At 48.7% G+C, this 66,551-nt stretch overlaps 1 protein-coding gene across 1 annotated transcript; it reads left to right on the top strand.

The window, feature by feature from the left end:
* The first annotated feature begins 24,347 nt into the window (after positions 1-24,347).
* On the top strand, positions 24,348-55,784 carry dchs1b (dachsous cadherin-related 1b). The gene is made up of 20 exons (XM_056610314.1): positions 24,348-24,383; positions 26,068-26,256; positions 28,509-28,740; positions 29,160-29,396; positions 30,665-31,735; positions 33,752-33,939; positions 34,387-34,483; positions 35,803-35,960; positions 38,043-38,895; positions 42,483-42,722; positions 44,137-44,262; positions 44,471-44,680; positions 45,626-46,492; positions 46,870-46,983; positions 47,351-47,562; positions 47,984-48,135; positions 48,447-48,577; positions 49,065-49,351; positions 50,328-50,469; positions 51,024-55,784. The coding sequence occupies exons 1-20, from the start codon at positions 24,348-24,350 to the stop codon at positions 53,618-53,620; spliced, it is 8,139 nt and encodes a 2,712-aa protein (XP_056466289.1). The 3' UTR covers positions 53,621-55,784.
* The last annotated feature ends 10,767 nt before the right edge of the window (positions 55,785-66,551 follow it).

The raw sequence follows: 66,551 nt of genomic DNA, 5'->3' as shown, positions 1-66,551 counted from the left end.
TTTATGACCATGCAAGTTCTGTAATGCCTGAACAATGAAGAATTAAATGTAAAGTAAAATAAAATTATAAATGTAAAACCATGAATGAAATATAGAGAGTAAGCAAGTGGTATAAATATTGGTGGGACGTTCGACATACTATATAGCAGGCATCTCCAAACGGCGGACTGTGGTCTTGACGGTCCCATCCGGACCCACGACCAATTATAAAAAACATTTTTTTTATTTTTTATTTTTTTTAAGATGTAATCTGACGTAACGAACGAATCAAAACGAACGAATCAAATAAACGAATCGTTATAGTGAACTGAACTGAAAGAACTAGTTCCCGGAAAAGAATCATTTTGCCCATCCCTAGTGTGCATTGCGTCTCTACGTGTGAGTGTTCATTGATGAGAAGTAGAGAAGCATCTAGAAAGTTCCCCGACCATCCGCCTCAGCACAGACACTCCCCCCCTTCAACGAAATAAATCAGCGGGAGTGAGCGAAACGTCGGAGAGCAAGCCAGGAAATTGTCATCGGGCCAGAACAATTGTCTTTCATTTTGCCTCACTATCTCCCACGCCAGGATAGCCTCAGCGGAGGAATGCTGTTTAATTTCCCCTTTGATTAGGGCCGTGCGCAGGAGGGCCTGGTCCTTCTATGGTAACCCTCTCCTCTGTAATCCCCACAGGCTGGGCTGCGGGGGCTCCCAGGTTGTGCTTTCAGGCCAGGGTTGTATGAAAACACGGCTGTGATGCGTGTGGTTTTCCCGGGTCATGCCTGCTGCTCCGGAGCGCTGGAGCAACACCGACTGGGGTGGCTAATTCAATCTTCTCGTGTGAGTGTGTGTGTGTAAGTGTGTGTGTGTGTGTGTGTGTGTGTGTGTGTGTGTGTGTGTGTGTGTGTGTGTGTGTGTGTGTGTGTGTGTGTGTGTGTTTGTGACTGTAATCCGTCGTGCTGGAGTCATGGCACGGCTCGCTGGTAGGTTTGGACTGCCGTTGGGTAATTTCTCAGTATTTTCAGTATGTTTTTGTGCAGTAAGCAGTATGTTTCTCTTGGCGTGGCCGTTGGTATGATGTCACTCTGTCTGTAACAATAAGCACCCTTTCTGCCTACTTTAGACTTAAGGTCTTAAGATGTCTGGGGCAACATGCATTATTCACGTTTTTAATTCATTATGCGTTGTCATTAATCATACATTTTCTATGAGAACTTTTGGGTTTTCTGCAAACAAAGCCTGCAGTCTCCAACGATGATGACGGTGATGAAGACGATGATGATGACGATGATGATGTGTTTTAATTGCCTGTCCACACCACTAGTGACACAATTTCAGCCAATCAGAAAGCCTCCTCGCAGTACCCTAGGTCTGACTATAGAGGGGGCTATTCCTGAGGTCTGATTGGAATGTCTGGTTCTCTCTTTAAAAGGCTTTCGATGACCTATGAATGTTGAAGGTCTGAGTAGTTATCCTGCTAAAGACACGTAACATTGTTCTCATTATTATTATAGTTTTAAGTGTCTTTAATATTAGTTAAAGCATACTTATAACCATTAACATAACGCATCTTTTGATAAGACTACTTAACTTTACACCATAACACTCCATAGTTCACTCAGGCCCTGCAGCTATTTTAGTGTTGATTCATAACATGGTATTTTTTAAGCCGCAAATCACATACATACAATCACTTTTATCAAGATTAGATACATTGTTTGGTGGAGTAAAGGTCACACTTAAAAGCTGGAAGTTTCACTGCTCTGCTCAATAATTTGGCAATACCTGCACAAAAACAGATCAATGACTTATGACCGGTTTCAGGCGGAGGTTATGTTTAGAAATCATGAAACCGTATGCTGGAGAAAGGGAATAAAAGTACAGAGGAGAGGGAAGAGAGTTTTCCTGGCATGGTTTCTGTCGAACGGGTTGCCAGACGTTGACGAGACAGAAATCACAGACATGCTAGGCGGTGATAAGTTATCCTGTCTCCCGCTTGAAAACACAGAAGAACAGGACAGGGCTTCGACCAGTGGGACCCAGGGAACTGTGTTTCCTACAGTTTTGTGTTAAAGACGCTCGACGGCATTGTTTGATTTACTGTGAGTCCATGTGCCTTCACACAACACACGCTAGAGACCAGCGTGTATAACTTCAAACAGATTTCTCTGTTTGTAGGATTTGGACCGTCGCATTTCCTGAGGTTGTCCTCTTTACACGGGACACAAAGCGTTTCTTCCCAACATCCATTCCCATATTTTATGAATTCATGCCTGAATAATTTGGCTTAGGGTCCAGCTAGGATCAACTCTCTCAACCTCTTTAAACGTAAATCATCGGTGTGGAAGTTGGGATTAATTCTACAGATCATTAAAGTTAACGTTGTCTCATGTTGTTCCAGATCGGTTTGGAGAAGTGAGGGGCGAGTCGGTCCAGGATTGAACTGAAACCAACCAAAATACTGCTCGCTCCTCGTTTCCCTTCGTGTCCCGAGAGCAAATTGACTGGGCTGCCTCATCTATGGCCTCTATTGTTCAGGAGATAGGGTGTTTATGGGGCACTTTATATGCACTCAGAACCCTAAAAAACTTGCGGAATTTGTTGTTGTTCCTGGACTGAGAATCTTCTCAAGGCAGCCTTCACCTGGTTTCAAAAGGATAAAAAAGTTATGAGTGTTTAAATAATAAAACGCATTCATCAACTTATTCTTTGGAGAAAAGGCAATTTGAGAGGAAAGCATTAGTCACTTTGAAAGAAACGCACGTTTTAAACCATCAGGTTCATTTAAAGTCCAATCGTCGTACTTTTGAAATACTTATCTTCCAGTCAGTGTTTGTTTGTGTTTCTGTTCTCTTGGCTAGCTGGGGCTTTTCTGTAGAATCTTCGAGTTCTCTGCGATATGATTGGGCGGTTCCGTCGGTGGCCAGAGCTCCACCAAGGAAGTCCAGCTGTTGATCCATGAGCTCACTCATTAGTTCCCAGCCGCTGTCGGCCGGGGGTCTTAGGGAGTCTGGTACCACCCTGCTCGGTTAATGGATCAGGGAGAGGAGAGGGGGGAGAGGGGAGAGAGTAGAGGAGGAGATAAGATGGCCCCAGTGTGTCCAGATCCGTGACGTGTTTCCCCCCTGAAGTTCATCCGGCCTGGCTGCTCCGTGTTCGTCGCATATGTTCTCATTAGGGCTCTATGGAACATCGTGCTTCCATGTTTTCTCAGCCGCTGTTTCAGATCCTTGTGTTTGAAGAGCTCCTTGTGAATTGGCCCTCACCCCCGGACATGTCACACACACAAAAAACACACACACAGACATACACACACACACACACACACACACACACACACACATACATACTGTACATTCATAAACACACACACTCACACACACACACAAACACACACACACACACACACACACACACACACACACACACACACACACACACACACACACACACACACACACACACACACACACACACACACACACACACACACACACACACATACACCAGTCATGAACCCCCCCAGCAATAATACAAACATACACACCCATATGTTTATAGATATGTATTATTATCATATATCATCAGTCGGTTGGAATTCAGCCATGTGGTCTTATGTTAACTCACAATAACGAGACTTTTACCATTAAACATCATGTCAGTCCAACCAACATCATGTTGCCCTGAAGACCTTCTCAGAAAGGCCACACAGAATGTAGAAGGAGAAAAAAACAGCTCGGTGTGAGATATTGTTCCAGCAAGGCTTTCGCCTCCAATTTTAAATGTAGTTGTTTGGAATGGGATGCATGTTTTCTCCGGGAGGGGAATGGTAAACTGGGAATGGTGAGAACACATGAACATATCAGTGTGGACTCGGTTATGGTGTACTGTACACAGTGTACTACCAGTATCCTTCATGAATTATGGATCGGGAAGTGAAGCTCAGCGATAGAGCTGGTATATCTGCCTTATCATTCGGGCCGATGTTCCCCCTTGAGTTTTAAAGAAGCTTCTGGGCTTCTCTAGTTTCACGCCTCAAGTACGAGGGAGAAGATCAAGTAAAAGCAAGCAGTGCTTAAAATATTTCGCTATGTTTAATTACCTTGCAGTTTTCCAACATCAGTTTTTGCAGAAGTGTAGCATTAGTAGGCTTAAGGCAGGATGGTCTAGTGGTGGTAAGGGTGTTTTACGCCCATCAAAAGGGTTCTGGGTTAAAAACCCGGGTTCTGGATTTCGAGGTATGAATAAAAAAAGGTTCTATGCTGCAATATTTATGCATGCTGGAAATGTATACATTTGTTCATTATGACACACTGGTTTTAAATGCATGCAGAAATTAGCCAATCATGGGGAAAACTGCATGCAGTGAGACGGCCGAGTCAGGTCATTAAGGAAAAGATTGTCTCTCTGTCCCTTATGGCACCCATTGCCCTTCTCAAGGTTTCTTCGTTGCTCATTGGGGGGCAAGGTTTTCGCCTTGGAAGCCCTTTGAGACTGTCACTGGGACCAAGGGCAATTCAAAGGAAATGGACCTGACTTGATAGGGTTTGGCTGCCTTGCTCAAGCACACCAAAAGATAGGCCAAGGATAGGCTGCAGGCTTGAGCCAAGAAGCTTTTTGTCATGAGAGCTCAAACACCCTTACCTCTGGTCTACCCTGCCCTCCTCCTTGCCAATCTAAGCCTTATCAGGACTCCTTTTACCCCCGTCATGAATAGTAATCCCTCCCGGGAGACCCTGATCTGCTTAGTGTTTCCCTGCACACAGTCACCAGTTCCCCTCCAGAGGAATCTATCATGTGACATCTGAATCTTTTAACCCATCAAATGAGCTTAACTTTTACCAGCGGAGTAAGGGTCCGCAGATCCCATGACTTCCCCTGTTCAGTGTTTTCACAAATTTAAGAATGGTTTCCGTCCTTGTTCAACTGCTCCAACACTAATACGAGACACAGGGCCAGCGGGTTCCTTTAGGAAAGCCACATCACTAATCCCCCCTCTTACCCCACATTAACTGTTGCTCACATGTGGTCCTTCATTGTGAATGGCTGAGTTAGTGGCGTAGGGGCGTTTGAATAGGTTGCTTCTATGGCTATGGATTTATCCTCTCCCAGCCTCTCCCCTCTCAATCTCACGTCCTCACCCCTGTCACCTCGAAGACTCACCCCAAATCACCCTCACTCCTTCTCCACCCCTCCTCTCGGGGATAGTCATGTCGTAGGTGTTCTCTGGCTGTCGGCCCTGTTAGGAAACACAGTAGAGCTGCTCAATCAAAAGTTCTGTGAACCGCTGCTCTCCAAGGAAACTGGGGACAGCGGTTTGAAGAATTACAGTTGTTTTTGTTTTTGTCCCTTGTAGCTTCTGACTGGGATTGAGTTATTTCTCTTTGTTTTCCATCTCCAACTTTCCCTCCCTTTCTCCTGGAAGCGATGGGCTGTTCGGTTTACGCTTGGTTTCGTCACACAATGTGGCCTTTTAGATGTTCGGGCAAGTCCCAGATCTTTCAGGGACTTGAATGGATTTCAGATTTAGGTTGGTGTACCTACGTCAAGCGCAACCCAAATCCGGAAGATATTTGGCAAAGTGGCACACAAAACTTGAAATAGCCAGAAACCAAACCGTCTGGTTTCACTTATAGTCATATGCATTTAGGTAATGACATTTAAATAATATATTAATATATTGTAACGGTAATTTAATAATTGATTCCCTTGATTCCTCTCTGAGGTCTTTAATGTGGTTTTGTGTTTTCAATCCCGTTGCTTTCCAATAAAAAGATCATATCAGCAATTTCTGGGCCGATAAAAGACGCTCAGACCGAAACATGACGAGTGTGCCAGGAGAGCTAAACACTTATAAGTCTCCAGACCCATAATTTGGGAGGATCATGGAATTTTTCCATGCCACATGTAATTCAGCAGCGCCGGCGGCACAATTTGATGATTTCCTGGTGAAAACCCAAACGCAGGGAGCACAATAACATCAGACGGGACCAAGCGCTGGTCGCTTTGATATCCAAGACAATATTCGACAAGATGGGATCCATCAGCAGGATTATCTGGGATGTTTTCCCCGAGACGCTTGTGTCATAATCATCGCCATAGGGTTCCCATGTGCTCCATCTGGCCATGCTGCCGCATTGGGTCTCTCGTTGTTATTCCGATCGGGGCTTTTTGTTTTTCCTCTGGAAACCCGCTCCGCTTTTCCACCGCATGTAGACGTCGAAACCGGCGGCCGGAGCTACTCTCGGTGCGCTCAGCCCCCTGGCGTTCAAAGACCTCCGCCGGCACCTTTGAAAGACGGACGTACACAAACGTATTAAAACCCTCCTCGCGCACATGCCCAGCGTGAGCAGGGCAGCGGACCGCTTCCTCTTGGGTGGAAATAAATCTCTTTGTTTTTTCATTTGTTCTGGAGCATGAACTCTCTGCACTGTTTGTTTTCGTTGAGCTGTTTATTTACCTAATCCCTCGGCTGGGCCTGCTGGTCCACTGGGTTGGGGAAACACTACCACTCGCCCCCTCTCTCCCCCCCCACCCTCAGACCACTTCCCCTGAAGCCTCCAACCCCCGTCCGGGGTCGGGGTGGGGGGGTGGCAGATGGGGGGGCATGGCGTGGTTGTTCTTGACAGCGAGCAGAGCAGGAAGCTGTAAGGTGTGTAGGAGTCCCATGTGTGTCGCTCATGTGTAGTGAATAGCGTAGGGGGGGGGGGGGATTAGGTCGTTTGACTACCAGGCCAGAAAAGGAAAAGGTTCTGGGTTCAAACCCCAATGTCCACAGTCTCCCTGTAGGCATCTCTGAGCAAGGTACTCCTTGGCCCCTAACCTGCTCCTAAATGGCATGCACACGTAGCTATCTTTATAAAAGCGTTGCAGGTTAAGGCTTCTTGCTCAAGGCTGTGCACAGGTAGACTGCAAATACCAGGGTTCAAAAGCAGACCCTCTTTCATCTGGGAGTCAAACCCTTCGAGCCACTACCCTGACCCTGTGGAACCCTTTGGTAATGCAGGAGGTGTCCACAGAGGTATGCATGGGATCGGGTTTGGATTCATGCCTTTTGACACAAACACCGCATGCAGGCTCACAATACAACATGTGGACACGCTAGAACATTACTCACCGTGACAACACACTTTATTTATCTTTATTTAGCTCCATAACAGTTGGGATGTTTGTCCGTTTTGTACACGTATGACCTCAGAAGAGTTGAAAACAATGTGCATGGCATTCTGGTCTTTGTTTTCAGGGTTTTCCGGTTTTCAAGTCAGTAGGAAGAGGTCCCATGGACGTCATGTGCATCGAACTGTCTTAATATATTTATAAATAGATGTGAATAATTATTATTTACAAATCACATATTGTGATCACGTATGTCCTAATCATACACCCAAGTCTTCTTTTACAGTAGAAACGAGAACAAAACGAGCTTTCCATTCTACTGACCTGTCTCACCAGTTCTGAAGCCCGTAATGTAATCTCTGCAGGCCATATGTGTTCCGTGTATGTTTATCTTTCAGATCTTTAGCATATGTGCTCCCCTCAGCAGCAGTAGTGCCTCGCCCGCGCGGTCCATGGGTTTAATTTAAGAGATACAGCGCACGTGTCCTCCACGCGGAACCCCTTGGTATAAACCTGCCGTCCGTAGGACTCGAGAAAACCTTCAGGATGAAACACAGCCTCCCCCCTCTCTCTCTCTCTCTCTCTCTCTCTCACACGGTGACCTCCGACCTCGCGGGGTGTCTGTTAGGGCAAACCCCTGATGTGACACGTTCCGCTCTCGCCGGGATAAATCTGTCCTACCGCGAGGGGACCCCTCTGATTTACGCTCCGGTGTCACCCCCGAGGTCCACCCTCAAAACGCTCAACAGAGGATCCCAGGACATAAATCTCTGAGCGCTGAATGCGTTACAGACACCTCCGCCTGCCTTCCCGGTGTCCTCTAACACGTTGACCGGGCCGTTTGTTGGACGATTACCAACAAGTTTACGAGGCCGAATATGCATGACAATGGCTAATGTGTTGCACGGATGAATAGGGGGTGGACCGCTACAAGGTTACACCTAGAGGGGTCTTTTCAAAGCTCCGCAGTGGGTCGCGGCGAGGCCGTTGATGGCCCGCTGGGCCTGTGGAACCTAAGGCTATAATTAAATAAAGAAGAATTAGCCAGATTGGACGTGGAGGAGGAGGGGGTACTGGGTCGATGTGGATGCGCTTGTGTGCGTGCGTGTGTGCTTGTTCTCTTCAGAAGTTAGTTTCAGCCAAGCGTTAGGAAAAAAAGTGTGCTAGTCATCAGTTCAATTTAAAATTTGAGAAAAAACTTGGAATCCGTCACTTCAGACAATTAGCAACCATTAATAATTCATATCCGTTCGCTCAATTAGCAGATTTTTATCTCTCATCGCTCCTGATAACATCACCAGCTGCTTCTCTGAGTCCCTGCTGAGAAGCGAGTGTTAGTGATAGTGCGGCGGACAAGCGTTAGCATCGCTAACGCTTGGGCCCGGACGGTATTCTCCCGTGGTCCGTCCCGTCCGGATCTCTTCCCCTCACAGATCTCCCCCCCCCTGCAGGCAGCTGGAGTTACGAGATAAGAGCTGCTCCGCAGAGCGACGTTTACAGGGGGATACACCGGGGGAACACGTTATGATGACTCATGTGCTATCCGGTCCCTAATGAGCAGGCTCACATTAAGGGCAGCGCCGCAGGGCGACGTGTGTGTCACGTCTCAGCACTCATGCCTCTCTCTTCCTCCCCGTCTCAGCACTCGACGCTCTGCCTCCAGGAAACCCAAACAACAGCAGAAAAGTTTCGACAGGTTTTGTGAAGATAAAGTCAGTGCGGTGGATGAGAGTGTCTGTGGCTTAACATATGGGGTGTGTCGACTTCGGCCGAGATAACATCGGCCCCGGTCCCGTGGCGGGTATTAACACGAACAGGAGTCGACTTCACTCCGAGTCAAAACAGCGAGGGTTCATCGGAAACTCGGTTCATCCGGAGTTGAGAACCGGCGAGGTCAAGACGGTCTTCGGCTTTAAAGTCGGGGTTCCCTCCCAAATAATAAAAATGGTTAGTGCGGTCAGTGACATCTTAATGACAGGGCGGAGAGCGGCGCTACAGAGATGTAGAGGGGACAGGACAGAGGTTAGGGACATGAACATATTAAACCATTAGGCTTCATGTTGTGTTTTGGCTTCAGCTGCTCATTTTTTTTTTAATAAAGGGGTTTACGTTGTGTGGCTGTCTTGAAGGTTATTGGCTGGACTGGGAGAAGGACCCTGTAATGCCATACCTCTGAACATCAGAGCACTCTTCCATTACCTCCTCTGGAGATCCTTCTGAGGAGGTCATGGAAAAGTGGTATCAGGGGCAAGACAGTCTAGTGGAACTGGTGTGTGATTTCCAGCCGGAAGGTTGGGGGTTTGATCCCCATGGCATGTGTCCGTAGTCCTTATGGATAAACCCGTCTGCTCAATCATTTGTAATTATATTGCACAATAGTAAGAACTTAGTTGTGACCTGCCCTGGATAGCTGCTAGCGCTAGCTCCTTCCTTAGCGAAACACAATATCCATAGCTCACTCCGCTATAACTCACAACCGCTCCAAGCGAGTTGGATCTACGCCAGGTTGTGGTGGCGGGATGAAAGTGAGGATGGATGATCCTCATCGCCGCGAGGGTCAGAGGTTATGTGGCCCCGTTGGACAGCTGGACTTTGGGATGACCTTTCACCTCGGTGGCTCACCGGGACTGGGAGTCTGCCTCGGTTTAGGATTAGGCACGCTGAGGTCACTTTGTTGTGTGAAAACATACACATGCACACACACACACACACACACGGACACTCAAACACACACACACACACACACACACACACACACACACACACACACACACATGTATTCATGCGCACACACACACACACACACACACAAACACACACGCACACACACACACACACACACACACACACACACACACACACACACACACACACACACACACACACACACACACACACACACACACACACACACACACACACACATATACACACAGGGATTTTAGTTTTGGACTGGAAAAAGTTCCTGTCTAAAAACTGCAAAGTCTGCACACAACTCACAAAACTTTTCTCTCAGTTCCCCCCAACAAGAAGAGACGTATCCTAGCAACTCAAATCCTCTCCATCACGTTTAATTCACTGACAGTTTGTGTGAGTTAGTGCTCATGTTAATTTGATCACCTCTTGTTCCTCGGCCTAATAAACCTGCTCACACACAGATACACATACACACACAGACACACAGCTGGGTGAGTGATTAACCCATGTTGTCGAGATGGGTTCGTCCAGCCGTCTGAGGTTAGCAAGACCTCGTCAGGAACACAGCCAGGGAGTGTAATCATCTTTGCGCCTCCAGACCCAGGCTGAGTGCACTCCCTGGGTGTGTGAGGGGAATTTAAGGTGTGCATAAATATACTGTGACCATACAAGTCATCCTTAGTGAATCCAAGATGAGGTGGAGTTTGTGCGTCTGTGTGTGTGTGTCGCTCTGAGAGGCTCTCGTCTTCCAGATGGATGAGGCGTGTTTGATTTGGGGCCCGGCGAGTCTCTGTCTCGAGAGCTTGCATGCTGTAGTTGTGTTGAAGTTGTGTTTACGGTGGAAGTTCCCCTTTACTTCATTTTTTTTGTGTGTTTTAAACACAAACGGGCCGACATACACAGCGACTACCTTATGTATACTCCCGAAAAGGATTGTTTGAAATGAATCACGTGGAGGAGGGCACCGGACATGTATACAAAATAAAATATAATTATCCCGTCACCTAAATATTTTGCTGAGAGCTAAATAAACACTCTGCTTCGGAAATGAAAGCCACCTTTCTTTGTGAGCCTGTTTTCAGAGTCTCTTCATGAAAAACAAAGCTGACTTCAATTCAGATTCATCTGATCCCACTTCAAATTCGCCTGATGTCAATTCAGATACATCTGATTTTGAATCTGATTCGATTAATCTCAATTCCGATTGGACAGATTTCACTGAAATTACGTCCATCTAATTTCTAGTCAGAATCGGCTGATCGTAATCCAGAAGCGAATTATCTCAAATCACATTCAGCTGATGATCTCAAATTAGATTCAGCTAATCTCAAGCACATGCAGATATGAGCCACAGACCCTGCTGGGGTTTTGATGCCAGAAGAACCGTGCTGGAACCTTCATTTGTTCTCCTTGTTTATGAACATGTGACTGGCTGTGTTTACATGTGGGACGCCAGGAGATCTTCACAGCACACTCTTTCCTCTCTCTTCCCTTCAAGCCGTCTCTTTCGGTCTTTCTCTCGCTCACTGTCTCACTGTCTTGCTCTCCATCCAGCTGCCTCTATCACTAATTTTCTCTCTCTTTATCTCCCTCTCTCTCTCCATCTCTCTTTTCCTATGCACCCCATCCCTGGTCTATCGCCCTCCCTCCGTCCCCATCTGCCCTTAACCCCATCCAAGGAAGTGACATCAGAGACCTCTGATTAAGCTCCGCCCCGCCCAGAGATGTTCTGTACCCCCCCGTCCTGCTGCGGCCTCATCTGTTCCGTTGGGGGCTTTAATCATCGCACACCTCCTCATCCCGAGGAGTGTTTATAGAGACTGTAGCCATGTTGGCCCACGACCAGATGCACACACAACTCACTCCCTACACAAATATGGAACAACAGAGCGCTGCAGCAGTGGCATAAATAATTGTAATGTGATCTAACGTAATCAAATCGAGGGTTAATATGATCCTATCTAAAAAATGATGTAATATCAAACCAATCCAATGTGATCTAAGTTCATCTTGACTAATGTGATGTAATCAAATGCATTCTCCTTCAATCTCATTGAATCAAATCCAACCAAACCAGTCTAATCGAATGCGTCGTAGTGACACAGCCGGCACGCCGTCAACACCGCAGTGCAGCGTCTGTTTGAAGAGCGTTGGACAGCGAGCGGTAATCAAAGCGTATGCTCATCTCCACCTGATCCACGACTGATGCGTATGTTTGAGCCAAGAAGTCTTCCACTGCTCGCCATTGTTTAAGCTATGGGTTAAGCCTGATGACGTACATATATATATGCATACACATAAAACATGATCTAATGTAGTCTCCATGTACTGTATATGGTCGGCCACCATCCTGACAGAATTTGGCGTTGAAGCAAAACACTGAAGCAGATCCTTGTGTTATTTGTTGATGTAGTCAAGCAGGTCAGCTGTGCAGAAGCCATGGAAGCCGAGGTGAAACGAAGCACGAACAAACATACAAATGACTATTTTCTGTTTTTCTTTCTGCTATCATCACAAATACCACTGTAAGCAGCAATGCTTGCGTGGCAAAATGGAGAAGCAGACGCCACTAAAATAAACAAACAAGTTTAATGAGCAACTTGCAATTAAACGCATCGCTTAGCTTTTTTTCCGCTGTTGCTTTTCTGAGGCCTTGTTTTTGTCCGGTGAGGTTTGTAGTAAATTTCTCTGCGGCCGTATTTTGAGGTTCAGATACCAACAAACAAAAATAGCGAGTCATGAATCACTGACACAACAATTGTACCTTCCTCACTCCTCTCAGACGTTTAATTATGTTTTTCTTCTAAGCCGAAAACACCCGGCAAACCTGGTGGTCCGCTCACACACGGTTCAACATTCTGGTCCTTATCTATTGGAAGCCACCTTGTCTGCAAGAGCTTTCAATTTCCTGCTGCCTAGACCTGGGAATTGTAGTTTGGTAAAGTTAGTGTGGTACAGAGGAGGAGGCAGATAAAGAGCTGGTACCATGGATTCTGTTGGTCCCCACTGAAACCAGCCCCCACAAGGGCCTCCTTTGAGGTCGCTTTAAAGGAACTCGAAGAACGGTTAGTGTATTCGCCCCGATGCCGATCTGTGCTGCTAACTGGATGTTCAGTCTGCCGGCGCGGTCGTAATCTTTTTTATCATCATGCTCGCGGAGGAAAGTCCTCCGTGGGGCGAATATGAACTTTACTTGAGGGGAAGTTGATTACGTGTATTACCTCCTTTTTCTCCATTGATGCATACAGAGAACAGGACATTATTAAAGGGGGAGAGATCCAAGTGTAGCACGACGTACTTGAACACCACTAAACTTTCCTCCTAGTCGTTGTTTCATTTTCTCTCACATCTTGTTTACCACAGCTATCCAAAAGGAATTAGCGTATGACCAGCCCCCCCTGTGGCGCGCAGCTATGTTAGCTTAGACACAGACGATGACTCACACAGACACGCAAAGACAATGAAACCCCTGGGCTCGCCGTAGCATTGTTGCGTGTGGCGTCGTGTGCCCCCCGTAGCTCTTTAGGTTCCCTCAACCCCCCCCTCCCAACTCATCAAACAGCTTTTATGGGTCTCTCCGCAAGGCAGCTCTCCATCTGCAGTGTGTTTGTGCATGCCACGCTCAGCGGGCACTGGCAGCCGGCTCCACGCAGATGTGGCGCTAGCGGTGTGGTGCTAGGTGAGCCTGGTCTCGCGCCTCTGCACCCCACATGTGCTGGATGTGTGCGAGCATGTGTGTGTGTGTGTGTGTGTGTGTGTGTGTGTGTGTGTGTGTGTGTGTGTGTGTGGCACCGCAACATTACTTTCACTCCCACCCGAGCACGCACACCCAGAGCTCAGCTGGGACACGCACAGCAGCTGAGGTCAGTCTGGAGGACAAGATGGTGGGAGTAGGACGGTGGTTTGGGGGCCTGACTCCCAGATGGTGGGAGTAGGACGGTGGTTTGGGGGCCTGACTCCCAGATGGTGGGAGTAGGACGGTGGTTTGGGGGCCTGACTCCCAGATGAAAGGATCCCAATGTCTACAGTCTGCCCGTCGGCTTCTTAGAGCAGGATGCCCTCACCTCTACCTGCTCCTTTAAGACATGCATCTGAAGCCGAATAGAAGCCACTTTGGAATATATATTATATATACACGATTATATATATATATTTATATATATATATATAATCGTATAATCGTGCTAATTAACTGAATAGTAAGTAACTCAGGGGTCCCCAGGAGATGCACTGGGGTTATGACGGAGGGCGGGCCCAGGGTCCAGGGTACGACCCCCCCCCCCCCCCCCCCGGACCCGAGTGCATGTCGTTGCCCCGGTGGTCCAGATCTCTGACGGAGGCGGAGGTTGGTTAGTTTCAGAGGTCAGCCGTAATAAGTAGCGGTCTGAGATGATCGGGGAGCATCACGTCAGCCTTCTGGAAGAGGTTCTGCTCACATGGTTCTGTCCGAACAGGTTAGCCTGAGGACTGTGAAGGAGTCAGAGACCTTACTGTCGTGATCGCGTGGTGGAGGATCTGGAATGGGACTGGGTGGTTCTGCTCATTACTGCTGCTGGTATTATTAGGATGTCTATTCATTCCGCAGTGGGGCTCCTTTCTTTTTAAAGCAAGGCTGTCAAGTCTTGGGGAAGATAAGTCGAAGTGGGATGAGATGAGACACGATTTGAGATAAAATAAGAATAGTTGAGATAAGGTAAGGTAAGATAAGATAATGGCCAACAACATGCAGGGGATCATTGACTGGAACTCTGTGTTGACCATCAACCCTCTCATCAACCGCTATTCCTCTTCACGGCGATTGGATGATTAAAAGACACAAAAACATCTGAGGGAAATCCAGTAAAAGATTCCCACATGTCTAACCATCACGTCCTTCAGGAGATACACTTGAGGCCTGCTCATTTAAAGCACATGTCGTTCCCTGCAGGCTACATCACAGCTATAACAGTCTTCAAAACAAGGTCCTCTATGCCTCTTGAGTCCTGCCTTCACATCTCATTGGCTGTTTTTTTTATTATTTCATTGGAAATAACTGGTATCTAACCCACCCACCTCACAACTTATTTTCTCTTTTGTCATTTTTTAATTGGCTGCACCAGCAGGGGAACGGTGCACTACATGAACCGCTAGGTAGCCCGCTCCCTCCCATTTGACCTCTGAAAAAACCAACAGGGTAATGCCGTAAGCCCCGGTCTTTCAGATAAGCCCCCGGGGCTGCCTCTGTCGCGACAGAAGGCCGGGGAGGTTAAGCTCACACACACCAGTCCACTTTCGCTTTCTAAATTAATGTTTTGGACTTGTGTTTATTTTTCTTACACTGAAGTTAAACCTCGCTTCAAAGTGCTCCGTGTGATCCGAGGACAAGCCCTTTCTGGTGTGGTGAGGTGCTTCACACGTCTAACAACCCTTCCAGGAATGAAACCCTCCATCAGGGTCAGGGGGGGGGGCTTCACTGGAATGCCAAACGCTTTCCGCGGACCCCCTATCGGCGTCTACACTCCGGTGCCCTTTTTCTGAAAATTAATTTTTTTTGGGGGAAAAAGATTTCATCATCCATAACGACATTTTGATCACTGCGACTCAGCCAGCGTCGTGTTACCTCTGGGGTTTTCAGTCACAGAGCGCCTCTTCGTGAAGGTTATCCCTCACCGGAGCGCTGCTAAAAACGTCCCCATTTATATTATTTATTTTCAGAGTGCTGCCGCGACAGCACCACTTAGCCAAAGAGCAGCGCAGCATCGCACGTTCAATCGGTTACCCTTGTCGGTGTGAAGATTTAGTTTCATTCATGTTCAACTCAAGTATTTTTTTCCCCCATTACTGTTAAACAATAACCGGTGCTCCACCGCCACACCGATAGCTGCTGCTGAACGTGGCGCTACATCACGAGGTACAGACCACAGAAGACCAATAGTAACAAGGCCACGCCATGCCTCCACACCACACAGATTAGCTACCCCCTCAAACACAAAGTGTCTCTCTTTTCATTGCACCTTGTCTAGGCCTTCAGTAGTTTGATACGTAACCACTTCCAGACGCCCCCGTCCAGATGAAAGACAGACGCTCCTGTTGAACCCAAACTCCAGAGAACCTACGGCTAGTATCAACCGAACAATGTGTTGGATCAAAAACAGAAGGTCCCCACAAATGACCTAGGAATTGAACACACATATATAAAGCCTATATACTTAGGCATATATATTGTTTAATATGACGCATTTTTTATAAGTGGAGGTTTTGCAAGCCATAACAAAAATACAACAGCTGAATGTCGTACCACATCAGTGGCCATAATAGCATTATTGAGAAGCTGTCCTATAGACTAGCTTTCTATCTCCAGTTTGAACCAGCCAATAATTGTTTCAAAATCAGTTTCTGCAGCTAGTTGTCCCTAACAATGAGGTCTGTCCGAAGTAATCAGATATGATATTGTAAAAGCATGTAGAGCCCTCTACGTCAACAATTTATGTTGCAAAATCTCTGCCTCAAATCAGCAAATCCTATGACTCACAGGAAGTTAGAGGAGACATATTATACCACCAGGTGTGGGTGTGATTAACCTTACTAGCCGTTTCGAAAATCTGCCCCATATGACATCACTAGTGGGCGTGTCCACCTAGATCTGTGCTGGATAGATGAGCAACGTTTACTTCAGTCCACTGGGTAGGCTGGTAGACTGATCTATCCAGCACACATCTAGGTGGACATGCCCACTAGTGATGTCAAATGGGGCAGATTTTCGAAACGGCTTGTGAGGCTAATTACACTCACACCTGGTGGTATAATATGTCTCCTTTAACTTTTCACCAGAAAATTAAAAAAGCAATATGGAAGACGGAAGTGTGTGCGTCTGCTTGTGCATGCATCTTTATGTCAACCTAGCCCTGCATCGGTGTGTGTGTGTGTGTGTGTGTGTGTGTGTGTGTGTGTGTGTGTGTGTGTGTGTGTGTGTGTGTGTGTGTGTGTGTGTGTGTGTGTGTGTGTGTGTGTGTGTGTATGTGTGTGCGTGTTCGTGTGTGTGTACATGCACTTTGACTCGTGGTGCAATGTTATCCCAGCCCATAATACTGCTCTCCCCGCTGTGTTCCCATGGCGATATGGGCCTGTATACGGCCTAGCTAATGTCACCGTGTGATCGCTTACAGAGACAGGAAGCTGAAAAGTTCCAGTTAATGAAACTCCGTTGATTTAGTGCAGTGTTTTATTGTATTTAATGACAGCGTGAAGCAACATCCAGACCGTGTTTCTTTCTCCCATGGTGTTTTGTATGTCCAAGTTAAACAAGATATTAGGTTGGGACACAACGTGATTTGATCATTTAGAATCTGATTGGTGGAAGTAGAGCAGGGCTCAACTGCGCTATGATTGGTTGAAATGTAACACCAGCCGAACCAGACTTGGTTTATTCCGGAACACAAACTCGAAGGTGATTTGACTTGTGTTATTGTCGATATAAGTTATCAAAACTTCTAAACTATATTTGATGGCGTCCTTTGTATGTGGGTGAGCGCATGGTATGGTAAAATGTCCTTCCGATGTCAAAATGTTGTGAAACAGTCCATTTAGACGTTGAAGTTTTAATGTGAGGTTTAATTCCCTTTTCTGCGAGTTTGAGAGGTTTGAATCATCGGCAGTACTGGCACACGGCCTCGCAACTCAGAGCAGCGGAGAATGCATAATCGTCCCAGAACGGGTCGAAGAGCAAACGGTTCAGATGATTATCCTCCGATTTTCCTTGAATATCATCTATTATCGCTTCTCTTCCACGGAAGATTGTGGATCAGAGCTTTGGGTTACCATTCAAGTCCATTTACAGTTCAGATCTGGTCGCGTGCCCGGATGGGCGAGGACAATTATAAAATAAATCATTCTGATAAGAAAGTACGACGTGTTTTGGCCGGCGTGGCTGAACATTATACTCTTAAGCGGAGGTAAGGCGGGGTCGCGCTGGGGTCACGGCCAGGCAGCAGTGAACAGACACTCACTGATCCTGACATGTATACAGCACTTGGCAGCGACGTGTTCCCTGCACCGGCCGTGTGTTTAATGGACATCTGGACACACCGTCGACTTCACAGAGCTGGAATGGATGGTTCTGGTGGTTCCAATAAGAGGTTCTACTGAAGCATGCGTTTCTTAGGTCGTCTGATTAGAAATGATGGTTATTCTTCTCCCAGTGGTATTACCTGTGGCTTCTTTAATCATCTGAGACTGTGGAAGCTGAACGTGGTGTTACCTGGTTTTGGTTTGAAAAGTAATGCAATATGTTGTTTTTTGAAGATTGAATTTGAAGATTATCTGGGTCAAATAAGGGGAAACTATTATTGCTCTATCGACTTGACGCCACTTTGTTGTAACCCTCCCTAAAAACAACATCACCACCATCACTATCATCGCCATCACCACCTCAACCACCATCACCACCATCACTATCATCGCCATCACCTCAACAACTATATTCACCTCCAACGTCACTACCACCACCCTATCCTCTGTTTGCATTTACTCCATAACTTTACAGTATATACTTAATGTATATATCATTAACGGCGAAGTTTCTCCATCCTCTCTCCCGCTGCGCATCCATTTAAAATGTATTTTAAGTTGAGTTATCAAAATGTATTTTCACACTTCCCGCACGAGCCTGGCAGACGGCACAGGGATCATCAACGTATTTTTGCATCTCCTTAGTAACGACCCGCAATCTTCCACACATGCTTGGCCTGACTCCAGGCCGCTCTCATGCTGTGAGATGCTGGTTAGTGTTTTGATGTGTCCTCCGTGCTGCGTGGGGGTTGCTTCCTCCACCTCCGTCTTGGTAGTGCTGGTGGTGGTGGGCTCTGGTCAGGCTTTAGTTGTGGTGTAGAGGGGTAGATCTTACATCTCAACGCCTGAGAAGCTGCTGGCTCCGTCGTGAGAAGAGATGGGGGAGCCCTCTACTCTGTTCGCCGTTCTTCTCTCTCAGAAGACGTTCCAGGTCTTAAAGGGGGGGGGGGGGGGCTGTAGGGGGATTTGAGGGGCCTGCAAGCTCCAGGACCAAAAGGGAAAACTTTTCTTCAGTCTCATCATCGCACCAGTGTTGAGATTCCCTTTGCGTCTCCTGTAACTATTAAAACCCGTATTGTCCAATTTGCAACCATCTCTTTTGCTACCGAAATGTGTTTTTTCTCAGCTTATTCTCCTCAGATTGATGTGGAGGGAAGCAATCCCAGGGGTTAATTGGCCTATGGGAGGACAGTTGTTATTCCTCAGACACGTCTTTTCGAGAAAAAAGAAAGATGCAGACGGGCGCCGCAGATAAAAGTACTAGGTTGAGGAGGTGGGCGTGGGCCTCAGTGGAAAGATGTTGAACAAGCAAGAGTCGAGTCGCATTAAATGGGATTAGAATCCCCGGGTCTCACGCCCAGGGTAGACAGAGGCTGCCCGGTATCACTTCCTGTTCTGCAGTCTCGGGAAGGTCTATCGGCCCATGTTGTTATTTCTCCCTGGGGTCAACATAATCTCCTCTTTCTCTTTATCTCATTGCTTCGGTACTGAGTACACGCTGTTAGGAACTGTCTAACGTTGGAGGCATTCACAAAAACCAACCAGTCCCCCACGCGGTTCAACACTGATAAAAGAGGCCCCAGTTCTGTGTTACGGCAAATTGGATCTCAGAATGTTGATCTCAGGATTCTCTTGTCTGACATCTGTCTGGTTGTGTTGTCTGATTTCATTGTTTGGTTGCGTTGTCTGATTTCATTGTCTGGTTGCGTTGTCTGATTTCATTGTCTGGTTGCGTTGCTGGTTACGTTGTCTGATTTCATTGTCTGGTTGCGTTGTCTGGTTGTGTTGTCTGCTTGCGTGGTCGGCTTGCGTGGTCGGCTTGCATGGTCGGCTTGCGTTGTCTGGGGCTGCGTCACATTGTTGGTTGCCGGGTTGATGTTCTCCGCTGTCGACTACAAACAGAATTTCCTCCGTGATCTCAAACACATCCCTCACCCTTTTTTTTTCGTTTGCTCCACTTGGATCGCCAACGTCTGTGATGTGTAATTCATTATTTCCACAACGTTTCATTGAGTTTTTGCGTGTGTACGAGAGAGAGGGACATGTGCGTGTGTTTGTGTGAGAGAGTGCCTGTGTGAAAGTGTGTGTGTGTGTGTGTGTGTGTGTGTGTGTGTGTGTGTGTGTGTGTGTGTGTGTGTGTGTGTGTGTGTGTGTGTGTGTGTGTGTGTGTGTGTGTGTGTGTGTGTGTGTGTGTGTGTGTGTGTGTGTGTGTGTGTGTGTGTGTGAGAGGGAGAGCGGTTTGTGTGTGTGTTTGCATGTTAAAGGGAGAGATCCCCTGTGTGTATGTGTGTGTGCGAGAGAGAGCAAGTTTGAGTGTGTTGCTACGCCTGTGCCTCTGTGTGTGTGAGTGTGCGTAGGCTTGCGTCTGTGTAAACATCCATGCCACGGTAGAAGCATGCGCGAGTGGACTGATGTGGTCGATCGTATCCGTTGCAGGCTGGCCTATCCAGGCGCACTCAGCCGTTTGCTCCCTATTTAGATTGGCTCTTGATTGGCTGTTTAAACTCCAGATTTGTTTGACGGTACGTCCTACTATACCAGGAGCTTGATTCAAATGCACATTGATTGCTCTTGTTCTCCGCCTCTGCTTTCCTGGCTCAGATGGTTTCTGACCAACCAGATCAAATGTTTGCCTCCTGCTGCGTCCAACTTAGCGGCCAGACTGGAAGCAAAGGGCGAATAGGGTCACTCCTTCATACATGCGTTGGCCTTGTTCTCAAAAATGTAGAAACAAGATGGAGGGAACCATAACGGTCAATCATGTCCAAGGGCTTAATCTGGCTTTTTGGGAAATTCTTTGTCTAAAAATAGAAAAGCCACCGGGAACCCAGCCCAGCTTTTCTCCCTGCGGCTGGCATTTGCCCAGACCTCACAGAACCAGGACCTGAACCAGAGAACCGGTCCCTAGACCTCACAGGACCAGGACCTGAACCGGAGAACCAGGTCCCAGCCAGACCTCAAAGAACTGAACTGAACTCTGGCGCACCCGAAATCATCGAATTTAGAACACAACATGCGCAATAAGTAAAAGGAAAAACATATCCTAACGTCCAGCACTCGTTCACTTTTCTCCCTTTATTCCGTTAAGTGAAACTCAGATGGACAGACGCGTCCTGGTCTGGCAGGCTCCAGGGAATCTGACCAGGGGGAACCACGAGGCAGTTATCTTTGGATTCTCCCAGCTTGTTTTTACTAAGGAGCTGGCTCCAGCATTCCCTTCTCCCATCGCCATCGATAAGAGAGCTCCCATCATGCCTCACTCACAAGTAGTGAGTGTAGAGAGAGCACTGCTGGCTGCTGCATGCCATCTCCCTTTGAACCCCGGTGCAACCGTACCGAGTGCCAGCATAGCAGCTAATAGAAATCGAGAATTATGAATAAATAAGAAAAGCAAGCTGCTCAACGTTCTGGGTCATCACAGGCAGTTTGGTTGAGATCTTCTCTCATTATTATTTGAACACGCTTGGCTGAGAACCGAAATATTTGGAAAAATAAATTGATTCGGAGTAAGTTACGGAATCAAACAAATGGGCCCATCTGTGTTGGCCAGCTCTACCCCATTGCAGAGTAATATGATTTTGACATATTACAGGCACACGAAAGGTGACTTTGATATATTGCAGATATTTTAATTTGGGACCATGATTGCCCGTGCCGGGAGATGGGTTTTGTAGAATTGAGGGGGAAATAGAAACGAAAGATCAATCAAATTGTATTCATAATGGAGAGAATTGCCCTCCAACATGATTCCACAGGGTAGCTAGTCGTCTAGCCAGGGAAGTCTGGTCCCATTCAGAGAGATTTAAAGCCTCTTCTCCACCCTTCTTGCTCGCCTTTGATTTTTATCCTTCCCATTGGCTTCTATATACAGATATTAAACGTAGAGATGCCAGGGGTTTTAGTTTTTAGTTGCAAGGTGAACCAGTGGCTGAAGGTTTGAGGTTTGGCTAGTTTCCCCGGCCTCATTGAAAGCCCCATCAGTTTTGTGCGGGGTGGGTCTCCCCTCCTACGGTATGACATCGATACGAGCCCATTACGCACCAAATGGAAACGGAGCGGTGAAGGCAACCCCTGGCGATTTTCAAAATAGAATGATTGTTTCAATGGCGATGCTATTTTTAGCGGTAGGTCGATTTATGCAAATGTGATTATAGCCGCAGGTTTTCCTACGTTTGGCCGAATCAGCGTTGCACTTAACTTATACAACATTATCCCTGCCATGCTCGACGTATAGTTCCAGAAATAAGCTGTGTGCTATATTCCTGGCGCTGGTTGGCAGGCTGCATAATTGTAGACAATTGTAGCATATCCCCTCTGCTGAGCTCCATCGCGGCAGAGTGAACCACACTGGCCAGAACTACCCACTCGGCAGAAGGCTTTCGAAATACATTTAAATAATGAATGAATTAACATATTCGTCAATGGGAATATTGTGTTTGAAACTGGCCTGCATTATGTATGCGATTTGACCATTCTATATGCGGTATTATAAAGTGAGTGCGTACATTCTTAGCATGGGTGGGCCCGGTGGGAGTCGAACCTCTAACCCCAGCAGTGTTAATGACTAATTGAGCTGGACAGGACCATGGGGCATTGAAGCAAGGTCTTATAGGAGGGGTGAACTTCAACTGAACCTTTTCACAAAACGCCTTCTTCTTTGAACCTCCCAGGGAGAATCATCAAGGTCCCCGGTTCGATCCCCAATTTAGGTAATTTCTTCAGCAAGTTATCCACAACCCCTACCTGCTCCACAATGACACGTTCTGTCTCTAAAACAAAACAAGATAATCTGTTTAAATCGCTTTGTCTGCAAAGTAGTAAATAATAGTAAAGACATAGTAAATAATAGTCATCTATCAGAACAATGTGTTCCTTTTCTACTCAGTTGAACCGTTCTCCCCCCCACCTCCCTCCCCCTCCCCCCTCCTCCCTCCCCCCTCCCCCAACCCACCCCCTTCACCACGAATGAAATATAACTCTAGACTCTCTTAACTTTGGCCTCACTTTTCATTTGTACCACACTTTTTTTCAAACAGCACCAAAGTTAGACAAATACTGGTTTGTCGAAAACCACCATAACCTATTTTTCTTCAAAGTATCAAACGTGACAAGAAATATGTTTCTTTTTTCCTTTAACTTATTTACTTTCCTGTGTCCCCTGGAAGAAATATTATTTTCATGTCCTTTAAAAAAAAAAAAAGAACCCCGCTACTTTTCATGTGGATGTCTGTACTTTTGACAAAAAAAAAGACAAATTGCTGAAATATTCAACGGCTCTCGTGAAGGATTCCCGCCACCAGAGAGGAAATACCCCACTTATTGATCTGCGGGGAATTGAAAAACCGTTGAGCGCTTTCGGAGACACTCTTCTCTCTCTGCTGTTATTTTATAACAAGCAGCCGCAGGAGCTCACAAAACAACCCTCCCCCTCCGCTACCCCCACACCTGTGTAGACACTGCATCGCTCTCCTCTCTCCCCGACACCAGAGGACATACAGTCAGCACATTCCCGCCCCCAACTGTACCTCAAACCAACAGCAGAAAAGAGACGAAGAAGAAGAAAAAAAAGAGGAGAATGAAAACGTCATTGTAGAAAAAAAGCAGTATCCAGCAGAAACGTGCTTATTAATAACTTGTCCCCCTCGTGGCGAAGGGGGTAAAAATAAGTCTCAAACCCTAACGGGGGCATCGCGCCGTGGGGACGGCATGCGTTGCTCCCGGTTGTCCCCCTGGTGCTCGTGTGGTTTATTATTTTTCTCGTCTCGGCGCGTGTATCTGCCAGCTCCCTGGCTCCCTCCCCCACGACTCCCACATGCTACTTCTCTCCCAGCTTCTTTAAAAGGGTGGTGGGGAGAAACCTGCCCCCCCCCCCCCCCGCCCCACCCGCCGAACCTCTCCCCCTCCCGTCAAGCATCTGCTCTCCGCCCCGTGAGGACGTGAAGGGCCCCCAAGACGTGAGGGCCCAGAGTCGGCAGCCAAATCCACGTCACCTCCCAATGAATGATTTCCATAATACACACACGCTCACAGCGATGCCCTCTTTAAAAATAGCCTGCCTTTGATAAGCCTGGTTTGGTGTGTTGTTCTTGGCCCGGCTCCTGATGACTTACTCTGCTGTTTATGCTGGAGGGGGGGGGGGGGGGGGGGGGTCCTCCTGTGAGAACCTAGAGAGAGGAGCAGCCCTTCTTTCCAACCCCCCCTCCCCCCCCCTTACAAAAAAAATAAAATATGGTTCTCCTGCAAAGGGACTCTGTGCGTACGTCGGACAGTGCTGCTAATCAACCGGTGATGCCTTTACCATGTGCAACCGCCTCGCGATACGTGAACTGCAGCCGACACTGCAGCTAACAATTATCCCTGCGTGGTACGTTCTGATTGGCCTGTTTGCTCTGGTGGCGTCCTGGGACCTCCCGCGGTGATTGAGTCTTCCGCTGCCAGCGCTGGCTCGCCTCGGCATGGTGAGGCCTGACGCCGGAGGAGCCTGTGGTACGTGTGTGTGCAGCCCCTAATGGAGGCGGACCACCCGCGCCGAGACGGGGAGTCCGTGAGGCCAGGGTGTGCTGCCCCTGAGTCGTACCGCGTGGCGTTACCGCCAGCGTGTGATAGGACAATATAATACCAGTGGGGTGGTAGGAAGCCTTTGGTCGAAAACTCTTCTGGTTCTTTTTTCCCCACGACACACCGCTTTCCCATGAGATCCTTTCCGCTGAGATTTTGCCGCAAGGAAACCTTTGCCGGAGCGTAGCCATCTCTGTACTGCGAGCTTCACATGGCCACCCTCAACTGTATTTCAAGACTTAACCGTCCCGATGGGATACCGTAAGAATCATCCTTAATTTTGGAGCAATGTAGCGCCTACGCCGAACCATTCGTGTTGCATCAGGGGATGAGGGGAAATCTGGTTGTAGGGCTAGTTAGCGCCGCGGCTAGTTAGCGCCGCGGCTAGTTAGCGCCGTGATGAAACTCTTTCCTGATGAGGTTTTGAGTTCACCGCGAGTACAATGCTCGTCTGTGGAAGGCAGGCATCCACATCCCTAGCTGCTCCCTGTTTTCAACACGCTGTGAGCACCTTGTGTTTGGTCGTCACCCTCCCCCCCCCCCCTCCCCCCCCTGCCTCCCTCTCTCCCTTCCTCTCTCACCGTCTGCTCTTCCCGCTACCCAAGCCTAGCGGCTCTCACTGCCAAAGGGCCCGTTTGGCTCCTCGCTCCCCTTCATATAAACATCAACGAATGTTTCCAAAGATGCTTTTAGTGAGCACCTGGTGCCTTGTTCTGACCTAGAAGCCCTCTCCTCTCAGATGTCCCTTCTAACCCAGTTCAGATTTTATCTCCCCGTCTTGCAGAGAATCTCCCCCATAATTTCCCCTGGTCTCTAAAAGCTCTGCCCCCGGATTGTTTTTACTTCCTGCTTTTAGCCTAAATCATGCCCAAATGATCGGTTTGCATCATTCAATACCATTTCACCATGGCAACCAGGGATAAATATACACAAATTCAGATGGAGGATTTGGGGGAAATTGATCGCGTTGAATAAAGCGCTTGCTTGTGAAATTGTGGTTTCACGACTTTACCCTCCTCTCAATCTCTTGATGGCCACAAAGAAAGTGGAATAGGCAGCACAAATAAATGCTTTATAGGGAAGTGAATGCGGCAGTTTGTAGGATGATCGGAGGGATGTCTTATTTAAGCGTGGAACGTTTTAGACGGAGCAAGGAAATCTCTGAACTACACCGGTTGGAGTTCAAATTCATTGATTTCTGTTTTATTCATGAGTTTCTAAGGAGTAGCGAGAAACTGCATTGAGGCCAGAGATGACGAAGGTTTTCAATGGGAGTTCAATAAGGTGGCATCTCATGAGACCTTGTATGTGTCAATCATGAACACCTTCTACGTCGATGTCTCACCATAGATAGTACTGTTGCTTCAGTATCGTGATACTTTAGAATACAGAGCAGTTACGCATAAGCCGAAGAGATCCAGAAATGGATATGTTGGTGTCTGGTTATCGGTCCAAATAGATAACTTAATGGATGGGCAATGTATACAATCAGTTGTATCAAACAATTTCAAACCATCAGATTAAATGATTGCACACATGAACATTTGCATTTATGTTAGCATATGCTTCTATACTTTGCTCATTGCTCAACGAGGAGATGATCATTCTGGATTACAGAGGATCTCGTGTACGTCCCGGTTTAACCAATCGCCTTTCTCTCCCTCCTGCAGGTGACGGCGTCGGACGCCGACGGAGGTTCCTTCGGCTCCATCAGCTACTCCCTGGGCTCCGGCCTCAACAGCTCCCCCCCCTCACAGTTCTCCGTCAACAAGGAGACGGGGCAGATCTGCACCACCCTGGCCCTGGACCGGGAGCACGGACAGAGCAGCTACGACTTCACCGTCAACGCCGTGGACGGGGTAAGACGCGGGGACATGGCCGCCATAAAGCATCCGCCTCATTACAATCGTCAGTTTTAAGAGTATAATAATAATAATAATAATAATGCAATATATTAGATTTATATTGCGCCTTTCAAGACTGAAGGATGCTTTGCAATTTGGACAGGAACACAGAACCTTACCTTATTGAACCTTATTGAATGGTTCAGCAGGATCCCACTGGGTCGTCAACTTCTCTCGAAGGCCACCCGGCTGGTTTAACCAGTTAACAATGGAGTTGTGATTTGATGTCCTGTAGCCAGTTGTGGGGGGCTGATCAGGTATTCTGCCCAGGAATTCGCCCAGGTGCACTTTGAGTGTATCAAGGTTATCCTGGGTGTTGACATCTTTCGGTAGTGCGTTCCAAAGCTTAGCTCCTTGGACGGCAAACGAGGCATCGTATAGGGTTTTGGCAGACGTTTTCGCTCTGCCATAGAGCTTGGGTAATCTAGCTCTCCATCCGAGCCTTCCCGTGTAGTAGAACTCCGTGTTGATATCATTGGGCACTTTCTCGTGTAGGAGTTTCCAGACGTGGATTATGATGTATCTTTCACGCCTTCTCTGCAGTGACTGTAGTCGCAAGGCTTTCAGCCTTCCCCAGTAATCTGTTTCCTGTAGCCCACATATGTGTCTTGTAAAGAACCGCTGGACATCTTCTCGAGCTTTGATGTCTTCCAGCTTGTGGGGGTTCCATAGTGGGCAACAGTGTTCGAGTTTGCATTGAATAAGCGACTTCCATATCGTAAGCATGACCAGTATAGAACGGTCTCGAAACACTCCTCGCGCCCATGCAGCTAGTATTCTAGAAAACGAATAAATGAAAAACATGGAGATGAGCAGTCAAACAAGAAGGAGGTTGTCACAGGCAGTAGTCAAGTTTGAAGAGATGTGTTTTGCAGAGAGTTTTGAAGGTTGCCAGAGATGAGGTCTCTTCATCAAGGTTTTTTTTATGCATTCAGTTTTGCAGTCTTGGTACAACCAAATTATTTTCGATCTTATTTCCATTGAAAATTCGTTATTCGTTCCTTCATCAAAGGTAAGATCAAATGATATTTACTGCGGTTCTGTTGAGCATCCCACCATTGGTTTCCCGAGGTGTTTTGCTATGCCGGTGATTCTTTGTGGCTCTGTGTCATTGATGCTGAATGTTCTGACAGAAGTGATCAATTATCCGTGACATAATTCATAAGATGAAAATTACCCATCCCCTCAGGCCATTCCTCTTGCGGAAAAGTGAGCATGATGATGATGATATATGACACCCTACTACTATTTCCACACCGCCATCATAAATAGACCGGGAAACAGAGTAGGAAGGACGTAAAACTGTTAGAACTTGACTCCCTTGGTTCAAACTACAATGTCCGCAGCCTAACCTGTAGGCATCCCAGGGCAAGCTGCGCTAAACCCTAAAGGCCCCCACATTGTGGAAAAGCGTCTGCTAAATGATTAAATATATTAAAAAAGTCAATATAAGTGCAGTGGAGTCTCCGGGGGAGCCTTTAACCGCGGCGAAGTGGCAGCCAACAGCGTGACAAGGCTTTGATTCGAGCCGCCAAATTAAAAAAGAGGGTTGAACGATTCCTGATGGCGAGTACTACTTCCTGTATAGAAGCATCCCGCGCCTTCCTGGCCAAATCATACAACACACTAAAGAGAAAAAAGAGGGGATTACGGCGGCCATGTTAAAGTCATCAGATTTAGAAAAATGCCTCGCCGGTCAAGCCGTAATATTTAACAAGTTGGGCTTTCGCCTCCTCCTCGCTTTTGTAACACCTGGAGCAAATAAAACGCCTGCTCTGTATTTTCTCTTCAAGTTAAAAAGTCTATGAAACCGACCATGCTGGAGGGGGTTTGTGTGTGTGTGAGTTTGTGTGTGTGTGTATGTGTTTGTGTGTTTGTGTGTGTGTGTGTCTGAGTGTGGTTATGTGTGTGTGTGTGTGTGTCCATGACAGGCCTTCTCACCCCTTCTCATCCCCTGACATAGTGCCGTTACTTAAGGGAAACTATTAATCTGTATCCTTTCCCCTAAACCTGCTGGGACTGTATTTTTAGAGGCCCCCGTCATAGGCCCTGCGTTAACAGGGTCACCGCTGGTTTATATGTGCGCCCGTTAATGTCCTCAGAGCGGCGCTTTCAGGTGTGCGTTTCTGGCCTCTTGGGCTGTGATTTAGTGCGCCGGTTAAAAAACATAACAAAAGAGCTTTGTGTTTTGTATTTCCCCTCCTCAGGGGGGCTTGAGCTCGGTTGTGTACGTGAAAGTGGATCTGGTGGACATCAACGACAACCGGCCCACCTTCTACCCTTTGAGCTACGCCGTCAGTTTGAGTACCCAGAGTGCACCTGGGACCTCGGTGGTCAGGGTGATGGCCTACGACCCCGACACCGGAGAGAACGGCCGAGTGACGTACCGAACGGCACCGGGAGGGGCCTCGCCTTACTTCACCCTCAACAAGGACACCGGTCGGTTCAACCATATGTTTTTTCCTCCCGTTTTTTTTTTTTCAAAACATCAAATCAATAGTCTAGGATCATTGCACCTTGATTACAACTACATTCAATGTGGTAAGGATCGGTTGCAACGGCATTGGGTTGCAAAGACAATGGATTTCTCCAAACTCAAACCCAAACTCAAAGTCCCTCCTTGGGCATTGCACCAGTCAGCATGTATCTTTGTTATGTTGCATCAACTACAGCACTTATCTACTGACATTAATCATGGCCACTGGCATGCCTACAGACCCATTATTAACTAAATGATGATAACGCCCCTGGGTGATAAAGGCCTCTGTCATAAAGGCCTATTACGTCCAAGTTATTAAACAGTGTTTGACTATTACGTTTTAGATAAAGTCCATTAACCTCTGCTGTTGATATCGCAGGCGTGATCTCCCTGTCCCGATCGCTCCACGGCAAGGCCAACTCCGTCATCACCATGGCGATCTCGGCGCAAGATGGCGGCGGACTGGTGGCCCCCGTCAACGCGCGGGTTAACATCAGTGTGGTGGCAGGCGTGGTTGCGCCCCCTGTCTTCCAGCAGAGTCAGTACCACTTCACCGTGTCCGAAGACTCGATGCGCGGCGTGCTGGTGGGCGTCGTTCAGGCCAGCGTTAAAATAGGTGGGTGGACTTTGATTTACACACACACTGACCTACACACACACATGGGTACATGCACAAACGCACGCACACGCCCACACGCAAAGTTATGCAAAACATTACTGGTTGCACACTTATACTTACAGCCACTGTGTCGGAGTGATGAAGTGTTGTGGTGATTTAGCAGTCCATAGCGACTCACTGACCTGCTCCCCCAGACATTTGAAAATGTAAAATAGCCCACGCTGACTATAGTCAACTATCAGAAATTTGCCTCTTGAGCTGTTTAGCTCAGCTAATGGCAAAAAGCTAACGCCGACCGACTGCGGTTCATTTTTAGGATGCAAACCTACGGTTTCTGGGAGGACATAATTTATGAACCATCACAGAATCAGTTAATGTTTTGGTGAAGGATGTTCTCTTTGCTGCCATCACAGCTGGACCTACATTTTTTTTCCTAGATCAAAATGATGTTCTTGAGTCACTGATCTGTACCATGTATATAGTTATGTATATACTATATAGTGAACTCTGAATGATTTACTCCATACAGCTTTTGGATGCAAAAAACATAAATTCCATCAGTTTTGAGGAGAGTCAGTAGCTTCTAGGGGTGTGCCATATTAGCATGTTCATAGATCCTGGCATCCAAAAGAAGGGCAAGGATGAGGAGTTACATATAAGCCTTTAAGGAATACTTCACTAGTAATTTCATTGAACAGAGATTATATTTAAGGATTTCAACCAATTAACCAGACTTTATCATACTAACATAAAACCCTTTACTCACTCATACTTACATAATACTAACTTACATTCATACCTTGCAATTGAAGCACACACATATTTACATACTTAATATGCATAACATGTGCACCCTTACAGTAGCGACTTGTGTGTTCAACAAACCATTTCATGTTAAGTTGAAGCGCAGCTCTCTTCATCATACTCAAAGTACAAAGCGACTTTGCCAACCTACTCATACAGCATCACCGTGATGCTGGGAGTGATCTGATTATGGATTCTATCAGTAACCCGATCACATATTCTACACCAAGAGCATGTCAGCCCAGCACCTCGCAGTTGGCTGCTACTTAGATCTGCAAAACCACATCAATCCTCCACTCCGTGTTCAAGTGGTATACGGCAATCATTTACAGATTTATCGACTTGGAAAAACTCCAAATCAGCTTCAAAGGGGCGAAAAGGACGTTAAAATAGAGTTGGCATTTGCTTTAGTACCTAGCGGGCTGTCTCAAACCACCCCTGTGGTTTCCGTCTGTCAGCAGGTTCCCCGAAAGACATCCTGTACACCATTAGTTCCGGGGACCCCACCGGTTACTTTTCCGTGGACCCCGACACGGGGGCTCTCCGGACCAGCCTGCCGCTGGACCACGAAGCCCAGCCCGTCCTGGACCTGGAGCTCCAGGCCCGCTGCGGCAGCCCTCCCGCCTACGGCCAGACCCGCGTCCGCGTCACCGTGGCCGACGTCAACGACAACGCCCCTCTCTTCCTGCCCTCCTCCTCCGAGTCGGTCCTGCTCCCGGAGCAGACGGAGATGGGCGCGGTGGTGTACCGCGTCCAGGCCGACGACGCCGACTCCGGCGTCAACGGGCAGCTGACCTTTGACCTCGACCTGTCCGCCCCCGGCGGCGGCGGCGGCGGCGGCGGCGGCGGCGGCGTCCAGAGGATGTTCAGCGTCGACCGCGGCAGCGGCGAGGTGCGGCTGGCGGGGAGCCTCTCGTACGAGAGCGCGCCCCGCTTCGACCTGCGGGTGACGGCCCGCGACGGCGGTGTTCCCCAGCGGAGCTCCGTGCTCACGCTGGTGGTGCACGTGCAGGCGGAGAACGCCCAGGGCCCCGTGTTCGACACCGTCAGCTACCGCGTGGAGCTGAAGGAGGGCACGCCGCTCAACACGCGCTTCCTGCAGGTGCGCGCCCTCGACCGGGAGACCCCCGCCCACGCCGGCGCCCCCCCGGCCGGCGCCCCGGTCTACCACCTCCGGCCGGACGGCGACGCGGCGGGCTTCGGCGTGGCGCCGGACAGCGGCTGGCTGTTTGTGCGGAGCTCCCTGGACCGCGAGGCCAAGGACATGTACCTCCTGACGGTGCTCGCCAGCGCCGGGCACGGGCAGCTGAAGAAGACGGGCAGCGCCACCGTGCGCGTGGCGGTCACGGACGAGAACGACAACGCGCCGCGGCTGACGCAGGAGCGCGTGTTCCTGGCGGTGAAGGAGAACCTGCCGTCGGGCACGGGCTTCGGGCGCGTGGCCGCCACCGACCGGGACAGCGGCCAAAACGCGCGGCTCACCTACCGCTTCCTGCAAGCCGACCGCCACTTCCAGATCAACCCCCAGACAGGTGAGCGCGTGGCGGGCCGGCCGGGCGGGCAGCTTGCTTGCGGGGGTCCCGTAGGGGAGGACAAGGTCGAAGGGGTTCAATTAAGCCGCTTAAGCTGATGATTGGCTAAGCCCAGGTGGGGAAGTTCACTTATTTTTGTGTGACAGCGCAATTACCCGGAGGGTAGAGTAGAGAGCTCTTTATTATCCCCACAGCCGCAATAGCCTGCACGTATTGCCACAGGCAGCACAAAAATAAGCAAATATTTAGAAATAGATAAACACGCATGAAGTTAGAACCGAGTAACGGAATAACTGAATAATGTCAAGGAAATTGAGAATGAGACTATGTGATATCGGCTCATTCGCTCATTCCGAAATATATTTCTGACATTTGCAGCGATTACGAGGAGCACATCTGACCCTGAAATTAACGTACTTAAAATGTACTGTAGGCGCTCGACCGAACTGGGTGTTGACAAGGCAGCATAATTCAACTTGAGGTGCAACGACCTATCTCGCACTTCAAATTAAAAGCGTTTTTTTTTGCTAGCATTCCATTAGCCTCTCCAAGCCATTATTTAGTGAGTACACTAAATCAAATTCACAAAGGAAAAAAATGTCCTAGAGGATTTAATGTGTTGGGATTGGGTGGGTTGTTAAGTGCTCCGGCAGAGGCGGGTGAGGCCGGTTTTCGGACAGCCCTCAGGTGTGACGTAGATATGATATGATAAGATGTGAGTGAGTCCACGTCAGTCCCTCTACCGTTAACCTGTCCAAGTCTCCTAGAGCCCATTCAAACGGATTCGTTTATAAGACGAAGAACAGAAGAACCTTGAGGTGCCACAGTGCTTATATTGTGCTGCTGTCCGGGTTTGAGGAGAGCCGATGCGTAGTGTGTCACTACTCAACGTTAATAAATCCTACGCTGAGCCGCATGCCCATGCGACGAGGTCCACTCATGTTGCCATAGCAACACGCGCAGCCACATGAGTTGTCTGAGTTGTCTGTGACCTCTTTGTTCAGCCACAAACCGTTTGTTTCCGTTTCCCAGTCCTGGTCACAAAAGGCCCATTAGCTAATCAGTAATCAGGACATGCATTCAGGGTAGTGAATGATGCCCTCTTCCATTGTGAATGAGATGATGGAGGAGATGTGAGCCGGCCTGGGATTGGTTGGCTGCCACACAGACACAGGCACTGGTGCATAATCAGCCGTCAAAACCACCCAGTGTGTATTTGCATGCATGTGAATTCGTATGTGTGTGTGTGTGTGTGTGTGTGTGTGTGTGTGTGTGTGTGTGTGTGTGTGTGTGTGTGTGTGTGTGTGTGTGTGTGTGTGTGTGTGTGTGTGTGTGTGTGTGTGTGTGTGTGTGGGTTTGTGTATGTGTGAGAATGATCAAAGCTTTCTGAGTCTTTAATCTCTCATTAATATTCAGGTGCTTTTGAGACTTCCTGTGGGGCCTCCTCATCCTCAGATCCTCTTCCTCCTCGTGTCCCTACTCTTCTTCTTCTTACCCCAACATCTTCCTCTTCCGCTTCTTCAAACCAATTACCCTCCTACTTTCCATCTCCCCAATCACCACCACCACATCCCCCTCCTCCCCCTCCTCTCCTCCTCTTCCTCCTCCTCCTCCTCCTCCTCCTCCTCCTCCTCCCCCTCCTCTCATCCTCTTCCTCCTCCTCCTCCTCCTCCCCCTCCTCTCATCCTCTTCCCCCTCCTCCTCTTAAACCTCTTCCTCCTCCACCTCCTTCTCACCCTCCTCTTCCTCCTCCTCATCCCCCTTCCTCCCCCTCCTCTCCTCCTCTTCCTCCTCCTTTTCCTCCTCCTCTTCCTCATCCACCTCCTCTTCCTCCTCCTCACCCTCCTCCTCCTCCTCCTCCTCCTCCTCCTCCTCCTCCTCCTCACCCGCCTCCTCCCCCTCCCCCTCCTCCTCCTCCCCCTCCTCCTCTTCCTCACCCTCCTCCTCCTCCTCACACCCTCCTCTGACTCCCCTCTCCTCTCTCCCCCCCCCCCCCCCCCCCCCCCCCCCCTCCAGGGGAGATCAGCACCAGGGAGGCCCTGGACCGAGAGCACCAGTCCAGCCACCAGCTGCTGCTGTCGGTGCAGGACGGCGGATCCCCCCCCAGGAGCTCCACCGGCACGGCGTTCATCACCGTCCAGGACGACAACGACAACGCCCCCGCCTTCAGCCCCCACACGCCCGGGAAGATCCTCGCCATGCAGGTCAGGACGAACCCGACGCGTAGCCCCGTCGCTCGCGGCGGCGGCGGTCACGACGCTGTGGCGGTAGCAGCCTACGGTCGTTTATGTCAGCGGTGGAGTGTAGAATCAAACCTTCCACCGTTTCTTAAACCGTCAGATTAAAGGGGAAACACAGTTTGGTGTGATTATACGCCTGGAACCGTGGTGACGCAGCAACGGGCAGTCGCCATAACAAAACACCACAACGGGCTACTAAAGTTATCCAGATTACCCCTGTTACCATGGTTAGGCTACCTGGTTTACAGTGGTTACCAAGGTGACGTAGGTTAACACCACTTATCCCGGTTGCCACGGTCACCTAGGTCACCGGCGGTACCCTGGTAAAGCCAGGTGTAGGTGCGAGTACCGCCCCCCCCCTCCTGCCCGGTGTGGTGTGGTCACGGTGTTCTCTCCTCTCTCCCCCTGCAGGTCATGGAGGGACAGGCCCCGGGGTTCCTGATCGGAACGGTCCACGCCAAGGACCCCGACGAGGGGGAGAACGGCTCCGTCACCTACGCCCTCTCAGGTAGACGCAACGCTGTGGCGCGCTACGCTACACTGCAGGCAAACGCCGCGCCCGACGCGTCACGCAACGCTACCCCCAACATCGGAGCTAGAGAGGAGTGTGGTCGTGTGTGTGAGGGAGAGAGGTGTGTGTGGTTATATGGTGAGAGAGAGAGGGAGGGAGAGAGAGAGAGAGAGAGAGAGAGAGAGAGAGAGAGAGAGAGAGAGAGAGAGAGAGAGAGAGAGAGAGAGAGAGAGAGGGAGGGAGGGAGGGAGGGAGGGAGGGAGGGAGGGAGGGAGGGAGGGAGGGGGGGGGGGAGGGAGAGGGGGAGGGAGGGAGGGAGGGAGAGAGAGAGAGAGAGAGAGAGAGAGAGGTGTGGTTATATGGTGTGTGAGAGAGAGAGAGAGAGAGAGAGAGAGAGAGAGGGAGAGGTGTGGTTATATGGTGTGTGAGAGAGAGAGAGAGAGAGAGAGAGAGAGAGAGAGAGAGAGAGAGAGAGAGAGAGAGAGAGAGAGAGAGAGGGGGAGAGGGAGAGGGAGGGAGGGAGGGAGGGAGGGAGGGAGGGAGAGAGAGAGGTGTGTGGTTATATGGTTTTAGTGAGAGGTGTGTGGTCGTATGGTGTGAGAGAGAGGTGTGTACATAAACACACGGTCTGTGTGTATCTTTTGTGCTGCGGTGGCTTTTCAAAAACGCTCCACATTAAAAATTTAAATCAAAGACCGTTTTCCCCTTGGGGGTTTCACTTACACTGAAACCAAGCAGCTGTTTCCATCCAAACGCACGTACACGTGAGGCTGAGCCCACCAAAACATGCAAAAACCGGAAGAGCTGCAAAAAGTTAAAAGACAGATCTAGTTTAAAAAAACAACAACTGGACAGATTGCCGAGTAGCCATAACAATCAGAACCACGTTTAGTCATTAATTCAGCATTTATGTAACGGTACAAACAGCCCCAGTAGATATCTGACAATTCATAGTGCTCTCTAAATACCACAACAGTATTACAGCAAAACAAAGTTGTTTGAATTGATCTACCGGTACTTGTGCCCATATAGTGCTCTTTTTAATACCCATAATGCACCTCACACGATACATGGTGGTCTTCATTGTCGTCTGATTCATTTTATAGAGGCAATCACTGGTTATTTATGCAAATGAGCTGGCCCAGGGAGACGGATAACACGTGTCAACTAGCCTATGCAACCAATAAACATCAAGACAATGGATTTACGGATCATAGTTAGTGTACGATATAGGGTCTACATAGGGATTAGGGACTGAGGGAACAATTGAGCGATTTCTAGATGACCCCTTCACCTCTGACCTTTTGACCCCCCAGGGCCCAGGGCCGAGCGCTTCACCTTGGACCCCAGCACCGGCGACCTGCGCTCCTCCTCTCCTCTCAGCCAATCAGAGAGGGGGGAGTACAGCCTGGTGGTGACGGCGACCGATAGAGGCCTCCCCCCAAGGAGCTCCTCCTGCTCCCTCCAGATACAGGTGACCACCACAACCTCTCCCCCAGCACTCGGACCCTAAGGAGTTCTCCTGCACCACTGTCCTCCACAGCTCCCACGAATACATCTTTCATAACAAGCTATCTCCTCTTCCTCCTCCTCCTTCTCCTCCTCCTCCTCCCCTCCTCCTCCTCCTCCCCCTCCCCTCCCCTCCTTCTCCTCCTCCTCCTCCCCCCCTCCCCCCCTCCCCCTCCTCCTCCTCCTCCTCCTCCTCCTCCTTCTCGGCCCCAACACATGCGTCTCATCCCTCGACAAGCTCGTCCTTCATCAGCCCTTGCGTCTAGTCATCACGTGTCCCTCCCCCTCCTCCCCCCCCCTCCTCCCCCTCCCCCACCCCTCCTGGGACATGTGAGCGGAGGCACGGGGGCGAACCAAGCGCTCCCGGTCGGCTCCTGACGAGGCCCAGCTGTACGCTGGCTGATCAAGAGTCGGCCGCCAGGAGACTTCAATGCTTCCTAACACAGTAGCCCCCCCCCCCCCCCTACCCCCTTACCCCCCCCTTTTCCAATAAGATGTCGGGGTTGTGTGGCTCAAACACAGCATTGAAGTTAATATTTAATATAGGAGGGGGGGGGAGTTGGCCAGCTGCCAGCAAGGCAGAGCTCAGTCGTAAACAACGGACATAAATTCCACTCCATCGTAGCACGTGTTCCCTCAGTTCTCCCACTCCCTCGTTCTGGTCAGGTAGACGCTGACGATTGTAGATATTAATTAGTAAATTAATGAACTGCTTAAACGCCAACGTCAGCCGGATCAAAACTGTTCCAGTGTTCATCATTTTATCCTAATCCGTGTCCATACAGCGAAGGGCTGAGGCGAATATACTGTGGAACCCCGCGTCCCCCATCATGTGTGACGTGGGATGTCATTTAAAGTTGTTTCCCTTTTGACATGAATAATGACTTATTTTGAAATGTGGGCCAACTGTTTATGTTATATAATCTTGTAAGGATGAAGGAAGTAAGCTCAGATAATTATTAGTCTCTAAGGCTGCTGAAAATTAAGTCAACACTCATTCCCTCCCTCTGTCACTCACTCTCACAGGTGTTTAAACTCTCTCAGTCTCTCTTTCTCTCCCCCTCTCTCTCTCTCTCTCTCCCTCTCTCTCATTCACTCTCTCTCTCCCTCTTTTACTTTACAGCACTCTAAAGCTCCTCTCTCTCTGTGTCTCTCTTGTCTAACTTCAAGTCGGGCCTTTGATTCTGTCTCTGAGGTGACGGTTCTATTAGAAGAACGTGTCGCCCGTGTAACTCATAGACTTCCTGTCTGGTACACCAGAGCGGGAGAGTTGAAGCCGGGCGCGTTTGAAGTCGCATGTCGGGGTCATCAAGTGCATCGTGTGCAGCGTCGGATATTTAATGACCTCTCCGCTTCCCGTTCTGATTAATAGTACTTTTACCAAGTTGTTATCGCGTAACTTGAGTCTAACAAAAGCTTTTTACGAATGACTTTTCGTTCTCCGGGACCTGTGCGGGTTGTGCTCAGCCTGTTTCCGCTTTGCTGATTTCCATTGGATTGTTTTTTTATTTATTGCTTTGGAAATTGAAAACCGAATTCACCCCCGGGCGCTATGTGCCTGATGTCATCATATATCAGGTTCATGTAATCAACAGATTTGCCATTTTGTTTGCGTCCGTTTTTTCTTCTTTGCGGAGAGTGATCGAGGCGGCCGCGAGTATCATTACGTTGTTGTTTGTTGATTCTCCATGGCGACCAGGCCCTGTCCCTGCTCTTAGTTGTTGTGTGACGGCGTGTGAAGCCAACAAGACACAGCTCTCTGCGGATCACTGGCCGCCGTTCAGATGCACATATTGATCACAATCAGCTGCTGTTCCCCGATCGATTAAAGAATACTACGGTGTCCACGTAGTCCGTCTGATGCTTTGTTGCCTTTTATCTTTTATTCTTATCCTTGTCATTCATTGATTTATTCATTTCTTATTGAGATTCGTATTAAGTATTTTGTTCTTATTAAGTACATTCCAGTTCATTCTGTTTCATACTTCATTGTATTGCCTTGCTGCCCGCCCTGACGCACACACTGGCACCTCTTTATTCTCTCCAGGTGCTCAGTCTGACCCGACCCTCCTCCCCCACCAACTCCGTCTTCCTGACCTTCAACTCGGTGGAGGGGGCCACCCCGGGCTCGGTCCTGGGGTCCGTGCGGCTCCAGGGGGGCGACCCGCCCCGCCAGCTGACCTACACCGTGGTGGGGGGCTCCGACCCGGACGGGACCTTCGCCGTGGACCGCCACACGGGCGACGTCTACCTGGCGCGGCCGCTGGACTACGAGCGCGACGCGCGCTACACGCTGCAGATCGAGGTGGACGAACCCGACCCCGACCCCCCGGGGGGCGGCGGCGGCCGGACCCTGGTGCGGCTGGACGTCGACGTCGCCGACGGCAACGACCACTCGCCCGAGTTCCCCGAGGACCCGGTCACCGTGGTGGTCTCGGAGGGCGCGGCTGCCGGCTCCTCCCTCTTCACCTTCCAGGCGTCGGACGGCGACGGCGGCGGGCCCAACAGCGAGCTGAGCTACTCCGTCCTGCGGCAGTGGCCCGACGTCCCGGGGCTGCTCCTCCTCGACCCCGTCACGGGCGTGCTCTCCCTGGGCCGGGCGCTGGACCGCGAGGCCACCGCCTCCCTCATCCTGGTCGTCCAGGCGACCGACTCGGCGCCGGACGCGGGCCAGCGGCGGCGGGGCTCGGTGACGGCGAGGCTCTTCGTGACGGACGAGAACGACAACGCGCCGGCGTTCAGCTCGCCGGCGGCGGTCAGCGTGATGGAGGACCAGCCCGTGGGCTTCGTGGCGCTGTACGTGGTGGCGAGGGACGCGGACCAGGGGGAGAACGGACGCGTCAGCTACAGCATCGAGTCGGGCAACGCCGGGGGCGCCTTCTCCCTCAACCCCAACACAGGTAACTACCGGTTACCGCTGCCGAGGTTGTTCACACTACCATCGTATGTCTGTGATGCATCAGTCGACCTCCTGACCCTCCCTCGGAGGGAGGGATCCCTGCTCTGGGGTCCTTCTCAGGGTTGCTTCCCTCTGGATTTGAGGAGTTTGAAGTACTTCACAAGGCTCAGGGTTAGGGGCTGTTGTAATGAAGCCCTTTGAGACTGGAACTGTGATTAAGGGCTGTGCTAATAAAAAGGACTTGACTAGTAGTGGGGGGGGAGGGAGGGGGCATGTGGAGAGCTATTAATGCCAGTTTACGTGGAGAGCTGTGAGTGCATGAAGGATATAAAGGATGCAAACCAATAGACCTTGTTCCACTTGATTAAAAACATAAGCCCCTGCTACGACACAGACACACACACACACACACACACACACACACACACACACACACACACACACACACACACACACACACACACACACACACACACCCCTAATGCACACACACAAAGTGCTGTAACACTAGTCCTATTTTTGAGGTTGACTCTTGCTTCACCTTTCATGACTTATTTCTCACAGTTGAAGTCCAAACAGGCACAGGGGCATAAAAACCTGCATTTACACACACACACACACACACACACACACACACACACACACACACACACACACACACACACACACACACACACACACACACACACACACACACACACACACACACACACACACACACACACAACCCTAACCCATCATAATGTGTAAGTGTGGGTCTATTCCCATGAAAGACCAAAGAACCTTTCAAGCTTCTGGTAACCATTAGTGGAAGGATCAGTTACGCATGTGTGTGTGTGTGTGTGTGTGTGTATACACACAAATGTGTAGGTGTGCGTAAGCGACCAATGTGTCTTGGTCTGTATGAATGTGTGTATGTATATTCCCAAATGTACCTCGTGGTTCTATATGTACACGCATGTGCGCGTGCGTGCGTGTGTGTGTGTGTGTGTGTGTGTGTGTGTGGGTGTGGGTGTGGGTGTGGGTGTGTGTGTGGGTGTTTATATGGAAGCACGGGTCACTTAGGGTTGAACTCTGACCCTGTGGTCCTGGGAGCTTTTACTGTGGTGTCAAGACACGTGTCGACTCTGGATATACTCCCCCGCCCCCCCCCCCCCCCCCCCCCCACACACACACTCCTCACCCCCCTCCTCCCCCCTCCTCTCCCCCCTTCATCCTAGCCCATCCTCCAACCTGCCCATGCCACCATCAACACTGCGTCCACCCCCCTTCACCCCTTCCTCACCCCCCTATCCTCAAGGGACAGGTCAGGGTCCCTCATGGGTGTCACTTGTCTCTCCCCCCTCCCCTCTTGGTGCACCTCCTCTGAGGAACTCACTATGGGCTCACGGATATTTCACTATCCCCTCATTAGCTTAGCATCAACGCATGCTCACCAAAAAATAGGAGGGTAAGCAGCTACCCTTAGCATCTAACATAAGCAGCCACCCTTAGCAGCTAGAAGCATCTGCCGTTAGCATATTTTGTCAGTGGCTAACGTTTGTGGCTGGCTACCAATAGTATTTAGCGTTAGTGGCTAGTGTTAGCATATAAATCATAAGAAATTAATAGCAGCTAGCATTAAATGGGAAGGTTTTGGGTGAAACGTTTAGTCTTCGGCTTGTTGGTGACATCACTCTGCTTCTATTATCTTCTAATCCGTAATTATGCGGCCTCGTTCTGCGTTAAATGGAGAAAGAGGTGTAATTACATTTTCCAATCAAACTTCAAAGATCATATCACATCCCTGATGTGACGCCTTAATATCCTGTTTTACATGGAACTTAAAAGTATGTTACAGAAGCAATGAACACACTCTGAAAAAAGAGATATGAATAAATGCCGACTTTGAACTTACTGGGTAGTCCAAACTATGAACTTGCACTATTCAATGTCCGATTTTTTTTATGAATATTTAATTGTGGGGGCAGGGGGTGAATCATTTAAAAAAAACTAGGATGGCAAACTTCAAGTGTAGTCTTTAAAGTCGATAAAACAACAAGCGTCTGCCCGTACGACGGAGGTCGGGTGGGGAGTCCATCGTCACAGCTCTGAGCTCTGCTGCGTTCACCTCAGTTAAACCCCGAGATCCACAGCCAGGCACAAAGACCGAGGAATTGGAAACATCCAGAATAAGAGCCCCTCTCTCCCCTCTCTCCACAATAAGAGCGCCCTACCTTCCCCACCCCCCCCAGCCCCACCGCCACCCCCTTTTATCGCCATGTGTCTCTCTACTCCTCTCCACATGTTATCAGAGACCTGGGCTTTAAGGCCGGCTCACGGAGGAGTCAAACTTCAGGGGGAGAAATATTCCGTCCCGTAACATGAAACAGATTAAAGGCTCAGAGCGGAGTTATCTCAGAGATACAAGCGAAGACACGAGATCGGTGAAACGAAAACGAAATACAGCCACAGTGCCCCCCTCTCCCTCTCTTTCACTCTCGCTACCACCCTCTCACCACCTCTCTCACTTAATCACTACCTCTCTCCCTCCCTCTCTCTCTCTCTTTCCTCTACCGCTCCGTCTCTCTCTTGGATCCTCGTGAGTTGCAACTCATTCTAGGCCGGGCATGAAATTTAAATTGAATCAATGCAAGTTCTAAACCTCATAGGACAGCTTAATGAAAAATGGAGGGTGCCCCTGATTTCTCCCGGGCACGGGAGGCCTGGGGTTTGCGTGTCTCCAACGTGTGTTTACTGTTTTCCCTTCATGGCTGGGGCGCGCTCTCCAATGGAAAAACTCATAAAGTGCGGCCAGGCCGGTTTGTGCGCTTTTACTGCGGAGGTGGTAGCACAACGCAGGTACGTCGGGGCTTTTACTGCAGTGGGCGGCGGCGGTGGTTCACGCAGGTGGGCGGGACCGGCTGGTTAGCGTTGATTCGGCCCTCACACGACACATTTTCACACTGAGGATTAAATGCACGCAGTGTCTGGGTCTGGTAAGCGCCTCGGATAAGTGCTTCCATCGTTTTCTCTGTATTTTCCAAAATCAATACTGAAAGACGATGCACAAAGACCATGCCTCCTCACAAGGGGAGAAGATAGTGCCATGGTGTTGACACCCAGCCTCTCAAAGGAACTGGGTTTGATGCCCAATTTATGCAACCTACCCTCAGAGATGCGAATCCCTAACCTGAATCCCTAGTCTGAATGTACAATTACAATTACAATTAGGGCATTTAGCAGACGCTTTTTATCCAAAGCGACTAACATCGGTTAATGCACACATTGACACACCGACGGCAGAGTCAACCATGCAAGGCGACAGCCAGCTCGCCAGGAGCAGTTAGGGTTAAGTGTCTTGCTCAGGGACACATCAACAATCAGCTAGGAGATTCGACTAAACAACAAACTATTTTCTTTTTTTCGACCTTTAACAACCAGTTGAAGTAGAGTAGAGATTCCTTTACGAAAGGCCCCATACAACACGGTCACAACAAAATCCAAACAGGGGCAAGGAATCATAAACACATGACGTAAGCGCTTCCAATCCGCTGAAGAAGTACACACTGAAGAGACTAAACAACCCAACGCTGGTGTCTCCTGCAGGCTCCTTGTCCATCTTCAAGCCTCTGGACCGCGAGGAGGAGGAAACCTTCAACCTCACGGTGGTCGCTAAGGATCACGGGACGCCTCAGCGCACGTCCAGCCAGCTGCTCTGCGTGCACGTGATCGACGTCAACGACGAGGTCCCCCAGTTCGAGGAGGTCCAGTATGAGGCTGAGATCCCTGAGAACCGCCCCCAGGGGTTCAGCGTCCTGGCGGTCTCCGCCGTAGACCTAGACCAAGGTGAGTCCGGTCCCAGGCCTGAGTCGTCCTGATGATCATCACTTAAGTCATCCATACTTTACCGTTGACTGTTAATGACGGTTCAGAGTGTCTATTAATAAACCTCCGCCAGGGGAGGAGGGAAGGAGGAGAGGAGAGGGAGAGAGGATAGGAAAAGGGGATGAGGGGAGATGAGAGGAGGAGAGAGAGAGGAGGAGACTAGAGGGGGAGGAGTGGATGAGGAGAAATGAGAGGAGGAGAGAGGGAAGGAGATGAAAGAGGAGATGAGAGAAGGATAGTAAGGGCTAACAGTTGGCTAAGGGTATAGGTGTGTTATAAGTTATAAATTATGCTATGTCTCCGGTAAATCAACTCAGCTTCCAGATGCCATTGCTGTTTGACAACCCCATAGAAAGTATCGACATTCATTGTACCAGTAATAGAAAAACAGATTTGTGATAGAAATGTACTAAATCCCAAATTAGTGATTCAGATTCAGTCTCGCAGAATGCTAGCAGAATGGGATATTCCTTTCTGCAATAAAATATTGAGTTGTAAATATGTCCAAGATGTGTATCTATTTTAACGTTATGAGAAAAAATTCTCACGGATAGATTTTTTGGTTTGTTCGCTTTTGAAGTTGCAAACAGCAGATGAGAGCATATAAGCAATGTGGTGGTCCGTATCTGCTGGTCTCTGCAACTTTATTGACCAAACTTTATTGATCTTCAAAGTCTGACTCGAGTCTGAGTCACACTCTCCACCCACCCCCACCCCCACCCCCAAACCCCACACCAAACCCCTCCTCCCGTACCACCCAAGAGAGCCCGAGCCCGTAGCGCTCTGTCGATACCACCTACGTCACATGTGCTGAAGGCCTGTACACATGGCTCGTGTTAGCGCTTTTAATTGAACAGTACAGAGGGATCGGTGGTGGTGGTGGTGGAGGACAGGGTGGTGAGGGGGGGGGTGGGGGGACGACATTCTCCTGGCCTTAGTCAAGCCACGTATAAAGTCTCTCTCCAAGCATAATTAGCCAAACAAACAGGTGAGCTTGCCAAGTGGAGCTCTGTATTAGCACGCAAGCTGGAAGCCAGACACCTGATTGAGCCCAGCGACTGCTGACGGGGCTAAACAACACGCACAACAAAACCAGGAACAAATACAAACACAAAACTGTTTGGAGGAAAAGAAATGTAAATACTCTATTCACACAAGCACCGTTCCAGAGCCCCAGTGGTTATGTTATTTTATAACCCTGTTAATTATGTTAATTATTAAGACATATTTGCGGAAATATGTCTAAAGAAATGCTAATTTCTAGCATGCCCCAATTTTTTAAAGACAGTTATTTAAATGCCCATGCTCACACAGTTTTAATAGCCAGCGATCCAAACCCCCTTAATGAACCCTAACGTTGCGATCATCCTCACAGGGACCAATGGTCACGTGACATATGGCAGGATTTCGGGAGAGGGCTTCAACATTGACCCGGTAACTGGTGTCATAACGACAGCCAAGGCGCTGGACAGGGAGACCCAGGAGTACTACTCGCTGACAGGTATGACCCTCTCACACCTCACTGCCTCTTCAGACACCTTCGGGGGAGCAGGGTGTTTGAGTCCAAGCCAAAGGGTACATAGTTTGAACACCTGTAAGCTGCTTTGGATAAAAGCTGCGAAATGACCAAATGTTAAACGTTACTTTGCTGCGCCACATCAGTGATGAAGATATTAAGCTTGCTATCTGCTGTCGTTCCCGTCTTACAGTGTACGCCAAAGACGGAGGCCTTCCGCCCAACGTTGCCAAGGCGACAGTCAAGATCCGAGTGACCGACGAAAACGACAACGCTCCGGTGTTCGGGCGGCTGTACTACAGCATCGAGGTTCCAGAAAATGCTGAGCCGTCTGATCTCTTCACACTAAGGGCAACGGACCAAGACACAGGGGAGAGAGGGGAGATCAACTACAAACTAACAGGTGAGAGAGGGGAGATAAACTACAAACTAACAGGTGAGAGAGGGGAGATGAACTACAAACTAACAGGTGAGAGAGGGGAGATAAACTACAAACTAACAGGTGAGAGAGGGGAGATAAACTACTAACTAACAGGTGAGAGAGGGGAGATAAACTACAAACTAACAGGTGAGAGAGGGGAGATAAACTACAAACTAACAGGTGAGAGAGGGGAGATGAACTACAAACTAACAGGTGAGAGAGGGGAGATCAACTAACAACTAACTGGTGAGAGAGGGGAGATAAACTACAAACTAACAGGTGAGAGAGGGGAGATAAACTACAAACTAACAGGTGAGAGAGGGGAGATAAACTACAAACTAACAGGTGAGAGAGGGGAGATGAACTACAAACTAACAGGTGAGAGAGGGGAGATAAACTACAAACTAACAGGTGAGAGAGGGGAGATAAACTACAAACTAACAGGTGAGAGAGGGGAGATAAACTACAAACTAACAGGTGAGAGAGGGGAGATGAACTACAAACTAACAGGTGAGAGAGGAGAGATGAACTACAAACTAACAGGTGAGAGAGGGGAGATGAACTACAAACTAACAGGTGAGAGAGGGGAGATGAACTACAAACTAACAGGTGAGAGAGGGGAGATAAACTACAAACTAACAGGTGAGAGAGGGGAGATGAACTACAAACTAACAGGTGAGAGAGGAGAGATGAACTACAAACTAACAGGTGAGGGATAGGAAGTTGATAAACGACAAAATAGCAGGAGAGGGAGGGGAGCACATCAAAGTGGTTCTATCCTACTTCATCCCCACTATAATACCACTGCAGTGAGCTTTGTTTGTCGTCATATGAACAAGCTTAGTTTATTTATATGTATTTATTGATTATAAAACAATCGATAAATGTATTGACTAATGGATGATTTCTCTCCCACCTCTTTTGCAGCGGGCGACACATCGTCCGACTTCCGTCTGGACAGGCGGTCGGGGATGCTGTCCACCTCCAGGCCCCTGGACCGAGAGAGGAAGGCCCGCTACAGCCTGACGGTGGTGGCCCAGGACCAGGGCCGCCCCTCCCTCAGCGGCACCGTCACCGTGGAGGTGAGCGTCCTGGACGTCAACGACCACGCCCCGCGCTTCCAGAGCGCCAGCTACACCGCCGACGTGTCGGAGGACGTCCAGGTGGGCTCCTTCGTACTGGAGGTGAAGGCCGGCGACCTGGACACGGGCGCCAACGGCCAGGTGGTGTACTTCCTGAGCGGGGGCTCCCAGGGCATGTTCATCGTCGACCAGAACACCGGACGAGTCATCACGGCGGCGCCGCTCGACCGCGAGAAGACGGGCTCGTACAACTTCGCCGTGCACGCCGCCGACTCCTCGCCGTCCAACCCGCTCAACGCCAGCGCCCACGTCACCGTCTACATCCAGGACGTCAACGACAACGCCCCCTTCTTCGTCCAGGACCCCCTGGTGATCAACGTGTCGGCCACGGCTGGGACCAGCCACCGTGTGCTGGCCACCATGCGGGCGGAGGACAAGGACTTCGGGGCCAACGGCTCGGTGTTCTACCGCTTCGCCAGCCCCGTGCGCGGCTTCAGCATCAACTCCCTGACGGGGGACATCCAGGCCACGGAGAGGCTGCAGGCCCTCACCCAGAGCCAGCGGACCCTCATCGTGGAGGCCATGGACCAGGGCTCCCCGTCCCAGTCCTCCCTGGGGGTGGTCATCGTCTACATCCGCGAGCAGAGCTATCGGGGGATCCGCTTCCCGCGCAACGCGCGGGACGTCAGCGTGCAGGAGAACGCCGTCAAAGGTTTGTGGTCGTGTGACTCTGGCGGTGCACGTACATCTCGTCGTGTAGCAGACCCTTTTGTTTTAAAGCGATGCACAAGTGAGGCTGGGGACGGTCAAAGCATGCAGTCATGATTGAGGTAGCTAATTGCTAGCATTGCACAGCCTGGTTTAAAAAAGACAACCGGACAGAGCGGTCATATGAAATACGGAAACACAAGGTTACTAATTTTCTTTATTTATCTTTGTGGTTGTGTGTGGTTTTGCAAACAGTTATAGTAGTACTATACAATACACATGTTTTTGTGTAATGAGGGGCGGGGTATTGGCTAAAGATGTGAGTTAGTGAGTATAAACGTTGAAATTGAATGTCTGTGTTTGTATATCTTACTACTTTAGGTACAGCTATAATACAAACACAGGCGCAGTACCCAGACGGCTCGCGTATGGGGATAACCTACAGCCTCTTCAGCGGTAACAAGATGCAGTTTTTTGGCATCAACCCCACCTCTGGTAAGCAGAAATACCTTACCATCAAAACACAGTCTAATCCCTACCTGCGCCTCTGTCTCAATAGTGTCTAGCCCCTAATTTCTCCTTAATGACCTGTCTCTGTACTCTCTAGCCCTACCTGCTCCTTAATGACCTGGCTCTGTATTCACTGCCTAACCCCTACCTGCTCATTAATGACCTGCTTCTGTAACCACTATCTTATATCTATCTGCTCCTTACTGACCTGTCTCTGTATTCACCATAGGTTACCGTGTTTCAGCCAAAAACACAATAATAGTATTCCAGGATGGTGTAGTTGTTCTGAACTCAGGTCTCTTTGCATCAAAACGGTCTGCTAAAAGGTCTAAAAATTAATATTTTCCATCAGGCGAAATCTGGGTCCAGAACTCAGAGGTGCTGGACTTTGAGGAGACCCCGAGACTCCGCCTCGTGGTGAAGGCCGAGACAGCGTCGTCCAGCTCCTACATGGCGGTCAACCTGATCATCCAGGACGTGAACGACAACCTGCCGCGCTTCCAGCTCCAGAACTACGTTGCTTACATCCGCGAGGCGCAGGGCTACGACTTCCCCATCATCCAGGTGAAGCCAGCAACGCAGTCTCCCGCAGGGGACAATTACCGCTTCTCTGTGGGACCCAGGCAACCGCGCAACGTTCAGTGAGCACAGAGAACTCTGAGCGCATTGAAATTGGAATTGGATAAAGGCGTCTGTTAAATGACTGAATAGAAAAGGAGAAGCCTGGATAACGCTTGGGCGCTGTCAGAAGTGTGAAATTGTGGAATAAAACTCCAGAAAGCTGGATAGCCTCAGCGTCTCTTGGACCCGCTTCATGTTTACTCTTATCCTCCTCTGTCTGAATGTGTTCAGCTTCAGTCACGCCAGAGTTGATTTAGTCCTGTTTAAAAAGTCCTCTCTCAGATGTCGCTCTCGGTTTCTGGTTCGTGTTCAGTTTTCTCTTCCCCTGCGTGTTGTTTCTAACACGGAGCGGTAACTTCCTCAGGTGTTTGCGAACGACCTGGACCAGGGTCAGAACGGCCAGGTGAGCTACTCCCTCCGCTCGTCCTCCATGAGCAGCCTGTTCAAGATCGACCCGGTGACGGGAAGCGTCTCCACGGCGGCCATCATGGATCGAGAGATCTGGACACACACAAAGTGAGACTCCTGTGGTTTGTGTCTGTCTGGGGCGTGCGGGGTGCTGAGTGAATACAGGAGTGTCTGGCTCACATTTTTTGTCCAGCCTTACACTCCTGAAACATTCCTGTTTCAGTGGGAAAAGGGAAGGATTGAGCTGTTTGTGCTCGGAAATAATGTGTCAGTCTTGATGTCATCTGACGTGAACAAAAAAAATCTGAGCGGGGAGGGGTGAAACGTGATCAAAGACGTTGCATGCGGGGTGATGAAAAAAACGAAAAACAAAACAAAGGCTGCACAGACACTAACACTGACAACGTGTGTGGCTCCAGGCTGGTCGTCATGGCAACAGACAGGGGATCCCCGCGGCTGGCCGGCTCCGCCACCCTCACGGTCATCATCGTCGACCTCAACGACAACAGTCCCACCATACCACTGCCCAGGGAGGTGCGCGTGGCCGAGGGTAGGTCACACAACACCACAGCCCCAGAACCCTCTGAAGGTCCCTCCTGGGTCTTTATCTTCTGGGCAGCAGAACAGCAAAAACAAAGTCTCCCATATATGGAAACACTTTATTTATTTGGGGCCGAAGGAAACAAAAATCGAATATGTTTTGGAAAAACCACTGTGTGGCCCTGTCGAGGGAAAATGACTGTTGATCGAGGTACGATATGCACTATTTGGATATCGCTTGCTCTAGTCAAACTTTTTAAAAACCAAAAACCGCCTCCCTCTCCCAACTCTCGCCATGCTACTGCAGAGTCGGAGCAATTAACCCAACTCCTGTCGCCCTAAAGATAGCGTCTACATGACAGAATGGGTTCCAGAGCGCACTTCAAACAAAACTCATTTGAATGCGTACCTTTTATGTTCCAACCGAGATACCAGAAAAAATCGAATCTTCTTCTTTCGGGCCACTCACCTGCCTCTTCCTCCCCCGCTGTTCACAGACACACTGGTTGGCACGGTGATCACCCAGGTTACGGGGAACGACGTGGACTCGGGGCCGGCCCTGTCCTACACGCTGCTGCTGGCGGCCGACTGCCAGGGCGCCTTCGGGATCCGCCGCTACAGTGGGGGCGTGTCACTCACCGCCCCGCTGGACTACGAGGAGAGGAGCTGGTTCACCCTGACGGTCCGCACCTCAGACTCCAGGCACCAGAGTGAGGCCAACCTCACCGTGCTGGTGGAAGACGTCAACGACAACGCGCCCTTGTTCACCCAGGACCTGTACCAGGTAAAAAACAGTGTTGTGTATTTGGTCTATTGCTAGCATCTCGTTGCTTAATGCAGGCAGAGGGAATTCAAGATTTCGTGACCCAATTGAATTATTGATATTAAGCTCACAGACGCTTTTATCACGAGGCTGAGAACAATCAAAGAATACACACACAGTGGGAGTAGCAACAGGGGGCCTCAATGGTAGCACAACTATTAAACAAATGTGAGCGCTTCCGTCTACTGCTTGTATGACTTGAAAGGCACATTTACACATCAACACATACATTTGCAAATCGCCACAAGCATTTGCAGATATCTGCCACAGCAGAAGTGTAGCAAAAGTCATATGTTAAAAGACCTAAGACCAAAGACTTACGAGACCAATTAAGAGGCCCACTTAAGATTAACTGATAACCTGTCTGTATTTCCAGCGTTGGAGCAAAATACTTTTCAGTCATTAAATCTATGTAGGCATTTACTTATTGTGTAGTGTGTACACATCTATGTTGTACACACTTTCAAATCTGATTATGCACACACAGATTCTGAGTACACATTTGCAGCTCCCTGTACACATTCACAAATTAAACCTCAGTACGCATTTAAAGATTATCTTACACATTTACAAATCTGATTACGCACACGATTGAGACACAGTTACACAACTCTCAACTCACATTTGTAAATAGTTCTGCTACAATAATGGCCCTAAATAGCAGCAACATTAATGCAAGAGCTGCGCAACCTAGTTCCTAAAGAAACAGCTGAACAGAGTGCAGTGTTGCCACATGAATCAGAATAGCATTTGGCTTACTTGGTATTCTTTAGGGTAGTGCATAATAGTTAGACTTTCTTAGCAGACGTAATTGCATTCTCTTTGCGGGGAGATCTCATCTAGTCCTGATGTCAGGTCATAATGGTGAGGTGTTCAGGTGAAGGGGTCTGCTAACAACAGTGTTATTGATGTTTGTCACGTTTGTCCGTGTGTCAAGGTGACCGTGTCGGAACACCACCCTGCCGACAGCAGTGTCGTCACGGTCACGGCCACCGATCGCGACTCTGCAGACAACGGCAAGGTCATCTATCGAGTGATGTCATCAACCAGGGACATTTTCTACATCGACTCAAATAATGGTAGGGACAGTACACTGTCATTATATAATGCTCTCTCTCACGGACTGAATTTCTCGACTTCTAAACCGTTTAAAGTGGTTTACTATCCCCAGACTCATAGTCAAGTAGTTAAGCCCCAAGGCACTTGCAACTGGCCATTTAGAAGCTCTATCGGAGTTTATTCCAGACATTGTGAAACATTAAATAATTGAGTGTCCATTAACGTTAATAAAATGCAGCTTGCGTCAGATGTTTGGCTAAAGTTGCCATCAGGAGATGATGGGAGGAGTACTTTAGCTCCTCTTTCCGTGTCTCCTGAGCAAAGATTTCAAATACTGTAATTTTCTAACACATAATTACCACCGCCTCACAGCTAAAAAAAGAATGACTGCATGATTCCAAGGCACAATTTACTATAATTTACCTAATAGCAGACCAAACCTAATCTATTATATGAATGATTCATTAAATCTATTAGAGATGGATTTAGGATAGTTTGTACTAGACTTGGAGAAGAGCCTTCAAGATCCAATTTAACCTTTTTTAAAAGCCTACTTTCAACTCTCTCCTGCCAGGCACCCTTTTCATCAGCCAGAAGGCCGAGTTTGACGTGGAGAACCCTTCCATCCTGGTGGTGATCGAGGCTCGCGATCTTGGAACGCCGTCCCTCTCCTCGTTTGCCACCGTCCAGGTGCAGGTGTCGGACACAAATGACAACGCCCCCGTCTTCCACCAGTCCGAGTACCGAGCCAGCATACCGGAGGACGGGCCCCCGGGGTCAACCATCCTGACCCTTGAAGCCGTGGACGCCGACCTGTCACGGGACAACTGCGCCTTCGACTTTGCCATCGCCAGCGGCAACACGGGCAACGCCTTCCAGATCGAGAGCAGCGTGCGCTTCCTGGAGGGGCGGGGCTTCCAGACGGTCGGTAACCTGATCCTGGCCGAGGGGCTGGACTTTGAGGCGGTGGCGAGCTACAACCTGAGCGTGGTGGTGTCGGACCGCGGCGTCCCCCAGCGTAGCTCCAGCGTGCCCGTTCTCATCGGGGTCCTGGACGCCAACGACAACCCGCCCACCCTCAGCCGGTCCGAGTACAGCGTGGTGCTGAGCGAGGGGACCGCCGCAGGGGCGGAGATCCTCCACCTCTCGGCCACCGACCCGGACTCTGCACCCAACGGAGAGGTCCAGTACTCCATCAGCTCCGGGGATGAGACGGGCTTGTTCCAGGTTGACCGCTGGACCGGGGCGCTGAGGCTGCAGAAAACCCTGGACAGGGAGAGGCGATCTGTTCACGTGGTAGTCGTTCAAGCCAGTGACGGTCAGGGGCACTACGCCCTGGCGCCCGTCACCGTGGAGGTCAAGGACGTCAACGACAACCTCCCTTATTTCCCCCTCAAGCTTTTGAGCGCCAGCGTCCGGGAGAACCAGCCCCAGAACGCCTTGGTCACCGTGCTGCACGCCATCGACCAGGACAGGGGTGTGTTCGGCCAGCTGAGATACTACATGCTGGACGACCCTAAAGAACAAGCTTTCCTCATTAACCAGACCTCAGGCGAGGTGCGAACTCGCACCACCTTCGACTACGAAAAAGTGAACTCTTTCCAGTTTTTGGCAGTGGCCATGGACACGGGCAACTACTCTGCCACGGTGACGGTACAGGTGTACGTGACCGGAGAGGACGAATACGACCCGGCCTTCACCTCCTCCGAGTTCTCCTTCCTGGTGCCTGAGGGAGCGCGGAAGGGCCAGAGCATTGGCCAGGTGCAGGCCCTGGACGAGGACGAAGGCGTGGACGGCGTGGTGCTCTACTCCCTCGCCGACAGCTCCCAGCCGTACTTTGAGGTCAACAAGACGACTGGCGTCATCGCCCTGAAGATGGACAGCTACGGCCGTCACTCGGGACGCTCCAAGAGGGAGGTGCGCACGATGACCCTGGACGTGGTCGCCCACAGCCCTTTGGAGAGGTCTCGCGTCGCCACCACGCACGTCGTCATCGACGTCACCCACACGGCCTTCGGCCTCCCCTCCAACATGAACGTGCTGCTGATCAGCGTCATCGCCGTCTCCCTGGGCACCATCGTCATCCTGATCGTCGTCGCCGTGGCGCTGTTCTTCATCAAGCTGAGGCGACGGAAGAAGGAGCATCGCCCGTACTGCCTCCCCCCGCCAACCGCCACGGTGCTCCACAAGCTGGAGGAGAGCAAGCTGGCCGGCAATGAGATGATCTACCACCAGGCGCTGCCCGGCTACGGCCCTGTTCAGGACGGGAGCGGCGGGGGTCCCTACGCCCGCGGCGGCTCCCTGGACCCCTCCCACTCCAGCGGTCGGGGTTCGGCGGAGGCGGAGGCGGCGGATGACGACGAGATCCGCATGATCAACGAGTACCCTCGCGTCTCCAGCATCTCCTCCTCCATGCAGGAGCGCATCTCGGCCAGGGGTCCCGACTCGGGGATCCAGCAGGACGCCGACCAGCTCTCGGACATCTCCGGTGAGCCCTCCATGGACGCCAGCCAGTGGTACAAGGCCAAGAAACTGGGCAGCCTGACCAGCACCCTGCTGGCCGGACAGGGGCCCGTTTACAGGGACGAGGGTGGCGGGTACCTGGGCGTGGGCCGGGGGCTGAACATCTCTCACCCCAAAGACTACGCTTTCCCGGAGGACGGGAAGCCGCCGGTGGACGGCTCCCTGACGGCCATCGTAGCCAGTGATGAGGAGCTCAGGGGCAGCTACAACTGGGACTACCTCTTGAACTGGTGTCCCCAGTTCCAGCCCCTGGCCAACGTGTTCACAGAGATCGCTCGCCTCAAGGACGAGACGGCTCCGCCGAACCCCCGCCGGCCGTTCCCCCACAAGGCAAAGGCCGAGCCCAGGATCGATCCCCCGCCACTGATCACCTCCGTGGCCCATCCGGGGGCCAAGACTGTTCCCCCCAAGCCCGCCGTGGGGAGGTCCTTCCCCCACCTGGCCTCCCTGCGGAGGTCCCCCCTCAGCAGCGACGGCTCCATCTCCTCGGCCGCCATGTCCCCCAGCTTCTCCCCGTCCCTGTCGCCGCTGGCAGCCCGCTCGCCCGCCGTCACGCCCTTCAACGTCTCGCAGGGGCCCTCGGCATCCATGATCAGCGCCACGGAGCACCACCTCGAGCACAGCGAGGAGGCAGAGATCAGGATCTGAACCCACAGCCCGGGCCCCCTGCTGAAGGCCGGTCAGAGGGGAGTCAATTGCTGTTCCAGGGACACTAGATAACAACCTACGGACTCTGTCTCTGAAAGGACGATTCGCTAATATGCTTTTTTCCTCGGACCAACGGACCAGGACGGACTAGGTCCAAACGGTCTAGAGGGACGTAAGGAAGGAAACGAACCCATGAACCATATGAAGGAACTGGGCAGAAAATGGACACAAAAGCCTAGTTTGGACCTGGTTTGTCAGATTGATCAGTGTTCATTTGCACATTCAAGTCGTGGTGATGGGGGGAGGGGGCGGAATTCATACATGATGTCACTATTTTGTAAAAAGCATTGTTTATATTTTTTATACTTAATGTATGGTTTTTTTGACAAGAAACGACATTGCTGTGTCAAAGGGTTGCTATAACCTCGGAATATAGTTATATATTTGTATATTTGTAGCTTGTACTGTACTGTATACTTGTTTGTACTGTAAGCTGGTTCTATCTTATGTGATTAATAACTTGTGTGTTTTTCTTTGATTGATTATTGATGCACTTCATTCATTTTTGTTGATTTGGGGATTTTGCTACAGACTTGTAAATATCTAGAACAGATAAAGGATCATCCTTGCTGCAACAAATGAACCACCGGTGGGAATACCAATATTTTCTTGCGTAACAATAATTCACCATACAGCGTGAACCGTGACCATGAAATGTTTGGGGGTTCTCCCTCTCCTCCATGCCTCTGGTGTGGTTCCCTGGAGAACCTCATGGAACTAGACGCTGAATGATAACCCCTTCTTGCAGGGTAACCGTCTTTAATCTCTTCACAATAAGCCTTTTAACCTTCTCGTGCCACTCCATATCCCTACTCAATGTAATTCCCACCAGGAGCTGAAAGCTAACTTAGATTCATGTGTTGAACCTACTTATGTAAAAAAAAACATGTTTACTGCAGCCATCGTGTTCAAACTTTTCTTTTTAACTTTTCCATTGCAGCTATTACTTTTGTTCATAACTGTTTTTACGACTTTGCGTCTACATAATGAAATGCCCATGCCCAGAGCTCAACCAACACAGAAATGAATCTCTTTCTAAATCAATTTGGTCTCCTGAGACAATCTCATATTGGGAAAAAGTGACTGCTGCTTTGAGAAAGTGACTTCCTTCCAGTTTAAATTGATGTCAGAATCAATGGATTTTAAAATTCCCGAGGGATCTGCTAATTGCTCGGGTTATTCAATAACTAGCCAGCAGTAAGTGTCTCTTCTCTCGGTCGAATGTACAACTCATCCTCACATTTCAAGAGTTTCGACAGTTGTTTTCTGTGAATGTTTTTTCAACAGTATAGTATGGGTGTAAGGGCTATGAACCCATGTCCCTCTTGGTTCACAATAACAGTAGGCTCTGTTTCAGTGCAAGCACAATATATAATACTTCAGAGACTGATGTCGCAAGCCCTCAAGGAAAACATTATACAAATATCGGCTGATGTTTGAACACAATCCGGGAGGGATTTTTGATTTAATCTTCATACGAATTATGGTTTAAGTTATAAGTAGACAATACAGAGCCGTGACACAGAGAGCCAACTAGAAACAGACTTCACAGCCTTTGCATTCTCATCATCCTGTTTGGCTATTACAACTTCCCAGAGTCCTGCCTTAGCCTAGATGTAGAAAAACTTCAATTTATTTTCATTGTTTGTTCCTCTGCAGTTCTAAAGCTTTGAACGTGTTTTAATTGTTAGAATACAATATATAACTGCTAACTGCTACTCAAGGTACTTACTAATTATTATATCGAACCAAGTTACCGAATGTCTCTCTGAAACCGAGACACAAGGTTTATGATTCACTCTGTTGACATAACATTGACCAAAAAAGGATGAAAACCACCTATTTCCTGGGATAAAAGTACATCTATGTTCGTAATTTTTTCTCCTGAACTGTTCCGCCCATATTGCACGTGAAAGAGAAGATTTTCTGCTCCTCCACTACAGTGCCACAGTGAAGGTGGCGTCACTGAACTCATGTCTGCTTCATTCTTAAGATGTATCTGGTGAGAAGTGCCTGAATAAAATGCATTAAAACATAACAAGGGTTTTCACCACGTCTCTCTTGATTCCTCCTGTCATCCAGCAGAACGTCTGAATAAAAATGTCTTTATGCAAAAAAAAACCCGTCTCAACTGCATATTGGGTGATTGGTGAATCTGTGTCTAATCTTAAAATTCACGGCATCCACTATTCATATTCCCTTCAGCAAGCATTCAAGTGAATCTGTCGCTCTTTCATTTACAGCTTCTTAAGTAGCTCAGTCCGTCAACGTACATCTCAGCATTACCATTAGACCCGTCGCTTGTGAATCATATGGGAAATGAATAGAAAAGGCAAACACATAGACTCAGACACACACACACACACACACACACACACACACACACACACACACACACACACACACACACACACACACACACACACACACACACACACACACACACACACACAACTAAGCTACAACCGTTTTCCCCCTTAAATCACGTCAGGGGTTGTTTGCAACCTGATCATCACGGCTACGCCAAGTCACATGACCAACTTTGTGTTTGAAGAATTTGTTTTCGGCAGCCAAATAAACAGCCCTTTGAAAAATGCTTCGCTCCATATCCAAACCTTTGTTAGACCGGGGAGCTCAGATCTGCAGATGATACGAGTTTGATTTGCACAACAGATCTGTTGTGAAGTCATCGCCGCCCCGTTGGCCTTACTCGCTCACCGGATCCCTGCGGAGCGGTCTGGCTCAAGACAGAAGAAACATCTCGGCTACCGTTGGCCCCTCTCGTCTGAGCGTCTTCACACTCAGTCCACATCATCACTGAGCATGTCAGTGAGTTTATACCCGAAGAAGCCATGTGAAGTAATCTCTCACTCTGTACAAATGTATTTATATATATATATATTATATTCCCTGCTGCCGTGATCAAACACAATCCTTTCCCAGCCATCGACGGCACCGAATGTTTCCCATTAAAATATAAAATAAAGGTTTGAGGAGGACTCGACAAGATTATATAAAATGTGACTTACAGACTTGGACGAGAAAAGAAGATCGTCTAAAGTTTCTCTCCTTGGCTGTCGACGTTTGTTCCGATAATTGTTTTTAAACTACAGACATGTAGCCTACTCTACTCTACTCTGGAGTCACATCTGAAACTGCTGTCAAGATATATATTCTATTGAATCAATGTGAATATGTTTTGTATGTATAATGCATTACGATTATATAGCGTTCACTGCCATCATATATTTGATCTATTAATCAACTTTTTTTATTCTTTGAAGATAGATCTATACAATGACTATTGAGGGATTAGAAACCCCCAAATCTAAATCAGTTTGACTATTAACATTATTTGGAAAATCCTTTCCACATTTGCAGCACAGATCTTGGGAAAAACTGTCTAGCCCCTGTTTTATATCTACTGTGAAATCTACAATAGCATGATGAAATCCATGCAAGATTTCTGCCATGGCACTATTATCTGTTGTGAACACTCTTCTATGTTTGGGAATATCAATCATCCTCCCAATAATTATCACTAGATCTTACAATAACAACTCCCAAAAAACATGGGAGAACACAATTTCAACCCAAAGATTATTGAGATTACAATAAAAGTAATTACAGATAATATCAACATGATAATAGGCCTGTGGTCAAATAAAGATCATTTTTAAATGACAATATGACAAATTATAGATAATATTCCCAGTATCCCATGTTAAAATCCCAGCATGACTACGGACATGTGCAGCACAAATTGATTATGAAACACAGATAACTTCAACACACACACACCAAGTTTGTATATGTTCCCTAACCATACACCAAAACTATTATGAACTTGATTTAAATTATCTAAATATTTTACGTCACATATTAACCTTCATACATGTTAAATAATCTGTTAAGGAGTTAAACGTGTTACTCTGGATGTCCTGGGGTTAAACAGTCTTAAACAGTCCACAGGCCATCGTTGATACTCTCTGGTGAAGCTGAAACCAGACCAGGTCCATACTCTTCCAACCTAACCGCTGCCTCATACAGCTAGCAAAATCTCACTCACGCATGCACACACACACACACACACACACACACACACACACACACACACACACACACACACACACACACACACACACACACACACACACACACACACACACACACACGCACATTCACACATGCTTGTATGCACACGTACACACGCATGCATGCTTGCATGCACACACACACACACACACACACACACACACACACACACACACACACACACACACACACACACACACACACACACACACACACACGCACATTCACACATGCTTGTATGCACATGTACACACGCATGCATGCTTGCATGCACACACACACGCACACACACACACACACACACAGACACACACACACTAACACACACATTTGGACACAAAAACACAAACAAATGCAAACACACACGCAAACACACACACACACACACACACACACACACACACACACACACACACACACACACACACACACTCACTCACTCAAACACACACTAACCCACACATGTATGCACACACTCACACACCCCGAGGGCTTTCTGAGTAATTACACAAACACACACTCATATGCATGCACGCCTGCATTCACACACACACACACACACACACACACACACACACACACACACACACACACACACACACACACACACACACACACACACACACACACACACACACACACACACACACACACACACACACACACACACACACTCACGTAGATTGATATATAATTTTCCTCTTGGACTGGGATCCCAGACTTTGGGGAATTGGAAAGCCATGTGGTCTCTCTCTCTCTCCCTCTCTCACCTTCTTTTTTATTTTCTTTCTCCCCTTCATCTCCCTGTCTATCTCTTCCCCGCAATCCTCTCCCTTTCTCTCCCTCCCTTCCTTTCACTCTCTCCCTTCCTCTCTACGTACACTCTCTCTGTCTTACTCTTCCTCTCTCTCTCTCCCCCCTCTCCCCCCTTTCCCAGCACACTCATCAGTGCTGTCATGAGCCGGCTACTCTCAGAGAGCGCAGGTTAGGAGCACAGCGGTGGAACCAAAACACAGGGGCCTCAGATCGAGGGCCAGTGTACACACACAAGACAACACGCCGCCAATGAGCCCGGGGCCCGGGGCCAAGTCATTACACAGAGCTTAAATTAAAGGCTGGGCTTAAACCCGAGGGAGGGAGACCTGTCATTTGGACTTGAGACTTCAACACGGCAGCAGAGCTCTAAGCAGATTGCCCGTTCAGCGTCGTCGGCCGTCTGGAGATGCAGATTCCCTGACCTTGCCCCCCCCCCCCCACCTGAGATGGCGCTCTCCTCGTCTCGGGCTAGCTCTGTTATCCTCCCGAGGCAAACTCTGCTTTTATTCGACTTGTGTTCAGCTGAACACAGTGCTACGTTGGCATTGAGTGTATTTATTCATTCCGTAGCTCCCTTTCACAATTGAGATGTTTTGATTTTTAGGGGACAAGTTGTTTTCGACAAGGTTGTACTCCAGTGAAGTGCTCGGACAATGAATTTAAAGGCAAATGTTTTGCTATGTCAAGATAAAATGTTTTGATCTGTTCGGGTGACTTTACAAACCACAAATAAAGTGGTACAATGGTTTGGAAAGGTTTTTTGTTGCGCAGCACTGTGAGATTCACCCTGTCCTTGGCAGAGAGAGAGACACTCCATCCCCTCAAATACGTTCTGGTTGAACTCATGACTCATAACAGAGATGGTGTTCAAAGGGATGATGATCATTTGAATAATAAGGAGGAGTGTTGTTATATTTATATGGTAGACTGTACTGCGAGCGCTATACATGTCTACATGTATATTGTACATCCTGGTATTTAAAAATACTACTTAGCATTGTGTAGCATCTTATCCTAGCTATCTTTGTTGTATACAGGAACTGGTTAACCTAGCAATTATAAGTGCTTGGCACTGGCTCTATGAACATCCTTACTGTACTGACAGCGATATAGTGTTCTTTCTTCTAAAAAATGTACCTACTGTAAGTCGCTTTCGATAAAAGGTTCTGCTAAATGCGTCTGCTAAATGACCTAAATGTAAATGTACAGGTATACAATATGTTTTTTTGCTGTTCAATAAATGTTATCAATTGCAAAGTGCATTCAACAGATATTTTGGGTTTTACCTAACTATTTATTCAACTCCATCGTCCACGATAGCTGTCACCACAGAGAACACAACACAATCATATAATCCTCACAAATGACAAGAATATTAATAAACAAGTGAGTGTCCTCCAGAAGGCCTTGCTGTCTCGACACTTGTCCACGTCCTTCTAAGTATTTCTACCTGTCATTAGAGAAACTGCTCGGATGCAGCCAGAACCTCTTGGTTGCACACTGGAGTCAGCACCTGGCAGGCAGCCATGGAGGGTAATGAGTGAACCACAGACAGACCCGGGACCCCCCGTCTCTCTCTCACCCTAACGTTCAAAGGGCCCTCCGTGAAACGAGTTCTCTCTGACAGTAAGCCAACCAGGGTGTGAGAACACTCTGTGTGCCCGTCCTTCTGTATGCCTGCTTGTCTTTCTGCTCAGGTTTTCTCTCTTTCTGTCTGTCTGTCTGAATACTTGCCTGCAGGTGGTTCCGTCTTTCTCCCTGGCTGCCTGTGTCAGAATATCTGGCTGTCTGCCTGTCTATTCCATCTTTACCCAATAACAAATGATTGAAGGCGACGCTTACCTTTTTGTCTAACTTACAACCGAAATGTTATTATATATGAGTGTCTTTGTGACAGGAGGAGGAGAGGGGAGATGGAGAGACTGCTGAGCTAACCCCTTGGCAGCCTCCTCTCTGCCAAGGATTACTCTCTATCCTCTGCCCTCCTCCTCCCGACCCAAGGACCAACCGCACGAATCCCCTGGAAATGAGACCACCGAACCCAAGGCCAGCTCCTCTCTCCTTTCTCCTCTCCTCTCCAGCCCCGGATTAGCCATAAACCCACTCATACCTGCAGCGTGCACGGAAGTCTGTGCTGCTGGATTCCCCCAGGAGGTGAACCGCTAGGCCCAACCGACCATCTCTCCTCATCCTCCTTCAGAACCCCCCCCGCCCCCCTCCACCACTCTGGCTGGGTCTGGTTTTCCCCTGCACTGCGCAGGGTCCTGCCAGCATGCTTGCGTGACTAGAGGGAGTGAAAGAAAGCCACTGGCACGCGAGCCTTGCATCTATTTTTGGGAGAGTGCTTGGTCTTATTATTTTTTTTTTACCGTCTTTGAAAAACAAAAAAAGGCCACAGGGCGATCCAGGCGGTAGTAGGGTGAAGGGGTCTGGTTCTCATTTAGCCTCCCCCCTCCCTCCCCCCCTCCCGCCCTCCCTCCCTCCCTGCCTCCCCGCCTCCCTGCCCACGTCACGACCACAGCACCGCGGGAGAGAGGGGGAGAGAGCTCAGAGCGGGGCGGAGAGGAACAGAAACAGAAGGAGAGAGGGAGAAGATGTTTTTTTCTTTCTGTTAAAAACCACGGCCCCAAAACTTCGGACCCGTCATCTTTGCCCCCGTCACTTAGCAACCGGCGCGGCCTGTGTCGTGTTACACAGCCAGCTGCCCTTATTCCTGCCTCCACTTTTGTTTTGATTCTCCAGACTTTAAAAACGAACTTTTCCTTGATTTTTCACGATGATGAAATGACTGGTGTTACCCTAACACTCAACTGCTGTTCACTCCTTCCCGGCGTGATGAAACGCCGGAGGCTTCGTGCCAACACGCTAGGTCGCTGATTTGTTGTCCTGTGTACGTTGGGAAATCAACAGTCTGGGAGAGACCTCAAATTAGGGAGGATGAACTGACACTTGACAAATGTAAATTCCTCTTTAAATGTCTAAGCATGTGTTTTCTGTTGGGATCCAAGTGAGATTTAGGACATAGCGTTTGTATTGTAGGCTACGGTTGCGCTGTAGCGCTGCAGCGACGCAGTGTTTTGTTTACGCAACCAGAACATAACTTCTATTGTTTCATTTTTCGCTCAAGCTACAGGGAAGAGGTTCTGAAAAAAGACATTCCGAATAATACACAAGTGTCATAAGATATTATTTTCGGCGGTTACGGAAAAATGTCTGTTTATCCCTCTGGTGACAACGTCTTTCATTTTTTTTTTTTACATCTAATACGACACTGGCCAGAAAAACAAGAGGAGATAAAACAACAACAATGCATTAAAAAAAGTATTTCATTCTGAGAGATCTATTCAATCTGACAACTAATCTGCGCTGCGATGACGCCCACGGTAATTATGCCAAGTCAGGCAGGAGACGTGGCCCGGCGCCAGATGGATGGGCCAAAACATTAAGGCATGAATGAAAAAGGGGAGAGTGTTGCGGTAGAGGCGCGTAATGATTACCAGCCGCGCGCTGCTGCCGCGGTGACAGAGAGGGTTTTTTCCCCCTCGTGTGAGAACGCCGCCGCTCATACTGTGATGGGGGGAAAACTTCCCGTCTTGTGGAAAACTGTGGAAAATCACTGGGCTCGAACTGTTTTCGAGCTGATATCTTATTCAGGGGAGAGAAACACACACTGATAGTCTCGTGTCGGTCTAACAGTAGGGTGTTATTAGGCAATGGATTTGTTAAATGCAAATGGAGATGTGGTGTGTGTGTGTGTGTGTGTGTGTGTGTGTGTGTGTGTGTGTGTGTGTGTGTGTGTGTGTGTGTGTGTGTGTGTGTGTGTGTGTGCGTGCGTGCGTGCGTGCGTGCGTGCGTGTGCGTGTGTGTGCGTGCACAAACCCTTTTGTGTGTGTGCGTGTGTCTGTGTGTGTCTGTGTGTGTGTGTGTGTGTCTGTGTGTGTGTGCGCGTGAGTGTGTGTGTGTGTGTGCATGCATGCGTGCTTTTGGGGAGATTGAATCAAGGTTTTTAAAAGGTGTTTTGTATTATCTCTTTGCAGCTTAAAATAGATTGTAGCCTATAGTTTATATTTGAGTGAAAAAGTTGAGCAACTAAAAACTAATATGCAAACCAGATATCCTGAAGCCAGAGACTCAATTCCTTCCTTTCGTTTTAACCCTTTCAGCCGTCCACAAAATCACATTTAAACCTCAGCCATCATGGCCGAAGGTTTACATCGAGTTCACTGGTGGTTAAACCAAGGTACTGCAACAACGCAAGAACAAGTGATGTGTGGGGGAAAATGTGTACCCACTGAACTGTTAATTACTATAATTAAGACAAGGTGGCCTGTAATAACAAGAGCTCGTATGATATCAGCACAAATAATTAGCTTTACTCTGCAGTTGCTCAATCACGTTTACGTAGGAGCTGATGCTAATTGTGCAGTAATTGGGATAGAGTTACAAGGCCTGTTTCCTCGCGTGCAAAGGGAACCCTGTGATTTGGTGGAACGGATTCAAGACACAAAGTTGGATCCAATGTCGAAGGGGTGAATTCTGTCTTCGTTTCATGTAACAATAACAGGAAAACAGTGTTTCGCGTGTATATTTGGGGGTGCAGCCTTCCATATTCACCGCCTCCGCTATAGAAGTAGCAAGCTTGTCCTGGCTAGCCTGGACCGGGGGTGCTTCCTGAAACACACTGAATCGTGGCGAGGAGGGGGGATTGGTTGTTTTGGCCGCTGTTGAGTGCCATGCCAGGCCAGTCGAAGGTTGTGTAAATCTCGTTCAAGCGGGGTTTGAACTCGGTCAAGGCTGCAACGTTGTCGCTCGGCTTTCACCGAACACCAAACTGCCCTCCCAAACAAAAATGGCGACGGGGAGGTGGATGTTGTCCGTGAAAGTTCCAAATGAGAAGTCTTTCTTTCTCACCTCAAGTCAACTCTATGCTTTTGGACCTTGGGCATACATCTAAATCTCATTAAGCCTGGATGACATCTTGTGAGAAACTCGAAACGGAAGAGCAGCCAAAACTCAGAGGTGGAACATCCAGGCTCAGGAAGTCTTCCTTCCGTTATTCTGAGCCAACCTCCAGAATAGAACAACCTGACAGAGGTGTCTCGGCAGGGCCAAGCCCAGGCCTAGCCCGCCTCGCTAATGATGGTTCTGGTCCATTTAGGTGTGCCAGTGCACCAATATAGAGAAAGGTAGCACATATGAACCACCATCACACTCTGACACATGCAACTATTATTATTTCATTATTGCACTCATGTCCTTACAATTTGAATATGTTTGCATATATTATATTGTGTACATATTACATTGTAAATATATAGTTTACTTGTATATTTCATATTTATTTTATTTAATGTTATTCTATCGGATTATACAATGTTATTCTATCGGATTTTACCTACCTTTTTATGCAGATTTCTTACTTTATTTTATAACTTGAGCTTCTGTTACTGAATTTTAATGTCCCTTCAGGGATGAATTAAGTACCCATCTGTCTATCCATTATTAATTAAGCAATACAATCCATGAACCCTGCCAGGACACTTGGTTTTATATAAGAGGCTGCTCTGTGTTATTCTGATTAGAATGTGTTGACTGGTGGAAACAGTGCCTCCTGCAGAACGTGACAACAACCAACAGTGGGCTCTTAAGGAGCCGATCAAGATCAATGAGGCACAGCTTGTGAACACAAACTGTGGATTATTCCTCTGCATTAACCCTGTCGCTCAGCTCAATGCTCCCAAACACAAGACTCCATTGTTCAAGGCTTATTGAATTTTTTTTTAATTACTTATTGGTTTATTATTTATTATTATGTCTTTAATAATATCTTTTTTATAGGTCCACTATTTTACCACCAGGTGTGATGGTGTCTAGGGTTAGGGTTAGGGTTACATTAGCAATACTCTAGAATTGTATTTAATCATGTTACAGTATATTAACTAATTGGAATGTTGTTTGATTGCAGGTGTTATGAGCCAACTGGTTTCCGATCCATCTGGTTCCCTACTGGACATGCGTGATCGTGCATACCTAAATCCACCAAATGTACCGGTGCTCAATTCAACCCATCGGTCGCAATTCCAGAAACGTTCAATCGGTATTTTTTACATTATTCTTGTTATAAATAGGCATGCCTTGCAGAGTACCACATTAAAGTGACATACCTTAGTTTCCACTAAAATTACATTTCTCACTTTGATACCCCTGCAATTATATTTCTCAACGACAAGTGGAAAACGAGATAGCTAGCTAAGTAAAAAATATATTATTATTTTTAAACCTGTCACAAAGTTACCATGGGCCACTACAACAGGGATAACATCTCAGTGTCAATGAAACCCCTCCCCCCTCCTCAAAAGTCATTTAACCACCGTTAAGTTGAATAGCCATATGCAAGGCAATATACCCATTTGTGACATCACAAGCGTCCATCCAAACCTGATAGGAAAATTGAGGCCCTTTGACCCATTGACAGAAAAACTTTAATTAGATATTAAACAGAAACGTTATCAGACAGCATCTCGTTAACTTCAAGTCGTGCATGAATGCCCTTTCCTCCACTCCTCAAAAGAACATGATGGATGCATTAGCCATAAGGTCCCCGTGGGTTGTGTTACAGAGATTAATATCTCGTGATTTAATTCTGAAACTCATTAACACCTCACACATTTAATTACAGCCACTGATTCAATTCACATTCATAACCCAAACATTATCAGCAGTCATGGAAGAATAATATGAATATGAAATACTAATTTATTATTATAAATGTAACAAAAATATGAGTTTGTAACCAGACATTCGTACTTGCAGGCCAGGTGTGTTGCCTTATAGGGACCTTTATTTCGAAAGTGATTTTCCTGCGTGGTGTTAATGGCGTAGAAAAGTGTGGACAGTGGGGTAAAGTGAGTGGTTTGGAAAGAAAAATCAGGAAGAAAAATGTGTATTTAATAAAAATTACGTGTTGCTGAGTAGACATTCTAACCGTAAGCTCGGGCTTTGTTGCCTTATAGGGCTTTATTTAGTGAGATTTGTGCGCTGCGTTTGTGTTCCGAATCTGAGCCTAGAAGCCCAGCAGGTGTCCTCCAGCACGGCACGATTCTCCCAAAACTAGCCGCTTCAGTGATAGCATTTGCTGCGCTATCCCTTATTTGCATACAACGCCCAGTTTGTGGGAAAAAGGTGCATTGCAAAAACAGACCTGCTGCCAAAAAAAGGACCCAATAATTTATGACGGGCCCCAGTGACATGTATATCAAACACGCACACATTCTGACGCTTTGAGGATTTCTTATGGCGCGCACACAATGAATTGCAAACACATGGCACGGGTTTTCCTGCCAGGAAGCTTTTTTCTTAAGGCTAGGTGACGGGCTAGGCTGCTAGCATGGCTGTGTTGATTCAGAAATACTCACAGGAGAGATACGTGGGTTTCAATGAAGAGAGAAAAAATAGAATGATCAAAATCAGATTAGAGTTGGCATGGGATGAGACTTGGTAAAACGTGGGCACACGACGCACTTTAATCATCTTGTTGTGCTACGTTCCTCCACAGCCTAATAGTTCACACTGTCACAGGCAGGGCTTTCACAGTCCTCCGCAGTGCTCTTGTTCTCTTGCCAGCAATTTGAGCTGAAGTGGTTTCAGTGTTTAGCTAAATGGACCGTCTTTGATCAAGGAAGGGAGAAAAAGGTTGTTATCCAGCCCCCCCCACCCCCCCCCCCCCACCCCACATGTACACTGATGATTCTTAGCTGTGCTGAGCGCTCCATGAAGGAAAATCGTTGCTGTTGGAGTGTTTTCTCGGGAACAAATGAATAGATAACAGATAAAGGAAGACACTTCTATGTATTGTGCATAGAAAGTAGCTAGTGGGTCTTGTGTTTTCTTTAAGGTGTGTCCTTAACTAAACTTGGCAAAGTGAGAGTAGAAGGCCATGGATAGGTGAGGAGACGCCACA

Source organism: Gadus chalcogrammus, chromosome 16, assembly GCF_026213295.1.
Source record: "Gadus chalcogrammus isolate NIFS_2021 chromosome 16, NIFS_Gcha_1.0, whole genome shotgun sequence".
Lineage (NCBI taxonomy): Eukaryota > Metazoa > Chordata > Actinopteri > Gadiformes > Gadidae > Gadus > Gadus chalcogrammus.
Note: the sequence above shows the minus strand (reverse complement) of the source record. Positions and strands in the feature narration are given on the sequence as shown.

Excerpts from the sequence above, each read along its gene's own strand:
- dchs1b (XM_056610314.1), top strand. The coding sequence starts at position 24,348 with ATGGAGGCGGACCACCCGCGCCGAGACGGGGAGTCC. Across the intron at positions 44,263-44,470 it reads GGAGTACTACTCGCTGACAG|TGTACGCCAAAGACGGAGGC; the intron begins GTATGACCCTCT and ends CCCGTCTTACAG. Across the intron at positions 48,578-49,064 it reads GGAGGTGCGCGTGGCCGAGG|ACACACTGGTTGGCACGGTG; the intron begins GTAGGTCACACA and ends CGCTGTTCACAG.